Source organism: Rosa chinensis, chromosome 5, assembly GCF_002994745.2.
Source record: "Rosa chinensis cultivar Old Blush chromosome 5, RchiOBHm-V2, whole genome shotgun sequence".
NCBI lineage: Eukaryota > Viridiplantae > Streptophyta > Magnoliopsida > Rosales > Rosaceae > Rosa > Rosa chinensis.
Genome location: NC_037092.1, coordinates 42329054 through 42396882, shown reverse-complemented (window position 1 = coordinate 42396882; position 67829 = coordinate 42329054). Strand labels below are relative to the sequence as shown.

The 67829-nt window shown below is 37.1% G+C and overlaps 1 protein-coding gene, 4 long non-coding RNA genes and 1 pseudogene across 11 annotated transcripts; 5 read left to right on the top strand and 1 right to left on the bottom strand.

The window, feature by feature from the left end:
- The first annotated feature begins 9923 nt into the window (after positions 1 to 9923).
- Positions 9924 to 13748, top strand: LOC112201952. 6 transcript variants are annotated; one of them, XR_005799901.1, is made up of 5 exons: positions 10002 to 10038; positions 10545 to 10628; positions 10866 to 10984; positions 12919 to 12957; positions 13323 to 13748. It is a non-coding gene; the product is annotated as an uncharacterized LOC112201952 (long non-coding RNA). The 6 variants fall into 6 exon arrangements; XR_005799902.1 differs by lacking the exon at positions 10002 to 10038 and adding an exon at positions 10111 to 10126 and having other exon boundaries at positions 10550 to 10628; XR_002937014.2 differs by lacking the exon at positions 10545 to 10628 and having other exon boundaries at positions 9924 to 10038.
- Positions 13749 to 14848: 1100 nt separating this feature from the next.
- Positions 14849 to 18861, top strand: LOC112201949 (N-carbamoylputrescine amidase). Its single transcript, XM_024342873.2, has 9 exons — positions 14849 to 15024; positions 15668 to 15716; positions 16786 to 16877; positions 17062 to 17213; positions 17300 to 17337; positions 17443 to 17476; positions 17639 to 17805; positions 18234 to 18330; positions 18447 to 18861. Exons 1-9 carry the CDS (start codon positions 14933 to 14935, stop codon positions 18617 to 18619), a joined length of 894 nt encoding a protein of 297 aa, XP_024198641.1. The 5' UTR covers positions 14849 to 14932; the 3' UTR covers positions 18620 to 18861.
- A 6072-nt stretch (positions 18862 to 24933) lies between these two features.
- On the bottom strand, positions 24934 to 29540 carry LOC112201946 (annotated as a pseudogene).
- Positions 29541 to 33754: 4214 nt separating this feature from the next.
- LOC112201950 lies at positions 33755 to 40354 on the top strand. 2 transcript variants are annotated; one of them, XR_005799899.1, is made up of 14 exons: positions 33755 to 34068; positions 34591 to 34695; positions 34915 to 35039; positions 35228 to 35473; positions 35668 to 35734; positions 35914 to 35986; positions 36323 to 36465; positions 37252 to 37327; positions 38613 to 38757; positions 38835 to 38891; positions 39025 to 39123; positions 39458 to 39576; positions 39692 to 39815; positions 40264 to 40354. It is a non-coding gene; the product is annotated as an uncharacterized LOC112201950 (long non-coding RNA). The 2 variants fall into 2 exon arrangements; XR_005799898.1 differs by having other exon boundaries at positions 33774 to 34068; positions 39678 to 39815.
- Positions 40355 to 60703: 20349 nt separating this feature from the next.
- On the top strand, positions 60704 to 61620 carry LOC121049390. Its single transcript, XR_005799905.1, has 3 exons — positions 60704 to 60964; positions 61061 to 61384; positions 61578 to 61620. It is a non-coding gene; the product is annotated as an uncharacterized LOC121049390 (long non-coding RNA).
- A 2783-nt stretch (positions 61621 to 64403) lies between these two features.
- On the top strand, positions 64404 to 67567 carry LOC121048896. The gene is made up of 6 exons (XR_005799900.1): positions 64404 to 64599; positions 64729 to 64801; positions 65056 to 65274; positions 66063 to 66138; positions 67257 to 67305; positions 67443 to 67567. It is a non-coding gene; the product is annotated as an uncharacterized LOC121048896 (long non-coding RNA).
- Positions 67568 to 67829: the final 262 nt, after the last annotated feature.

The window sequence follows — 67829 nt, the reverse complement described above, 5'->3', positions numbered from 1 at the left end:
ATCTGGTAAACAATTGTCCAATGATGCAACATAAAATCAGTTGAAGCATCAAGCAACATATAAATGGTTCAATGGAATCCGTAGTGATTTGCAAAGACTGAATCCTCTGTTAAGTGAGGATCATTTGAGCAGATAAAAATAGACCATCAGAATGTTATGATGCATCCCAACACATCCGCCAACATAAGAACTCAAGATACTAGATGAATGCATTATTGTAATTGGTACCATGGCAATAGAAGATCCCATATATTAGAGACTAGTATCAGTGTTTCATGCTCCAATTCCTTCATGAATGAAAAAAATACAACACAACAAAGGTGGTGTGAGATGTGATAAAAATGTTTAGAATCATTTAGATCCTGAAGAACACTAACCCAAGCAACTAGTTAGTATTGCCACAGGTGACCATCTCTTGCCGTAAGTTAGACCATTCAGATGTTTTTTGCCATTGGACTCAACAGCACAAGGTGTCAGGACTTGAGATAACAGGAATCACTAGTATAGTTGGATGGTGGGCCACTTAACTGCATCATGGAAGAGCTATGAACTTAAACTGCATAATGATGCAACTAAGGGAACACTACTGTTTGTAGCACACTAATGACATGGCAAGTTGTACGTGTCTCTAATAATGTGAAGCCAAAGTAAACAGCTTGTTGGATCTAGTAGTTACTGCATGTTTTACCAATACTTTTTGTTCATGCTATTCTCATCTAAGCAAAAGAGAACTAAAGAGACCGCATTTGCATTCTAATTCCTAGATGAATGAGGAAAACTGTTTTTATCGAAACTAAGAGGAAACTGAAGACCAACAAGAAGCCTAAAACCATTACTTGTTTCAAACTTCATTTTGTTTTTATTTCATCCATCCTCCAGGGAACAAAGCTAATATACACTGAAATCATTCCCCATTCCTTGTCTCGAAATAAAATGGAGTCTTATGAACTCTGCATTGTTCTAGGCTCTACACTCATTCGCAAGTTTTCATATACAATCTGATAACTATAACCTGTAGTCTACAATATGGAAACAGAATGTAGTGCACTCTATCTATGCTACAGAAACTAAACCCCTGTATCCCTGTGAATTCTTTCACAACTGGGTTATCAAATTCAAGTGAAATTCAATTCCAGAAAACAAAAACCATATCACTGCATTACACTAAACAAACCCAAGAAACAATTGAAACTAAAACAGAGCAGAGGAATAAAGCAACTACCTGAGGAGAATTAAACTCTATGAAACAATGACCCAGGGTTTCTTGGCTACTGGGGTTCACAGGCATCGAAAACCCATCTTCTTTAACAACACCAACTTCACTAAACACACACTCGAATTTCACAACTCAACACCAATGAACACAAGTTAAAAAGGGTCCAGAAAATTCACCAAAACAAAATCAAACTCAACCCATTACAGATATCCAATGATACAAGGATGCTGGCAGTACTCAAATCATAGGCAAATTGAATTGACCAAATCCCCGAAATTGGTTCTAAATAGTTCTAAATATATGTACATCACAACACCCAGTATATATGTGTGCTACAAATCACAATCTACTACTCATATCAAAAACCCAAAATAATATTGATACTTCCTTTTCATCAAAATTACCGAAATTTATCATGAAATAGATAAAAAAAACTAACCTGAATCAAATTGCCAAGCAGCCTTGATTAAGGCTTCGATTTCCAATGATAGGAGCATTTTTATGCCATATTTTAATAATTATTTCCCCGTATTTTGCTTAGTTATTTCCTTTACTTAATCATTTTTAATTTAGTTTCTATTTTCTAGGTACATTAGAATAAATGGAGAATAAATGAGCTGAAATGAAGAAATGGAGTTTTCCTGGTCCAACTAGGAATCCCAGTCAACGCAGGAATCCTGATGAGGCTAGGAAACCTAAAGGCATTAGGAGACCACATGGCTTGAAGAAGACGTGGGAGATATTATGGGAGATTAAATCTGATTTTTGCATGGGAAATGATGGAGATAATGTGAAAATCAAGGAGATTACGTTGAGAAAATTTTGGGAGAGTTTCATGGGATTGTGCAACAAGAAAAGGCTCAAAACAAGTCCAGATTCGTTCCTTAATTCCCTCAAGATATGTTGGCTGAAATTAGAGAATAAAATCTGCAATTTAATGTGAAAATCAAGAGAAAATCAGGGGGAGGATATTAAGGATAATGCCATGGAGAGATTTAAGGGAGAAAATGTCCAAAACAAGTCCCGATTCATTCCTATTTTCACTCAAAATTATTTTGGCCGAAAATTAAGAGAAAAATCAGATAAAATCTTGGGAAATCAGCAATAATATATTTGGAAAGATTATGGAATTATTTTGGAGCTTTTTGATTGGTTGAGTGACATGGCAGAGCTGACGTGGCGCTACGTGATTGGTTGAAGCTGTGTCGTGCAACCAGAAAATTCTTTGGAAATTAAATTCATGAAGCTTTGCCTTGCCCTATATATAGCCTCCTCTCCACAACACCACCACTTGAGACACCACCTCTCTCCATTAGAAAAATTCTCTCCATTCTCTAGTCTTCAGAAGCTCTGTGTCTCAACCAAGGAGGAGGAGAAGTCATGCAATACATCTAGATCCTATCCTCCATCCACCCATGTGTCGTCCCTAGAAGATTACTTGCTTTCAAGGATCTTCAAGTTCTTCGTCTCAAGGCTTCATCATTCATCCTTCACGGTGTATTTCATCTTTTTCTTTTGTTTCCTTTGTTTGATTTGTAGAGTTATGAATTCTAGTTAACATGACGTTAAGGGCAAAGTTTAAAGCCCATTTATATGTTTTGAAATAAAGTTGTGATTTTTTGTTGATTTATATGTTGCTTATGTGAGATTGCTTGATTGATTTTGTTTTACAGAAAGCTTTTGCATGTTTATGTTCTTTGGTGGCCAACTTAGGATATATGCATGTAATTGGAGCTAATTTAAGTAGTGAAGGCTTTGGACAAAAGTCAAAATCAATTAAGGAGGATTGCAAATAGGTGAACTTAGTCATAACTAGGTTGTGCACTTTGGTTGACATCCTTTCTTTGTTCTTAATGCGTTGAATGTGTTCTTGATTAGCTAGCTTTCTAGACTATGATTGCATGTTCAATAAGATTGACTTAGGTGCTTTCACTTAGATTAATTATTTAAGGAAAGTAAAAAATGGGAAATCTTTTGCTTTCTAACGTTTCACATGGTCAACTTCTTTCTCATGACATAGAAGATCAACTATAGGAATTGTGATTGGATTTCTTGCATATGATTGTGGTTTTGATCTTTATTCCTTGCGTTCCACCCGTGTATATATGTTTATACATTTTCTTTATTTTATTTATTTAATTTTGATTTAATAATCCTAATCCCCCGTTTAATTTCATGTATATATTTTTTCTTTATTTTATTTTTGTAATTAATACTTTGTACTTTTATTCTTTATTTGTTTTTGCAATTACAGGTGTACCCTTAATCCCCGGTTAGAACGATCCCTATTTACCATATACTAACGATGACAATTTTCAGGGTTAAATTATGTGCTTACTTTTTAGCGTATCATCCAACCCGAAATTGTGATGAGAGGCTGAGGCAGCGTCAGAGGGAGGGTGTGTGTGATGCGGCATCTGTGATGAGAGGGAGAGAGATTGTGCAGCGTCTAGATAGAAGAAGGGTTTCATGGCAATCCTTAATTGCCTCAACCAAGGGAGGATAGAGACCGGTATTTTCAAAGATTCATTAATCTACAGTCACTCCCGCTACAGTAGGATCCTGGCTTCTGGCTTCTGGCTTCTGAAAGCAGGGGTCAGGCAGCTTCTACTTTTCAAGAGAAGCTGCAGCGGCTTTTGGAATAAGCTGAGCATAAGTAGGGTTACCAAACGCATAGTCATCTTGTGCTTATAAGCGGGGGAGCTAAAAAGTCCCCCCAAACATAGCCTTAATGAATCTGGTGGAGTATAAAATTGAGTGCATTGCTCGAAGTTAGTTTTCCTAGTGTGAGATGAATTTTCATAGTTGTGTAGATTTTTGGATAATTGAGTGAAAATCTACTGGTGGATGGTACCCATTTTTTCTTACTTGACCACTGATTTAAGATACAAAACACATAGGGATTTATTGTATATTTGTACGTACCATTCTGGTCTTGGGTTTAAATGAAATCTATATTCCTGTCAAAAAAAAAAGTTTAGATTCACCCTCTTCATCAATTCAAATAATTTTTAAACACAAATTCTTCAAGTCATTGTTGCAACAATTATTCCTATTTAACAAAGCCTTGGCACTCTACTTTAATAATTGTTATATAGTACTTCAATTTTATGGTTATATCTTGTGTTGGGCTAATTTTCATTTATTTTAGGCCGTAGGCTTTATGTTTATTTTGTTCTTTTTTAGTTGTTCATAATTTCATTAAGATTTGTACCTACGGATATTATATTGACTTTGAGCACTAATTTATAGCCCATGTCTCTTAATGGTACATGATTAAATCAAATTATGGCTCTCAATATGATTATTTCTCAAATGTTGAATACAAATTCCTCTCTCTCTCTCTGAAAACACGGAACGAAAATCCTAGGGGAACCAAAGTTTTTTGCGTCCATGTCCCATCCAGTGGTGCATCCTTGGGATGTTATTATCAGACGCGTAAGTCTAGTCGATGAGTCTGATAGTGAAGGTCACAGAGTCGAGATTGGGGTGTGACTAGGGAGAGGCCCCGACAACCAGGCTTCAGCTTTCTCACTCTTCGATCTAGCTCTTCAGTGCAGTGGGTGAGTGCAGACTGTGCAGTAAATGAGCGTCAATGGAGGAATGGGTTTTTGTGAAGTTTGCAGCCGCTGTTTTGGGGCAACGATGCATGTATTACACCCCGTACCCAAATTTACCAGTTTACTAGTCATTTGGACGGTAAACGAATAAAAATTTCACTTCTTACCTTAATTTTGACCTTTTAGTGCATCAAAAAGTTGACGTTTTCTTCGCTTCAAAATTCTAGAAAGTTGTAGAGAACGTTAAACCGAGTTCATGGACATGCGGCATATGAAAATCGGAGTTCGTATGAAAAAGTTATGATCTAAAAATCTCAGGTCACTATTTCAGGAAACTACTATAAATAGCAAGTGTAAAGGAGGTAGCTTTCCATTTTCAGGATAAAACCCTAGCAAACTTTTCTCTTCCCAGACCCGATTAACAACACGACTCGAATTTGAAAACCTGGCGAGTTCTCCGTCATTCTGGCGACCCAGACAGCCGGACCGGTTGTATTCTACGCGGCGACCCTTCCTTCGGCAACTGTCAGCTTTGATTTGCACTGGAGGACGAGTTTCGAAGCTGAAACCAATTCGGCCACCATGTTCGATTGCCATTTTCCGGCCACCTTCGGCTGCACCACCACCCACATCTTGAAGCTCTCTTCTTCATAGTTCAAATCCACCCAACTACCAGCTCCAATTCAATCGGAGGAAGGAGAATTGAACATCGGAAGAAAAACTAGGGATTTTGGGTTTTTGAGGTAAATTATGACTTGTAGACGTAAAATTGATCAATGTTGTAGTTGAGAAGTTGTTGGGGATGTTGTAAGGAACATTTTGATGTAGGTTTGGAGACCCAATTTAGGGTCAGAGATGGCGGCGCTTGGGGGTGCGTTCGGCCACTTCAGACCTTCTGTTTTGGTTTGTTAGGTAGAGCACAGCTTTATAGACATGTTGATATAAACTTTGTAGCGATTGGTGCACGTTTTGAAAATAATCGAAATTTTCGAAATTTTAGATTTCGGTTCTTGAAATCAGTTGTACATAATATCAATTTGTTCAGGATAACGTGTAGATAGAGTTCGAGTAAGAAACATTGGACGACCGTCATAGCTACAATTCTGATTATTTTTTGTCTTTCATTTTTCATGTTGCATTGGTTATATCAATGAATGGAGCGACTTGTGAAGTCTAGGAGCCATTGAGAGCAGTTGAATGCCAGGAGTTTCTTTAGATCAATTGGTCACCTGTCTAATTGGATGCAAATCTATCTATGGACAACCAATTACAAACAACTGTATGTTGACAGACAGTTATTCATGCAGTTTAGAGTTAAAGGCAGTTCCCCTTGTGGATAAGTCCAAACGAAGTGTTTGGTCATGGTTTTATCTCTTTTGAGTTTTTTTAAGAGAAGTGAAGACATTTTCACTTCTCCATTGAATGGGTATATGTATATAAGTTATTTCACATGACTGTTTGGCAAGCGCACTTCAACATTTGTAGGGATGCACTTATGATTCCCGCTGTGCTGAGCTATTCTTAAAGCATATGTATCTTATGAAATCTAATGAAAGATTGAAGTATTTTGTGAAGATTGAGCATGCCACAATAGCAAATACATTTTGCAAACCAGGAGAGTTTATGGTGACAATAAAAAGAGACGAGTTCAGAAGTATTTAAAATGAGATGAAAAAATTATTTGATTGATTGAGAGACTACCATATGCAAGATATATCAAGTGACATCCCATATGATGTGACTCAAATAAATGATCTCATTAAGTTCCTCAGGTACATTTATATCGATGATACAACAAGATACTCTCTCTCTTTTTTTTTATGCGAAAAAGACTATAATTAAATATGAAAGCCTCCAAGGCATCCGAAGTTTACAACAAAAGATTATGAACACTTTTATAATTGAATCTTTTAGACGTGAGAATTTAGAATGAATGCAGTTATCTATATTTTACCCACTACTTACGTCTCTCTTTCATAATTATCTCTTTGTTTATTTATTTTTGTTTATTACTATAATAAACTTTGTATTTATTTGTTTTAATTAACTTAATAAGAGTAATTAAGGTAGTTCAAAATTTTTTGAGGGCTTATAGAACTAAAATTTTAAAAATCAATTATAATTAGATTTTTTTTTTGATTGAAATAGGTAAGCTCTTTCATTAAGTTCAACAAGCAGTATAAAAACGAAACAACCCCATAGGGGTGATAGAAAGAATTGTTCCTCAGAACCTCATGAAAACCCTATTGTAGAAGAATAAAATCCCAAAAGTCCCTAGTACACCCACCTTTTAGGAAGTCCACGCACTATTATTCTAACAAAAACTAAGAAATCTCGAAGCAAACATAAAAAGATTCAACTAAGGTACTGGTTTTTGCGACCCAAACAGTAATTAAACAATACTATGGGTCATAGAGACCCTATTCATAGAGGGGGTAGAAAGTGAATAATCACCCTCAACCCTCATTCCAAAGACAGACCAGGCCTTAAAAAAACTTAGGACCCTGCCCACCCACGTCCAACCATGCATCAAGCCCTCCAACTAGTGCAAGGCCCAGTGGGTTGGAATTGCTAAGGGCAACCCAAGATTTCCATCACAGCCAAACAAACCACCACCGCTGCCGTGGGTCGTCACCGAAGAGACTGCACCATCACCAGGATCGAAACACACCCAGGTCAGCACCAAACTTAGATCACTCGGGATTGACTTTTGGTCAACACGCTCCGCAAACTCCAATTCCACACACCTGGGTTTCATCGCTGCCAGTAGAGAACAGAGGACGGCAGAACCCAAGAATTTGAGCTGCCACCACCCCCAAACGCTCTGATACCTTTCATAGTAAGACCAAATTTAATAGCCACACAGTCATCGTCCAACTAAATGACCCCCGCCGTTGGAAGAAAAGCCACACCCAGCCAAGGCGGCGCCATCTCAGTGAGAAACTAATCTGATCTAGACGATCCAATGATCCGCTCCCGAAGCCAGGGATCGAAGCTGCCCACGACTTGACCCGGCCAAACGTGCTCTAGTGAACCACACCCAGCATGAAGAGAAAGTAAGAACAAAAGCCGATTAGACAAGCAAATCGGAATACAACCATCAAAGACGGTAGATGTAGGAAAGAGAACAGACACCCTCCCAAAATCCTAACAGAGCGCTAGGTCAGATACCGACTTTTTTGCTTGTTTATAATTAGAAATTTAATTGCAGCCATTTATATTTGAGAAGTTTTAAAAACACACCCATAATTACTTAATACACACTCCATATTTAATACACGACCCATTTAATTTCTCATTCTAATAATTTACTAAATACACAACCCAAAGTACCTAAAATACCCTAAATCTCAAAAATCATGAAATATCCTACTTTTTGACTATATTAAGGTTACTATTTAATATGATTGGTATATTCTAGTATATTGACATTTTGCAAATGACCATATTGATTACTTGTGTTAGTTATTGAGAAATCCATAAAGATTTATTATTGTTCCCTTTAAATAGATGCATATAAATAGGCTTTGTGTTGTTTGAGCTCTCATCCACCAAACACCATGTTAATCAAGTATAAAATTATGAGTTAAAACATTCAACTAAAACTATACCAGTAGTTTCTTCATAGTGGCGGAACTAAATAGTTGTCATTAGAGGGGCCAAACAAATTAACAATTACAAAGTTTTTTCACCTGTGATGTTTATATTAGAAATAAATTGATTAATCATAACTCTTAGAACAAAAAAGGAAATTAACAAAAAATGGGAGTAAAGCGATTTTTTTTTTAAAATATTGATTTTAAAATTCTAAATATTATGGTCTCTAATCTCATCTAATTACAATTTATTTAAGGAAAAATTAAATTAGATAGTTTCTAACTTTATACTTGTATTAAATTGGGATGCCATGTATAGAAATTTGTTGTGTTTATCTAACTATTTATACATAAATAGAATAATATAAGGAAAATATGACTATTTTTTTCTTCTTCTAATGTATAGATGTCTATTTTGGTCATTTAACCTATCTACAAAATCTAATTTGAAATATAAAATAATAGGGATGTGTATTAAGTGATGAGTAGTGCTAGAGACACCAAATATTTATACCAAATTCATATACTGAATGATGTGGCAGGTGCCAACTCATCAAAGAAATTGCTAACATAGACTTTCTCTACTAATTTTTTCTTTATCAAAAAATTAAAAATCAAGAAACCTAAAACCATTGCAAAGTCCCATATATGGCCGCCATCCTCATCGAGAGGAGATCATCTACCATCAGACGTAGATCTAGTTGGTTGGGTGAGGCTTTTTTCTCCATTTTCAATGTTTCACTCATTTCACTCACCTTATTCACCTATCTTGCATGATATTTTTGGAGGACCTTTTTCTTCCAATAAGACTATTGGGGCCTATTAATCAACACTCCTTGGGTACCCCCAGACTCTAGATGACAAAGCAACAAGGATCTTCCATCAACAAATATGGTCAGGCCAATAGCCAAGAAGTCATAATTAACTGCAGACATAACACGATCCCCAATTGTTGGCACTGAATATAGCCCAATCTCTAATTGATTCTTTAATTCAAATTTTTAAAGTTCAAATGTCTCGAGGAAATCATGAAAAGAGAGGGAGTAAAAGAAGGAGAAATGAACTTTGGTAAGTTTGGATGGCTTTTAATTAATTCATTAATTCATCTGACAACAAAGGCAAAAGTTCTAGCACTTTTTCATGCTCCGGTTAGGAAGGGTGAAGCAAGAGTGGATGCAAGTACAGCGAAGCATGAGTGGATGCTCAAATGTATAAGGAAGAAGATAATTAATGGTCTATGTTTAATCTTATCTTGTGTTTTTTTTTATAATTTTTTTTAAGGAGAAGCATAAAATTGTATTATTTCCATATCATCACCATCTTAGAACCAAAATTGATGACATACCAGGTGCCACATCATTTGATAATGAGTTTTGGTATAATTTTTGGGATCTCAGGTATTTTCTTTAAGTGATTAGGAGTGTGTATTTAAAATTGCTCTTTATATTTATATTTTGTTCATTTGTTGGAGACGGACTAATTTTTAACCGCACTCTCTGGGAAATGTAATTTTTTTTCCGGTTAAAATACAGCGGAGGACTTGTTACCCCTTCTCCAGTCCAAACCTTTCCTATATAAACTCTTCCAAGGCCAAATTAACCACATTCTCGATTCTTCGCTCTCTCGCCTCAACTTCTCTGATTCTCTCTCCCCCTAAGCATTTGTGGTAAGCTATTTTTCTCAGATATTCATCGGCTCGCTTTTTGCTTCCTATTTAGGGCTTGTAATCGATTTTGCTTCACAAATCGATATCAGTAAGTCCATCACTGATGCTTGCGACGCACCGAGAATTTGTGGCATTAGCTTTCGATGTGCATGAAATTAGAAGCTCAGTCATTCAATTTAGCGTTTTCTTGAAGCTATTTTAGTTAATGGTAGACTGTGCTTCTGCAATTTTATTTTAGTTTTTGTGTTTAATTTGTCTGTAAATTTTCTTGGAACGATGAGGCTGTGAAGTGAATATGTTTATAGGTAGTGAAACTTCGTGAGCTTGCTTTTTATGAGTTAGGGTTTTACTTGTTAAGCTACTTTGATCCTGTTTTCTGAGTATTTTTGAGATTCGAATCCAGTAGTTATGCATCAAGCAGACCATGGCGTTTTGTTTTTCACTGCATTATTTTGTTTGGGGGTTGAGCGTGCTCGGACTGCATTATGACACTGATGTTTTGGCAGCGCAGGGCCAACCATTTCAAGAAAAGCATTAAATTGTTGCATAAAGAATATGATTAAACAAAAGCTATTATCAATAGAATTAAGGTCTGTTCTTTAGTTCATTGGGCTTTGTTTTTGATTAACCAACCAGTTAAAGAAAATATGACAGTTTGGGTTGAATCAGAGGTTCTATGTTGAATTGTTGATTGTTATTGCTTTCCGAATACATTCCTTTTCCCTCTTTCTTGGTTTATTGCTGTATTAGTGTTAACAAATTGATATAACAAATTACAATACATATGTTTTCTCTAGAATTTTTCTAATCCACAATATCCTTTTCAGGTAGGATAATTGATTCCAATGGCATCAAGGTTGGCTGCAAGGTTTTTCTCTCGGAGGATGTCAAGCAGTGGAAAGATACTGAGTGAAGAGGAAAAAGCTGCAGAAAATGTTACATCAAGGTATTTTTGATTGTCTAGATACATCTTTGTATGTTTCCTTTGAATTGTTTGGCTGTGTACTTGCTGTGCATCTATAATAGTTTCTTCTTGATTATGTTGTAGGAATATGGAGTTAGCTTGGGATGTTGTGTTTACTTTTGAGTTTTCCTGCTGTTGAAACTTACTCTATGTACGAATACATGCTTCTACATCCCTTACTTTGATCTTGCCAACATGAGTATTGGTCATTGTTGTTCTATGATTCTTTTCCTGCAGTACCTTTCCAAATTCTTGGAAATTTAGCTTTCTCAAATCATTGTCTGATGAAGAAAAGTTTTGTATGTAAGGCCTAAAACTTATGTAGAATATTGGTCTGTCCTTGAAAACATGAAATAAAAAGCTGAATGAAACCTTTTACAGCTTGAATATGTTTATTCCCTGCCCTTTTTTTTCTTATTCAGGCCAATAGATTCAGTTGTAATTAAATGATTAGGAGTATATGTTGTAGTTGATTTTGGTGGGGTGCAAGGAGGATATGTTGCATAAAGATTTGGTCTAATGTTGTAAGTTGTAACTGGATATCTATTTATTCAGGCCAATAGATATGTCTCTAACTGGATATCTTTCCAAAGCTAGTTGAGCAAACAGAAAAAGAGAGTGAGAACTTTTTTATTATTGAAAAGTTTGACTTCATAAGGCGGATGATCAGGTATCAAAATTGAAGAACTATGAATATTGATAATATAGGGATATTCTGGTGCTAGATTGGAAACTGAATGTCTTCTGTCCATGAAAGCTGGGGACTTTTCCAGATGCCATCCTATTCATCATTAATGGATTCTTGTCTGAGTCTGTGGTTATATTGATAAAGTGGTTATTTATGTGCTGAACTTTCTATACTAGAACTTTACCCTGCTAATGTGCTAGATATGTGCTTTATCTATGTGTGCATATATACACTTTCATGATCAAATGCATGACTTATATGGCTTATGGCTTCTATGGTGGTTTTTCTAGATGCGATAAGTTCTATTGAGTTCAGCAGACTTCTACTATGTAAAAACCCTATGATTAAAGATAGGATTATTAGTAATCACAATTCACAAGCTCACTGCATACTGTGGTTACAAAACATTGATGATTAAACTATTCTTGTCCTGTATTCTATGCCTGTTTGGAACTGATGTCTGGCTTTAAATGGCTTTTCATCCTTACCGTCCATGAGAATTCTATGGTTCTTATTGTTAGCTATACACTTTGTTTAAGCCTGGAGAGAGCCTACAATGGACGCTTTCTCTCTTTTATTCTTTTTCTATTTTATTTTTTATTTTGCTTTATAATCCTGTAAAAATACACAATGGAACATAACTAGGGCATAATGTGATTGCAAGAAGTGACTGTTTGTATACATCCTTCTTAATCCTTTCCCAAGCCCAACATCACTTATCATCATTAGTAGATACAGGGGAGAAGGAGTCCATGCCTTGACAAATGGGAATCAACCTGAAACTTTATATTCCAAATATAGTTATTAATGTTGTAAACTAGAAAAGAAATCGCTGACCCCGTCAACATTGAAGGAAATGACATCTAGATTGCTCTTATGTTTACCTTTGCATTGTAAAATGCTATTTGACAATATATGAACTAAAAGTAAGTAAAAAGTGATTAAATGAGTTTGTGTGAAATCCCTCACCTTTCTTCATCCAAGCAGTACAGAACACAGAACTCTTGGTTTGAAATTTCTCTTTTACCTTAAAGTATGAAGCTGATGGATAATCTTCTGTTTGTCTGAGCAGTAGCATGTCCAATTCTTTTAGTATAAATTTAGTTAAACTTTGAATATATGTTCTCTCAACTTAGTGTTTCTGATGTCTGCTGCTTCTTTGTCATATGTCCGATCGAATCATGTTATATCTTCTGACTGTCTATGTTTACTGTTTCTCATATTGCAGAAAACTGAGCAAGAGAAGCTTGAGAAGCTTGCACGAAAGGTATGACCGCTCTGTAACTGTTCATATATTTTGATACTTTAGGCAATCTTATATGGTCTTTAGTGGTCAGATTTTACCATTCAGAAAATTGAACCACATTTCAGGACTCTGCTGAATGTTCAATGAGGCTAGTTCAAATAAAGAAATAAAATCTAAAGTGTTGTAGTCGATGTGTGGTCTCAAATTTTGGGGCTACCTCGTATGCTAGTGTATTGGTTGCTCTGATTGAATGACTAAGAACTTATTATCCTATATTTCTGATCATGTTTAGTTAATCAAGCTCAAAAGAAAGAAAAAGATCTGGGTGTTGGTTTGTATATGTTTCTCAACTAGTTTTTTTTAATCAATGACTTAAATTTTTTCAGGGCCCTAAACCAGAAGACAAAGCAACTGCAGGCCCGGGGGAATCGATAACTGATGCCAAACCAAGTGATTCGAGCTCAACTGCCAAAGTATCAACTGACAAGTACAGGAATTATGCTGTTGTAGCTGGTGTTATGACTGCTGCTGCTGCTCTGGGATGGTATATCAAAGGAAGTGAAAAGAAGGCAGAAGTGCAGGACTGAGGTTAAAGTGTCTTGATGTGGAACATTTGAACATCAGTTAGTATCACGCAGTTAGCATAGAAATAAAGCAAACTATGAACTTTCAATGTTTCTGTTCTGGCTGGTGTATACTTTGTTGAGTTTTGAGGCACTGTTTCCGTTTTGACCTCTTCTTTTCCCAGAAATATATACATGAATGGAGGATACCTTTCCAGCATTCAATTTCGAGTGAGATTTTTATTGTTATTGTTTAATAGTAGGCAGCAAATGAGTACTAATTCTCTGAGCAGGTGAGAGTGCATATCTGGCTTAAGAGCCCAGTTAATCCGAGTTTCATGCCCTCGTGAAGAGCACTCTAGTGCTCTTGATAAAATGGGTTGATGAAACTGACTGAAAGACCTCTCATGTTGGTGTTTTTGCTAGATCTTCTCAGGCTTGATATTGTGAGTTCAACTTATATGTTTGTTCACGACGTTTAATTGCATATGGCATTTGACGACCACATTGTGGTGATGCTGCCTGAAACCCTCCAAAATGGCCATGATTTGGGGTCTGGTGCATTTATGTTTCTTTGTTCTAGCTATTAGGGAGGCTGAAGAGGGGGAATTTGAGCTCCAAGCTTCTTGAGCAAGGAAAACGAAATATTGGGGTGAATGTAAAAACACCTTCTATCAGAAATCAAATTGGCATATCTCTCTCTACTTATTTTTCGATGTGGGGCTACTGGCAAAGATTCATCACAAACATAATTTCGTCTTGAGAGTTATCAAGAGGACAATGATAGAGCAGATAAACAATGACTAGAGGATCTCTAACTGGCAATTTACCTAGTTCAGCAAAACATGTCTAACAAGGTCGGATAGTGCCCAACTTCAGAAGCTCCTTGTGCTATCAATTGGCCGTTTTTGGTTTGGCCTTTGTATTATCAATCTGGCATTATATTTTTAGATGCTTTCCATCTTGGCTATTCATTCAAAGTTTCATCAAATTACCAATAAAAATTGGACATGAATCTCATATGTCCGGCTCTCCCTCTAGCTCATAGTTTGTTTGAAGATGATTACCAAACCAATAAAACAACGACTCTAAAGTCTGTAACTCTTCATTACATTTCAGTTGTGATTAACGAATCTTCACTTCACATTTCGTAATCAAAATCAGTGATATCTCATTCACATTTGAAGATCATCCATTTAAAAACATAATTTATCAGAAAATATTTAGTCATTCACATGTCCACTAAATACAAAAATACAATTTAACGGCATTTTTTTTTTCAAATTAAATGGTGATTTAGAAAATGAAAGAAGAATATAAAGGTTGTAACCAAAAAAAGAAAGAAGAATATAAAGGTGGGTGCGAAAGAGAGGAGTCCGCTAACGAAACCTTTATAGAGAGGAGTTAGCTACTCCACTTGCTCTCTGGCGAAAATGGAAAACAAGGGTAAGAGGGAGGTGGTGGTCTCCGCTTTGCAGTTCGCTTGCACCGACGACGTCGCCACCAACGTCGCCACCGCCGAAAGGTCTCTCTCTTTCCTTTTCATTCACTCCATATTATTACCATCACAAATTTATCGGCTTGTTTTCCTTGAATGAAATTGCTATCCAGGATTGGTAATTGTTGACTATAAGTGATTGTGAAATTGTATGTTTCAATCGAATTTGTATCAGGAAGGATTGGAAATCACGTTTCTGTATCTCACTCATTGTTGCTTTTGATGTCTTAACTATGCATACAAATCGAGCTTTACACTGTGCCCTAGTACTGTCAATGTAGTTTTAGTTATGAATTTCATTGATCAAAAGATTTCTCATCTTTGAGATTCAATATAGTTCACCCTTTTTCGACGAAAAAGGAAAAGAAGTCTACTTCTCCTTTGTAAGCACTACGGTTTCACCTATCCAATTTATTCACTGCCGCACTTTCGTACCATTTTCAAATTGAATTTTTTGGTGGTTGGATGCTATTAACTTTTGATTTCCGGTATCTTATGAAGTACATTTATGCTTGAGCTTCTGGTTGCTTGTATGAGATCCTTTTGTTGCGTGATTTGCATCCTTTTTTCCGGTCAAAGGGCCAAAAGTGATACTTACACTTCTTTTACCCTTCACCTTTTGCAAACCAATTATTTTCTGCAGTTGAATTCATTGTCCTTTTTTATTCAGGTTGGTTAGAGCTGCTCATTCAAAGGGTGCAAACATCATTCTTATACAGGTATGACCCTACAAACTTGGAAAGAACAAGCTTTCTTGGCGTATGATTTGTTTATTTTCGTTTCCTTTCCGATACAACTGCAACTGCTTATACCCGCTCCATCCTCAAACCTATTATGATTTCTGTTTCTCCGTTTCATATTTCATAATAAAATTCTTTATGCAAACTAAGCCTCAAGGAGATTACCAAGAAACTAATTTACTTTATGATCCTTTCAATGAACTTTACACCTTCTAATGAGTAGTCAAATGATTGTCTATAGTTGATTTAGTATCAAATTTGTGGATGATACAATAGTTAGTCAAAGTGAAAGACATCATACCTATTGCATAATGTGTATATATGTACTGTATAGGATGTATTGTAGTGGAAGTAAATTTTACATGTAATATGTGTGACAGTAGTACGTTGTAATTATCATTTATCAGATTGTAGTATCATGTATTCCTCATCTCATGGGTTTGCGGCTACATGCTTGGGATTCTTAGATGAGCTACGATAATTTCCCTACCATGATAGCTTTAGAGAAGGACAAGGCGTTATGTTAGGTAGCTCCCAAACTCATATGCTGATGGTTTTGCTTCGTTTTTGATACCCAGTAATTGCCTAATCCACCAAACACTAGTAGCCTCAGAGAAGGACAAGGCGTTATCTGTTCATTGATATGAATTTCTCAATTTTGTTGAAGATACTGCTTGCAACTATTATATATTATGTTTTATGTGCTTTTGTTTACTAAAAGCTTAAAAGGCCTCTATGAATTAGTAATTGTACCAATGAGGGGTTAGTAAAATTGGTCAGTCCATGGTGTGCTCCCATGTGGTCTTTCAAACCCCTTCTACCAGACTGTAAAGATTGTATGGTGCGGCAGAGGTCCCCGTTTCCAGACTCTGTCTGCGAAGTGGGTTTGGGGGATTTCTGAGTATGAAAAAAAAAAATAGTAATTGTGGTAATTTAGGGAGGACTTCAACCCGATAAGTATGCTTTTTGCAGAAATTTTTCCATGACAACTGTGTTTGAGTTCACATCTTAATAGTTAACATGTTTATGTTCTGATGGATGTTTATAGGAGCTTTTTGAAGGATATTACTTCTGTCAAGCACAAAGGGAGGACTTCATTCAGCGAGCAAAGCCTTACAGCAACCATCCAACTATTCTTAGGTGAAAGCACGGGAAATTGCTTTTCAATTTAGGCATTATGTTCCTGTATGCCATCATCCTGGATAGCATCACATTATTAACATATCCAAGGAATCTTTGAAAAAGAAAGAAAAACAAATAGTAGCTTGGGCAGATTAATTGTGCAGTAAAACTGATTACACATTTTTATCTGCAATATCTGTAGGATGCAGAAACTTGCAAAAGAGTTGGGTGTGGTAATACCAGTTAGCTTTTTTGAAGAGGCGAACAATGCCCACTACAATTCAATTGCCATTATTGATGCAGACGGTGCCGATCTTGGGCTTTATAGAAAGTCCCACATCCCAGATGGACCAGGTATTAAAATTCCATAAGTACTCCTTATCTTTGATCTCATCTATTACTTTTGTAGTAACCACTCAGTTTCTGCTATAGGCTACCAGGAAAGTTCTACTTCAATCCAGGTGACACTGGATTCAAGGTTGGTGCAAACTATAATTACTATCTATTTTTCATGCTGTTTTGGTAGCTTTGATTTCTTTTATTTTTGATAATAATTGGTAGTTATACTATTGTTGGGAAGCAGGTTTTCCAGACCAAGTTCGCAAAAATAGGAGTTGGTGAGAAAACTAAGTACTTTTTAAGTTTTGGTGAATTTGGGTGTAGCATTTTACCAAATAAATTGGTATACCTATTCGATTTGTTGAACATATCTTATCATGTTATTTTCCTGGGAAGGCAAGGTGGGCAATTTATTTGGCTAATACATCATTTAATTTCAGCAATTTGCTGGGATCAATGGTTTCCTGAGGCAGCCCGAGCTTTGGTTCTTCAAGGTGCAGAGATTTTGTTTTATCCTACTGCTATTGGTTCTGAACCTCAAGATGGAGGACTTGATTCTAGGGATCACTGGAGGCGAGTAATGCAAGGGCATGCTGGGGCGAATTTGGTAATTTTCTTAGATTTTAATGCCATCAACTACAGCTGGGATGGATATTGGGGAGCATGATCTTTCCAAATTAGACTAGTAGTTTGGCTAATTTGCTTGTGACTTGGAATTTAGTTTAGTTGTCTGAAGATCTGTAGTTTGTTTGTTCTCAACAATTCATGTGCCTTATGTCTTAAAGTATGTTAACTGCATTAGTCTTCGTTTTGTTTATCTACGCAATTCAAAATTTCACTTCTCGGGTAAAAAAGACAGACGCCAAAGAAATTGAGAGCTTCTATCAGAATATTTTAAACATTATGTCGTAAAGGAAAAAGCTTATCTTTGCTGTCTACTCTGGGATTGTGATAGACCAAAAACCAAACATATTGGAACAAAGTGATAGTTGTTTAATTTTAAATCCTACATTAATCTAGATTTGATGAATTCAGGTGCCTGTAGTAACATCAAACCGCATAGGAAAGGAGATAATTGAGACTGAGCATGGAAAGAGTGAGATCACATTTTATGGTAACTCTTTCATAGCAGGTATGTTACACTGCTTTACTGGCAGCTTGAGAGTTAGAACTAACCTTTATATAATTGATCATTTGAGGATGGATGTTCATTTAAAGAAATCTTTTAACTCGCATTTTGATGTCCAGGACCTACTGGAGAAATTGTTACAGCTGCTAATGATAAAGATGAAGCGGTACTAGTGGCAGAATTTGATTTGGATAAGATCAAATGCAAGAGGCATAGCTGGGGAGTATTCCGTGATCGACGTCCAGAGTTATACAAGGTGCTACTTTCGTTAGATGGCAAGAACACCCCATAGTGATACTTCTCATGTACCTTGTATTACCATGCATGTTATAGATTTTATAATGGAAGTACTCAAAACACATCACCTCATGCACTAAGTTTAGGAAGTACAGCAGTGATTACTGAGAGGATCCTCAGTTGAAATATTTGCTCTGACGGTCAACCTAAACTATGCCAATCATGAATAAGATTTGGGTTTATTCTAGAGGAAGAAAAGTGCAGTAATTGGGAAATCATGATCTCATATGCTTAACGTATCTTGAATTTCATTTTTGGTTGGTGACTGGTACTGGCCGTACTGAGTGTGAGCATTTTTTAATTTTTTTTTTTTTTACCCTTTTGGGTTGAATTTGAGCATCTAACTGGTTGTTCAACTTATTTTCAATATGTCTGTGTGCATACACATCATTATTCATTACTGGTTGCCCGGAAATTGTACTGTACACCAGTGTATGGAATATTTTATGTCTTTTTCTGCCGGTTCAGTTGATAAAACAGATCTAATGGTGAAGAAACCATGGAATATTCCAAGTACTGGTGTATGGTAGAAGCAATACTAGTAGCCTGTAACTGCAATTAATGTGTGGAGAGCATTTAATATATTGTCCATGGAGCAGTGGTAAATTGAAAGATGATCCCACTAGCAGATAAACCTTTGTTAATGGCTTCATGGCTAATTACATATATCTTTTGTTCATGAATCTGATAGTTTCTCTGTTTTGTACCGAGTTTAAATCAGTTGAAAAGAACTTTAATACTCTTCTTGTCACATAGCTGAGTAACTGTGATGATACTCAGTATGGATGGACGAGGTCTTCTGAAGCACTAGAGCCCCAGACGTGGACTCATTTCGTCCAGATTAATGCGTTGCCCAAAGTCAAGTTTTTTCTAAGGTGATAAATAAAGTCTTTATCTTCCGAAGACTTCGGACAATCTTTTTTCATATGCGTGTCTGGTGGAAAGAGTTTTTCTTTCTGTCCACATAAGTTCCATTCACAATTTAGAAAAGCATCTCTAGAAGTGTCTAATCAGTACTCTTTTTTCCCTTTGCCATCACATGTAATCTAGCTCTGTTCTTAAGAATCTTTTTCTGGACCACATAGGGTCTGGGACCTGCACTTCTATCACTTCAACTTTAGTGAATTTGTACTAAAGAATTTTATATTTTCCTTTGAGATTTGTGGGCTGTCTCAATTTAAGCAGTATCAAATTGCTGAAACTAACTGGGGATATATCCAGATATATCTGTGAGTTTCCCCAAATATTGCCCATATTCTGGTTCACAAACATATATTGAAGCATATAAATCAAGAAGCTGACTTAATAGGCTGTTAGACAGTAGAAAATCTGAAATTTGTGATGAATTCATTGGATATATGAAGGATTTCCTGTTTGGTGTCACTGTCATGATCTGATTGTGTGACCATGGTATCACGTTCTTGATTAAATGCTCTCCTCAAGCCTTGTTTAGATATGTATTTGCTACCTTTTCTTTCTCATGCAGTGACTGCATTTTTGATTGGTCACACCCTACTGATGTCCTCAGTTTGAGCCATCTCAATCATATGTTTGGTTTTGTATTGTGCATACTTTCTAATTGTTTGTGATATTATCTTCACCTTGATGCTGTGAGATGCCATATGTATGGCTATGCCACTGCCACAGTTGGCTTATTTTGATTGGTTCTAATGTGCAAAACATGGATTCCCCTAGATTGAGGGCTCTTGGCACTTACTATGACATTTCCTTCTATTTTCCTGTGTTGATATTAGTTACCATTGGTGTTGAAGCTTTCTGCTAAACCTTAGTATGGTATGAATGGATTTCTCATGCTGTATTTTGTCACACTTAAAAAGACAGGTTGCTTCAGTAAAAAAATATAAAGCTATTATGGAAATGCTGGATAAATTGTATAAAACAGTAAATTCGAGTACAATGTGGTTGCCTGTTTCTGTCACAGAGTTTGTCTTTGCAATTTGGCATCTCTATTTTGCTCAAAACACCCACTTTTGTTTAAACTTTTTGTGACTATGGTTGGACAATTTTTGAAGACTTTATTTCTGAAGTGGCGTTGAAAAGAAAGTGGATGTGTTTGCAACTTTTGTCTTTTTGGTCATATAACAAGATTACCTTCTCTGTAGCATTGCTTGCATGTAGTGTGCTATATGGTGTTTGGATAATAGAAGAAATAAATGGTTGAGATTGCTAACGCTTTGTGTCTGTGATTGTTACATTGTAAAGAAAATGCACAACAATTTAGTTCACTACTAAAAAGTTCACTGCAGAAGTGCAGTATGAGGAAATTCTCTAAATGGCAAAAACCATATCTCCTCGTTTTCTTAGGTCTAATTATCTGCACATATTCTTTGTTAACAAAAGAAAAACCGGCATGTTTTTGTGGGAGGAATCACAGACACATGAAAGCCTTACTGCAATGCTACATCACTTCAACCTTGAAACTTATTCCTACCTAAAACATGTAGAACCTCAGACCTCATTTGTACTGCAGGTTCCAGTGTTTGCCTCATTTCCTTCATTTACTGCATCGTCATCTGCATGCTCATCTTCATTTTCTTCCTGATCGTCAGTATTATCATCACAATCTTCTTCTTCATCGTCATCATCGTCTTCCCGATCTACCTCGCTGAGGATCTGTTCATCCTCATGGTGAATGAAGTTCAGCTTGAGACGACCACCTTCTCTGTATGCATGAAGGAACTCCTGGGTGGGAATTCTTATTTCTTTGAGGACAAACCTGCCGTTGTGCCTATAAGACTTGAAGCAAACCCAAGGCTTCCCACTCTTGCTTATGCAAGAAATTGGTGGAGGGAATCCTCCAACACCAGCACTCCTTGACTTCTTATGTCCACAAAAATGATTATCTGATGTTGCCATATAACATGGCTTTGTCGTGAAACTAACCTGCTCCTCTTGAATATTTTGCCATTCTTCCCTGACGTTGCTACTCCTCAGGTCCTCAACATCGCCTGAGCTCTCAAAACCAAGCCCCTCTGTGCACAGTTGCAAGCTTTCTGAATTCATTGATGAAAAGCTGTCGCTGCTTTTATGAGACCTGTTGTAATTCTTCTCTGTGCTTAAAAAAGATTCTTCCTTTGATATGGGGTTGATCTTCTGGTCAGTCTCCCCATTTTTGTTGCCATTGCACTCCTTAATAATCTTGGGTTGTGAATCCAAATCGACCAAAGATGATGATGAGAAGGATGTTGACACATGAGGTGATGATGATGACAGTGGAGAATTGTCATTGAAATGAAGCTCTCCGAAGATCTCAGTGAAGGACGAGTTGTTGATGGGTGTGACAGGCTGAATGTTCCATGAGGAGAGGGGGTCGAGCAGTGTTGGGTTCTCAGCGGGCAATGGGGTCTCAAAGATGTGTTGGAGGCTTCCACAGGCAGCCATGGCGCGCCTGGTTTCTTTAGTATTCTAGCTCTAATGTTGCTTGAGAGAAAAGAAAGAGAGATGTAGATTGTTCCAGAAAAAATATAGAAGATGTGCTTTTGATGGTAGAGAGAAAAGAGGCACGGGATCAGGGTGAGTTGATTTGAAAAATCAATTGGTGTTGTTGCTGTTATTTATGATCGGTGCTGATTTGGGGTGTCTATCTGTCTTGGTTGGACTGGAATGAGGGATGGGTGGTGTTGGTTCTCTGCCTCTATTTGGTGGGATATAATGTTACCAAGTTTCGAAGAAAAATTGGATTACATACTCCTTTTGGCATTACTTGACTGTCAATCCGATCCATGAACTTCAATCCAAGGATTATCGCCTATGATTTCGATCAGGTTCAATATATAACAAAATGTTCCAAAGTAGGATATTAAATAGCCCCAGTAATAAACGGTTGTTTGCTATTGGGTTTTTGTTGCAACTTGAAAATATGTCATGTTACAAACCAAAAAAGGAAAATGGCATGGGCCAAAATAGGAACGATCGTTAAAAAACAATTTCGATCATTGAATTACATTCCTTGATAGTTGAAAAAGAAAAAGTTTCACAAAGAATTCATTTTATTTTTATTTTTTGAACTATTACAGGTGGTCGAGTTGGTAAGAGTCTCCAGGTGTGGAACCTCCATAGCCGGGTTCGAATTCTGCCGACGCTTATTGGAGTTAAATCCCAATATATTTGGTGGTCAGGGGGGAGGAAATGTTCTGACAGGATCCCCGAGCACGGATTAGTCTCTGAGCTTAGGAAGCCTTTGAGGACACCATGTGATTGAACAATAAAAAAAAAAAATTTCATTTTTTGTGGTCTTCTTAGAAACGGGCATGTATGGGTATATGCTAGATGCTAGTGTATCTATATCTTTTCCATGTTCCAACCATATGGTGCCTGATTACATTGTGCTATGGTCCTATGGACGCTATCCGGAGTACTACACTAGTCAGTGATTTGATTTGCTAGATGATTTGAGTCCATAGACTGCGAATCTTTACGTCTATCTTTTGGTCTTTTACATTTCTTGTCCACGTCCCATTACAGATGTATCTACTTGCTATTGGAAGCTGCAATATTTGAATATGTAGCTTTATAGTTGATGATATGAATTTGATTACTGATGTTCAAGTGACATTTTTTGTTGTTGCCAAGTAGAAACAATAACCAGAAGACAGGCATCGAGCAACCCCCCTCTCTAACAATCAAAATGAAAAGACAGACGAAAAAGCTAAGATGAGATATATATTCTGCAGGAAAGAAGAGAGTGATGTCTCATATATTGCAGCCTAGGCACCAGTTAGGAAAATCGGTTTGAAACAATATATGAGCGAACTTTAAGATATATCATGGACCAAAAGCTTAATTCTTTCCAAGGATTTAATAACAGGTTTCTCAGCAAACAAATATGAAAAACCGCTCCAATAAGAGTAACTCAGTACCTCTTTAATATTTCTCTACATCTTTTTACTGGCAAAATTTGTCTACAATTTCTTTGAACTTATTAATTGCCTATTCTTTTGTATAGGTTAGCCTTCATCCGGTGACTACTGTAACATAAGGGTGAGTATTCCGATGTCCTTTCAGGAGCCACTTTCTTTCTGACCATGGTTGCAATCTATAGCAATCTAATGGAGACTTTGCTTCCTTTTTAGCGGACTAACATGTTAGCAGGTCTATGTCCCATCAACATTTGTGCACATAAGTACCAAGCTCCACTTGGTTTTTCATCATTGACGACAAATTCATTACCTAAATCCAGGCAGTCAATAATTGAAAAACCAAGTGGAATCGATCACTGTGACATTTTGACTTCTTGTGGCGTAGCTTCTGAAAGTGAGAAAAGGGAATCGAAATTCAGTACTACGTAAGTGATGATATCAAAAGTACTGTCATTTATGAAATACATTAAGCAATCACCCAGCAACACAGAGAACATGAATTAACGACTTGCAATTTTTGAAAATAATCAAACTTCATTGACGCAGTATGTCACAGAATTAGTTGAAGCGCAAGACGGGTCAGGCTTCATTACCACCAGGCTTACTAACACTCATAATACCACCTCCACATCTTGGTTTGCTAAGGCTCTATATTCTGATTCAGCAGAGCTCCTTGAAAGCTGCTTCTTAGATTGCCAAGAGATTACATTATATCGCAAGACATTGCTTCTTAGATTATTAGGTCATCGAGATTAACCAAATATCAAGGCGTTCCTCGTCGCACAAAGACAAATCTTTCCTATGTATCATTTATTGACAAAAAAAAAAGACAAAAAAAAAAAAGGATCATTTGTTGAACAACTAGAAAATACTCGAGTTGTGACTCATGATTGTTTTAAAATAAAAAAAAAAAAAAAAGGGGTTTTAATAAGCTAACAAAAGTGTTTTTCTTTTATTTTATTTATTTTGATAAAAAAAAACAACTAGTTTATTATTAGTTGAACTCATGACTTTCCACTTATAAATGGTAGACTTTATGTTACTAGACATTGAAAGTGCTTTTGGCAGCGTACGTATAGCAGAAAATTTAGAAACTCAAATCCCAGTTTGCCAACTCAAATCCCAGTTTGCCACTTGATTTGATTGTCAAGTAATGGTGACTTCTGTTCCACGAGGAAAATTCCAATGGCTCTTTGAAAGGAGCCACTTTGTTTGGGACACTGGTTGGAAAAACAAATTGTCCAAATTGCAATTACTAATCTAAAACGTGCTGGAGACATTTTTTCCTTGTTTACACTACAGATAGCATGACTATGTCCAAGTTGTTTCCACTTGGTTTTTAGTCGACTGAAATTTCATTATGTGAGATTGTGAGGTGAGATTATTATGTAAATGGCATTGACAACAGGTTGTGGATAGAAACTGAACGTGAAACAATGAATGCTTTATTACACGTTTTATTAAAACCTACATGAACAATTCATCAAATATGAACAGATTAAGTAACTCACCCAGCAACAAACCAGAGTACGTACATGAACAATTCACAAACTTTTCTCAGAATTTTTATACATATATGAACAATTCACAAAACTCTTCTCCCAAATTTTGAAATCAATTAAACTTAGATTCAGAGTATGTCATAGAATCAGTTGATGCACAATGTGGGTTGAGCTTCATTTACCGCCAGGCTTCAATTAGCTCCCTCCTTGAATCTATGCGATTCAGGTTGCTGATTTTCCTAGCCTTCTCAACGGGCCCTGTTCCCCATACTGCAGCTTGCTGATCACTTATTCTTTCAGGTCCCATTTTGAAAGTTGAATTATTCAATTGATCAGGTTTGCTCTTCACAGAGTCCCCTTGAACTTCAGTTGTCATGGTGTTTACAGCTTCCATTTCATTACCCAAAGTGTCAACTTGATCAGAAGTACCACAACAGTCCCTGCCATTAGGAATTGGGTTCTCAACGAGGCTCTCTTTGACAACATCTTCATGGCATGATTGCAAACAGCTCTGGTGTCCATTCTCATCAGCAGGTTCTACACAAAAGACACGGGCCTCTACCACATTTTCTTTCCTTTCTTGCAGTGTCTTCAGAATAAGAATCTTGAGGAAGTTCATCACTTGAACAGCATACATCAGTGCAGTCAAAGGATCTGCCATCTAAAACCCAACAAGTCAAAATCTGCAGATGCTCCAACCATTGATTAACATAAATCTCACTGGCCACTTCTATTACTGGTTTTAAACATATGATTAAAAGTGAGATGATTGATTGTACAAATGCTCATAAATCATCTGTTGATAAATTAGCATGGGTGCCAACAGCAAAATTTTAAATGCATGAAGGGTGCGAGGTGAAGAATACTGTAACAAACTAACATCAAAACTTGGACATAAGAAAATGAGAGCTTCACCTGAAGCCTAAACTGAAGAAACAATAAGAAAACTTTGATTTGATTATTAGAAAGTCCCTCTCCGAACTGTGAGAAGAATTATGTGCCTGCTACTAATAGGAGTATGTCAAATGCAGTACAGATAAAGAAAGAGAAAACAGAAACAGGACTAAACAAACACACCTGAGTCATGTTCGGTGCAAAAACCATGGCAATATTGCGCGCATTCATCTTGTTTAGATGTTCGTGTTTGACAACATCAGCCATAAGGTTGACCGCCCAATCCAATAGAGCAACTTCGGTAGAGGGTAGAAGCCTCACAAGCTCTAAGCAGTCGTCTTCTGTCTGGCACTGCATTACCTGCTCAGGGGCTAGAGAATCCAGAAGCCCAACTGGGAGTTCCCTAAACCAAGCCTAAACAACCAAAGTTATACATCAGATGAAAATACCAAGATGAGGCAAACAAGGCCACTTTGTTTTCTTATGGGTGTTCTTCAGCTAAATCATGGAGGCATACAAATGGCACTCACAACCATGAACAAGAAATCAAGATGAGCATTCAAGTCAAGGAAAGATCCTAAAGTCCTAGCATGTCCGCCAGAATGAAGAATAATAGGGTGCATATGAAATTTCTCCAGATATGTGCACCACTAGAAAAGGTTACTCAAGATTTGACTTGTAAAGAAAGAACATGATAGACAATTTAGAAATGGAAGAAAAAACATCCAACTACAAAGATATTGCTGATTTTGATCTAAATTGTGGGTCTTCATAACAGCTACAAGCACAATGAACATCATTTATTGAAATCCATTAGACTACAAGTTCAGTAATGATTGAAAATGCTCAGTAATTGTTGAGATCATGAATTTACTGGGACACTACACCCAGTAGTAAACTTATCTGTCTCCAAAGGTCTGTCCTAGGTTTTAGCTCAAGAAAGTTTCCCTTTTTGCCTAGCAAAAGGGAATAGTAAACTTGGTGGACAGAGAGAAGACAAATAGAGAGTAAGGGACGAGGAGACAAAGCTAGAGAGAGAGAGAAGAGAAAGGGGGAAAGGAGAGAGGAAGACTTGAACCATAGGATCTCAATGTGATTCAGTTTTTTCCCAAAGAGTTGAATAATAGCCTCATAGCCAATTCATAAGGGCAATCTGAGAATCCTATTAAATTAGATTCATAAAAAATTCCTCTATGAAACAAACCAACAAATTTACTTCCAATCGAATTACCAAATTACAATAAACTCAGAATCTCATCATTAGTTTAGGATTTACCATTCTTGATTGTACTAGAAGAACTTGACCCAGTGAGTTAAAATTCTGGTAGAGAACAAAATGAACTTGCAATGCAAACATCTAATAAATTCAAGAATATTTTCATCACTAAATGTTCTTGATGAAAAGGTACAAAAGATGGTGACAACTGATAATTGAAGTAAATGAAACTACAACAAAAGAGGTCCAAGGGTGCCATGATAAATTGCGCCAAGTCATTCCAGTTATATAATATAGAAAAGCCAGATTTTGATTTCATCCTTGACCTAAGGAACAAGCAATATTATTTTTATAACATCTTGCTTAGAAATATATCTGCAGATGTACGTTTCAACAGAGCTGCTATTTTTCTTGAAGGCCAGTATTGAATTTTCCTTTGGTTGGTATTTCAAGTGATAATAATTACCTGTGATGTGTCCCAAAAAATTAGAGACTTTACATGAGTATCTCTACATTGCTCCTTGTTGAGGTCTTGCAACAGGACAGATTTGTTTAAGATAAATTGAACTGTTTGTGGTAGTCCTTTTGGTAACTACTTTTCTAAGAACCTTGGAAAGAAAATAATCATTCCAAAAAAAGGCATTTATCTTTTAAATTCCTAAGAGAATGATAATCTAAATCACTCTTTGCCATGATTCCAGAACACAGATATGCAACTACATCCCCTCTGTCACTATTGTCACTGAGATTACGTTAACAGATTCATCTGAAAAGGCATATGAAAAAAATTGCTATAAAGTACCAATCCCAATGCCATACCTTGATCAGCCCTGCCAAGCAGTGTATGTCAATGCCTTCAGGTACATCTCCCCTGTTTAACTGGCCTCTTATATGCTCCTCTTGACTGTTTTCTCCATTAATTCTGAATATCCCTTCTACCTATGTGCATACAACTTGAGAATGTCAGGGCCACTATTTAGTATAGTTAACCTATATATTATGCGCAGAGCTGCAGAACTACCCTATCTGACACAAAAAATACAATAGATGAAACAGAAACAATAGATGAAACAGAAGTATGGTTTTACCCAATTCCCAGCTATGAGAATTGCATAAAAACATTACAGTAGCATTTGAAATCAAGCATCACGATACAGATATGGATACTAGTGAGAGAAGGGAACAGATGCATACCTGTAGACCTCCTTCAGCATACAACCGCCCTTGCATAAGCAAGAGAATTGTCGGCACACTATTCCCTCTAGAGTCATAAGACAATTGCATGGATTTGGTAGATACTCCAAAAACAGTTCGACTGAAAATGAAAATTTTTAAAATCACTGATAAACATAGAGGCAGAAATGACAGTAGTTGAACCGACAATGACAAAATCTAAGACTTGCTTCTCGAGAATAAATATGGCAGTAGTTAAATGATACACCATTAATTAAAAGAAAAACTGTCATTAGCTTTCACATCAGATACAATTGCAAAGTTTGTAATACAACTTATGTAACTAGGTAATAGAATTACCTACAGAACATGACATTTCATTGAAGCACTTCATAACATTTCTGGGTTTAAGCAAACTAACAGAACAGGGAAAATAGACAACCTCACAAAAACTTCAATGCAAAGAAAAGCAAAAACTCTACATGTAAAACTCACAAAATCTAACAATTCCCAAAACCAATGCAGGTAACCAAAACCCTCAATTTCTCAAACGCAGTAATTTGTTAAACCCCAAATTTACATCACATGAAAAACTGATCAAGAAGGTACCTTGCACTCGGAGGCCTACTGGGAAGTTCAGGCTCAAACTCAACAGGCAAACCCAAGAAGCCATTGAACCTGTCAAAGGTGACATGTGCCACGTGGCGCACATTGGTAGGCCAGCCGATCTCCATGGCGCAAAGCTCCCTCCTTTCCCTCTTGCAAGGACTCAAAGACTTCCTGAAAAACGTGACCAGCAATGCCAACAGGGACAGCTGCTGCCGGGCGTCACAGTCCGTCACCCAAGACTCATCCCTCGGGGTGCGCAGGTTAAAGAAGACGGCGGTGCGGAGGTTAAGGAGGGTGGGGAAGAAGAAGAAGAAGAAGAGGTGGTGGGTGTTGGAGATGTAGAGAAATGGTCAGGATGAGAATGGAGGACGAGCTCTGTCATGGCTGGCAAGCGAAAGCGACCCTTTATGTTTCTAGAAAAGAATAAACAAGACGAAACAGAGAGACCGTTTCCAAGACTGAACGCTTTGGTTTTTTGGTTTGAGAAATCCAACAAGACGCTAAAGAAAGACCGGGTCTTGAAGAAGGTTTTGAGTCAGAGAGAGAGAGAGAGAGGAATGTGGGACGTGAGTGTCATTAACTGAAATAAAAATGGGGTTTTCTTTGTTGAACCAGAAAAGGAACGACAATGAGTCTGTAACAACAGAGGGATGAGGGGGTTGAATTTTGTTGGGGACGGCTTCAGTTGGACTGTCATCTTCTACGTGTAGACCTTTTTTCTTTTTGGCTCAAATAAATTGTTTTATAGTTGACTAAAAAAAACAAATTGTTTTATTGTCAGGTTATTTTTTTGTTTTTTGGAAGAAACACGGATTAAAGGATACAACTACACAAGTACATCATCCAAAATAGGAGGAGGCAACTGAAAATATCTTGTTTGCTTGTTTTGGTTTACTATTGTGTCGTGAGTCTCTTGCGATGGCTAGGATTAGAATTGGATGCTTGATTGAAAATGTCTTGTTAATTTGGTGATGTCAAAGTAAGGAGCGGACGTACTGATGAACTCTCGTCACTTCGTTGTAAACATATATTATACAGTTGGTTGTAATCTCATTATATTCAATACATCCTTGATGCTAATAAGATTTGAATTTCTGACCACCACGATTTTATTTAGTCTTGGTAACTAAAATAAACATGCTAGCTAATCATATTTCAAACACTATGACGTATATGTGTTGGGACACATTTTCTTCTTTCTAGTTCGACATCATATTTGGCTACCTTTTGCATGAGAAAAGATCTGTTCTTCTTAGGTTCCTTATACATGTGCCATTTTCCATTGCAGCATTCTTAATCGCCAACAATATTCATATTATGCTCATTTGAGGGTGTGAATGGGTTAACTGAGAATTTCACTGTGGACTATTGGAATACTGGGAGCAGCATTATAGATAGTACCCACTGCTGGTCAGTCTCAGAGAAAAACTTGTCTTTGTTCCTCAGGATCCAGGGTGCGTTGTTAAATAGTTATAAAGAACTGCATGCTTATCATTCTTATACTTCTCATATAGTTCTTGTATATATTTCCCCATATGTTTTCAGTGTGTCAAACTTGATCAGCTTGCACTTCATCTACATTCTCATATTGCTTCATCCTCCATGCATGGCATGTTAACAAGCAATGAGAAGATTTGCTTCTATCAGAGTTTGTTCAGGTATGCCAATCAACTCTCTTTCCTTGGTTGATCCATGGAACACGTGCACACACATATTCAAGTATTTGTACACAGGTTTTTTTTTTAATTTTTTTTTTCTAAACACATTGCTTATTTTTTTACTTCAGGTTTTTAGATTGGTACTATTGGTACTAAAGATGGTAAACCAGCGAATAAATTGACTAAGAAGCATATTATGTTGCAGAACCATTTTCTGGCAATCTACATTGTCCAAAAAAAATTCCAACGAGAAGAGAATTACATTATCAAAACTAAACTTACTGATGAGCATGTTCAAGATATTAGCGCGACTGCAACATCAGACGACTACATTTTACCTTCTTTTGCATTTCTATTTTGAAACTTCAGGTATTCTTACTTAGCAAGACTTGACTGTTATCTAATACTGTAATTGTTGTTTTCTGTTGTGCTTTTACTTTTGCAGGCTTTTCGCCTTTTGGATACATCTTTTCTTTGGGATTCTTCTCTCACCAGCGTCTTCCTTAGGCATCCAAAGAGTAGACAATGACCAAAATTCATTTATCTAATGTGACAGTCAGATGATGCTTTTGATACTGGAACACAACAGTTGTTATCCACATAAAGCATCAGTTATATATGCTGGAAATCATGTGCTTCACAATACCAATGACTGCAATTGTGTCATTGTATACATATGTAAGCAAGTCTTTCTTTTACAGTGCATGACAACTGTGGAAGTGTACATCAAACTCAAATCTGGACGGGGAAGGATGCATAAATGAATTACCTGTGATTCCAGGTCTTGGCTGCACTGATAACTTCTAAACAAAGGAATCAGTCATGAAGTTTATGAAACTTGGTTGCCCTGATAACTTCTCACGCTATAAGGTAAAAGCACACCTGATTAAATATGAAATTATTTTTAAGATATGCTAGAAGGTTGTTACTGAAGGACTCCTTTTTCTTCTTCTTTTTTTATTCTTTTTTTTTTCCACTGCTAGCAGAAGTGCCGAGTTATTGGACAACTGAGGAAGTTGAGAAGGGAAACTTGATATATAAGCTTCAAACGTTCTTCAAATCTTGCATACTCCATGCCTGGAGGGACAGAATTTCCACTCTACAAAGCACGAAGGTGATGACCTTTCAGATCAGTACACAAATGAGCTTCTGGGCTGTTGTATGAGGTATTAAATGAACATGTGAAAGATTTGTTTAAAACTGAAAACTTCATTTGATTATTGTTAGTTAATGATCACTTAAAACGACGGAAATTGATAATTGTTACACACTCCTAAATACAGTTATTTGTCTATACAAGCGGTTTATTTGTAATAATAGTAAGTATAGGGGTCCTGCGGCAAAGTGCGGGCATATTTCTTGTTACAATCATTTGTGAGTCAATTTAACGTACGCAATAGAAAGCGTCTTATTTTTTTCTTGATGGAATGCTAAGTTTGATATCTGTCTATTTTAACACCTTCCTCCTTTGCTGATTGAAAAAATCCAAAAATTATAGCAGTAAAAGGTTTTCCAGAGACCTACTGTTCACATTTGACTGCCAAAGAAAAAATGTCTAAATAAGTTTATGGTGCTAATTAGATGTCGGCTGCACACTTTGAGACCCCACTGCGTAACTTTATGGCCGCAGCTCTAGTGCACTACACTACTGAACAATTGAGTTTCAGTAATTTTGAATCTGGCCTCTCTAATTAGTAAACAATTTTGGATACTTTCGTAAGATTCTCGGTGCATTTAAAGAAATCTTAGAAGGTTGCATCAGTGAAAGGCATTGAGAAAGCTTATTGGGAGCCAAATGCATGAATGGCGGCTTATCAGTAGTTCAGTACTACATGTGCTGTACAACAGTACCTTCAAAAAAAAAAATAAAACAAAGTTTTCGCTTTCACTGAACAAGTTTGTCTTCATCCATTTCTTTAATTTCTTCTTCCTAATTACATGCATCAAAGCCTTATGCTGGAAAAAATTTAGCTTTATGTCCTGCATCCAATTCTTATTTGATTAGAGTGTGGGCTATATGAACTGATGTGATGTATAGAGTACTCAATTAAGTTGATCATATAATTTTGTTTCAATGATGTCAGGTAAAAGTGCTCGAACCTCTTGGGACAGTCACTTCTGGCTGTCAGTTCTTGGAGCCAGATGGTAATACTGAACTCTAGCTATAACTCCTGATTATTTGACAAAAACTTGTTCTCGTATTAGCTGAGTTTCTGAACCACATTCCAAACCCAGAGGAAAAAATAGCCATGAAAGCTATCACCCCAGCAGTCCTTGATAACAAGGGTCATTTGGGAATCATCTTTGATACAGACGTTGATAGGTAGTTTTTTGTGACCCTTGAATCTATATTATTTCCTAATTTATTTCATTGTTCTTATAAGTGCTTTTAGATCTGCTGCTGTGGACTCTACTGGCATTGAGTTCAAACAGAATCTTCCATATATTGTTCTTGAGGAAGCAAGAATTCTTCTTATTGCATGCATTACGGATGACAATTACATTATTTTCTCTCATTATACTCGTATATATCCTTCTCCCCTCATCAGTTTGACCTTTGGTGCAAACAACGCAGCCTATGAAGATCAAGCGTCATCTTCATTTGGAGGGGTTGACAAGCTCGATCAACACATGTCATTATCCTATTTGAGCTCCACTTCATGTTTCTGCAAATGCTGGTAAACTATTAACCAGGAATGGATATGAGGCAGCAGTCTCGATTTGTCATGTACATAATTTATCATTGTTATATTAGTTATGCAGGGAGATCGAATGAAAGGGGTCAACCGTATGATCTTGCATCGGCGATGAACATGATATTTATGTTAGTGTAGTAGTAGACTTAATTTGGAGGCCGGGGTGATAAAATTTTCATGTTTCTGCAACTACGTACCTTGAAAACTTTAAAGATGGTTTCCATATGTGTAGCCACTACAGTCCACGGAGAATCATAGCTCTGCAATACATTTACACATTGAAGTCAAAACCTTAGAACAGCTTGCTAGTTTTGTTTCCGTTCTGGAATGTTAGCCCTCCCGCCCTGTCAATTGTTTCACTCAGCTTGCCATAATTAATGTGACTTGATGATTCTTTTTATATTCTCGATCTATATACTAAACGTGGGTTGCACTGTTTACCGTTCATAAGAGCTACAGTGCCTCGGGGGTGGAAAAAGACTGTTCTGCCCTCCTCCTTCTTCTCTCGATCTCTTCTAGAGCCCTCTACTGTCCTCACACCCGAGTCAAAATCCACCTCAAAACCCAAAAATCACCGCAAAAGAGAGCAACAGAGAGTTGTGAGCAGCAAGAACAGGACCATAGCTTCAAAGCCAGAGCGGACCCAGAAGCTTCAAAACCAGAGCCGACCCAGACGAGCACAAAGCCACCATCATTGCTGCACAGTAGTGAAGATTGACCTGGGATTGACGACGAAGAGACTCTTTGGTTGATCATGAACTTGACTTGGTTTGTTTAAATCTCGGACTCCTCCTCCTCCTCTGCAAATCAGCTCAGGTTTCTATTCTCAATCTTTGTCTTTCTTGTGTGTTTTTACTGATCACCAAACACTGTGGTGAGAGGACAATGATGTTTGTATTTTGACCATACTAGGACATTGGATGAAAATTTGTAGTTCATTGCTGGCACATTGTTTTGATAGTAGGTTGGAATTGTTCAAACTTCATTGACGTTGGGCAATTTGTGCAACGTCATCATTTCCATTCGGCTGTAGACGAATTTGATGTGTTTTACATACATTTGTTTGCTCTGTCTATGTTGCTTACTGTTTGCTTTATCTATGTTATTTGTGTTTCACATTATGGAATTGTTATTTGATAGTGGGTTGGAAGAGGTTGTTGATTGTTTGTTTTGATACTATGATCATTGTCTTGGAGTCGTTACTTTTGTTTGATGACCATGTTTACGATGATTGGTGTAGTAAACTACTGGGTGTCATTGATTGCAGTTTTTGTTTCTTTTTCTGAATTTTTGCTCTTTTTAATTTTTGGGCAATGAAATTTGTGTTCTTCTGTCCAGAGAAAGAGGCGAGATGAAAGAAAGGGAGAAAGAGAACCCGGGAAGAAGGAAGAGAAGGAGAAGAGACAAACCGGAAGCTCTTGACTAAAACAACACAAGTGGAAGGTATTTGTGGTTTTGTGAGAATTTGATTTGATTTCTTTTCTGGGTTGTATATTTGATTGGTCAATAATTAGATGCTTGAAAATTGAATACTTGGATATTGGGTTCTTATTGATTTTGTTTGCAGGTTTCGCTTGCTATTATTGTTATTGCGTTTCACTTTATGAGTATTGTTGTTTTCAGTTTTCCATTATTGAAATGATCTGTGTGTGTTCTATGTAGTTTCGCAGCAGAAGATAGTTTCTCTGTACGAGAGGTTCTGTCAGCTCGATCACAGTGGCGGAGGTTTCATCTTCGCCGACGAGTTTTTGTCTGTACCGGAATTCGCAGTCAATCCTCTCTCTCAGGTAAGCCTATCCCCAAATAAAAGTTAAAGCTTTCGTGATCTGAGGGTAGTAAAATTTCGAAGATTGAGGCTTTTATTGAATGGTTGTTTTTGCTTCATATTTTTTTGCTTCTCCAATTCGTTGTTATTGGATAGGTTGAATTCTCATATAATTTTGGGTTTCACTTATATCAGTTTTGCATTTCTCAGTTTTGGCTGGGTGGACATAGATACTGGGGGAGAGATGGAGCAAGACCATACTTGCTCTCAGGAGATGCTTCTGTATCAACACCCAATTTCCTTTTCTCATCAGAGACATTTGATCAAACAACAAAGCTACTTAGTTTTGGGGTGACTTGCTCTTAGGAGATGCTTCTGTATCAACACCCAATTTCCTTTTCTCATCAGAGACATTTGATCAAACAACAAAGCTACTTAGTTTTGGGGTGAATTCAGGTCTTCCTTTTTTCTCATCAGCTTCTCTAATTTCATATTAGAGGGTTGAATTCATTTTTAGGTTTTCTATTCTGTGTTTATTAATACTTTATTTTATGATTGCTTCTTGGTAGTGAGACTAGCTAAGGTGATTGCAGGAAATAGGCTACTACGTCAAGAATAAGCTAATGGGTTCCATCATTCTTTTTGTGCAGAAAGATATTCAAGGGAGGATTGGCAAAGAACAAGCGGTTCTTTGCTTTGCTCAGCTCACTGGCATTGGTAAGTTCTCATTGAATTGAGTCACGATCCTCCTTAATATTTTCATTTCAATCCTTTCATTTTAAACAAAAGTCTTTCAATTGCGCAGGTTACAATTAGGAGTTCAATTGCGTCTGAATTTGGTTTGAATGTTGGAGCTTTTGGGATTAATTTGGGTTTGTTTCTGTTGACAACCACAGATGCAGAGAGGGAAACTCTATGTTGGATATTATGTGGCTGTGAAGGGGTTCTCTGCTTTGCTTATCAGCATTGGTAAGCACTTATTGGGTATCTGATTGGTTATTTTGCAATGTGCTATGAAAGCGAAATTTTTCTGTATAATTCCATTCTTCTTGCTTTCTTATCGGTTTTTGTGGGTGAGTGAGTGTAATAGATTTGGTTACTTAATTGGATGAATAGACATTTCTATAAGTTCAAAACTGTGGCTATGGTTAGAATATGTAATATATATATATATATATATATATATATATATATATATATTGAGTGATGAAACAATCTTTATTCTCTGAAGCAACATTTCCCATGTTGTGAGAGTCATGGATAAATGTTACTTCAGAGAATAAAGATGGTTTTTCCTTTTCACAGAGACGAAGGAGCTGGTGATAGTTTTTCTTGGAGAAATTGAGCTCATTTGAGCAAATAAGAATATCCCATTGAGCTGGCACCCATTTGATCAAATTGGGGGATTTGATTGAGCAATCAGAGATCTTTGAAGGATTGAGCTCCGGGTAAGCTTCTTATTGTTTATTGGTTTTAAATTTTGATACATGCAGTTGTGGGTGGTTTAATGAATTTGGGATCTTCAATTTTGTTTAGATTGTGAAACTCTATAATCCAAGAATACTATCAGCTTGCATAATATGATAACCATATATCTAATGGCCTTATTAAGTGATAACCATCATCGTGTCCAGCCAAGTAGAGCTCTAACATAACCTAAGGTCCAAACTTCATCTGTGATAACACAAATGTTTCAATTGAAATCATTCAGATCATTAAAACACAAAGATGTAGACTTTATTAATTTTCATTGTAAACTACACCCTCCATTTATGTATTTGACTATTTTTGTGTTTCACTGTTAAATTTGAACAAAGAATAGCCTGACTTACACATTTCTTTCAATTTCACTTTAGACCTAACCGGAAACATTGGAGTTGACTTTTAGTCTAGTTTCACAATGTTAGTAACCGAAAGAAGCATTAGCTTTCCTGCTAGCCAAATCTTAATTGGAATGGAACATCTTGGCCAGTACTTGATGTTGCTTTGAAATTGTTGTTTAGTCTGGTTGGAATTGAATTAGTGTTCTATTCATATCTAGAAATGGTTTAGTCATAAACAAGTATATAAAGGCAGCAATATCTCACAGAAATCAATTTGAAACGGTTTGTATATATTTGCATTCTGTTTGTAAGATAACTTGCCATCAATCATAATTATATGTGATAATTGAGATTTTCTTAGTGTCGGATGTTATGTGTCTATTGTTTATATACATGCTTCATTTTATGCAGTGTGATTGTGGAATCCCTGAAGGTGGTTAGCTTGCAAGGATTTGCCTCAATTTTGGAGCCTAACCTCTGCAGAATTGTGAGTCAAATTTTGACTATTTACTGATTATAGTTGAATTTTGGTTGAGACTAGATGCGGTTAGATGAATCTCTTCAATATGTTTATCAATTCAGTGAAGCATCATCTTGCTTTTAATAGTTCTGTTATTCAAATACTCATGTCATTCATTCATCAAAATCATGTAACGGAATCACTTTAATGGAATTTTTCTGGAATTATATTCTGCAAGGGCTTCTATTTTTTTTATTTATTATTTTTAAATTTTTTTTCCTCTAAATAGAGATTTTGAGACAACCTTCAAGGGCTGAAGCAAGTTCGCAAACCTTTGTGTTTCATTTCTCTATTAGACCTTTGGGGTGTATTGAACCAGAAGGTCTAAAATTCTTGAGTTTAGTTATGGTCTATACTCAGTATTCAGATTGGTTTAGATGGATTTAGTTGTTTTGTACCACAGAGGTAGTAAGTGTGTGTTTGGGAATGTCTCTGAAATGAAAGTGCTTTTGGGTTTAATGTCAAATGAATTTGGAATATGTTATCTGCATTGTTTTGCTCGCTTTGAACATTATCATGATAGAGTGGTTTAATGTCAAATGAATTTGGAGCAAGTTGTTCACAGTGACAAGTTCCGCAGCAAAGCGCGGATAACATTTCTAGTATTTACTATATACTAATTCTCAACGCACTGTTCATCGGCTTATGAACAGTGCCTGTTAAGCCGGGCCGTCACTGTGAAATTATGATTTTAGCCTGCTTTTCTGTCCTAGGTATAAAAGCCTTCTTCTGCGACCGCCGATCTTCTTTCTCTATCGCTCCCGTCCATTTCTCTCTCAAATCGCTGTCAAATTTCATCTTTCTCCGGCTCAGGCCAAATTCTTTCCCAGTATAAGCAAAATTCCCAACTCTTTCTGTCTTCGGGAAGCCTTTGTCAAGATCGACATTTACTGTTATGCAGTATCAGACTCAGCAGCAGTAATTGGTCGGTGTCGCTGCTGCCGCCATCAAGGGTTTCCTCTTCCCTTTTTGTTTTACCCAATCTTCTCAGAGATTGAAGAAAATAACCTTAGGATTGTTGAATTTTGTACCCGATTGAGATCAAATTTCAGTCTTTTTTTTATTCTTCTGACTGCAGGCACGATATCAGCATATTGATTTTGCTCCAGTCTTGCAATATTTTGGTTGCAAAACCTGATCACATGATTGCATGCCTAATTTCTAGACCCAAAATGGGTCAAAGAGAATGAATATACATTGCATGTGGGGTCTTTTTGTTTTGTTTATTGGTTTTTATGTGTTGCTTTTGAAGGTATCATTTAATTGTGAAAGAAAGCTTTGGAGGAGAACATAATTGTGTATCTGGAAACTGGTTGTGGAAAGACCTAAATAGCCGTGTTGCTTATGTATGAACCAGTTGATACTCAAACCTCAGAAGAACATGTGTGCTAAATCCTGTAAGTCAAGTCCCCAGTTACTTACATTTGTAAACAAAAGGAAAATATTGGATTTTTATATGTTTCAATGCTTGCAGGAAGATCTTTGTGGTATATATGGATCAAATTGCTCCCAATGGATTATTGCAATGGAGGTAATAATAATACTGAATTCTTTCTTTCGTATTTGAGCATATTAATGAATAACTGAAACTGAATAATTGGGGCTGAATCTTACTAGAAAAAATGTGGCGTGTTACTCTTATGCTTATGTTTTGATTTTTGCAGTATTAGAAAGAATGTGGCTATCATGAAGCCTCATGAAGCAGCCAAATTAGTTGCGAATGAGATTTTTCATGTAAAAGGACACTCCCCTGAACTGAAAGAGTAAGCCAATCTTATCTTAGACTGAAGCATTTTCTTTTTGGTAATCACCTTTATAAAGTAAAATGTCCACAAATCTACTTCAAATTTCATGTTATTCTTAGACCTGCAAGACATCGTGAGTCTCCAAGCTGATAAACACTCTGTATCTTTCTTCATGATTGTCTTTCAAACTTCGAGTATCTCAAACCTCAAATTAATTGATTACTTTTGCAACTTATTTAGAAAGTCTGGTTAGACTGCTTATTTCACTTTTGTTGTTATTGATAAAAGTTGAGTTTGCAATACACCTGTTACAAGTTTTTCGTGTTTATATTGCCGGGCATACCATTGGAAGCATGGTAGGAAATGTCATGGAATTTTCTGGCTTCAGCCATCCGAGACAAGTTCGTCTTAGCAGGAGTACAACATTTCTTTGATTCTGTTGGAAAGTCAATCTCCAATGAGAGCTTCAAGGTAAATGTTATTTGCCTGCACAGCTGTGAAGCATTGGTATTAAAAACTCAATTTCATTTGCGAAACAACTCATTTTATTTTTTATATACAATAATGGGAAGGCTTGATGGAATAGAGCCGTAGACAGCGACAGAGAGAGCTAAGGAAACGACCTCGCAGCTTTCAAGTTTTGAGCTGCTTAACCAAAACAGAGCTTGCAGCGATGGAGACAGAAACGGCGGCGATTCTAAGCGACCTAGGTAATATCATGGCTGTTGACCTTCATCATCAATTTATGTCCAACCCTTTTTCAAGGTTTTTTATTTTTATTTATTATTATTATTATTATTATTATTATTTTTTTTTTTTTTTTTTTTTTGTATGGTACTGGGTTTTGTGGGTTTTTTGCTTCCTAGAACTTATATAAAAATGGTTACTGAACTCAAAGTTCATAACTTTCAAGCTTAATCTACAACTATGGAACTGGGTTTTATTTTTTTCCCTAATTTTTGTTAACGTTTGGATTTTTATCAATATGAATTGTTTGAATAGTAGGGTATTGGTTTTGGGTAGGATTTTGATAGTAAAATTGATACTGTCCTCATAAGCTAGCATGTAGGCTCTGCACCATTGAAAATGTCTAGAGAAGTTTGGTTGTTCATGTAGTGTGGGATGGTTTTGTTCAGTGCTATTTTTTATTGAATTTAGGGAGGAATCAGTGAATGAATGTTGCAAGAAATGAGTTAGTTCAAGCTATTGCAAATAAACTTTCAATTGGCCTTCGACTATGGACTCTTTGCTTCGTCTACGGCTAGGAATTTCATCTGCTTTCATTTTCTTAAGCCCCATCAAAGTACATCTTAAGAAAGGAAAATTGCCTCTGCTTCCTGGTCACCTGCAACTTCAGAACTTGCTCAAGGTATCATTTTTTTTCCTTTAGTTGTTGGTGTGCTTAATAACTGTGAAGTTGTCAACTTATGTAGTTTTCTGCTTATGAATGAACGTGTTCTTCATATGTGAAATGGGAAATGCATAAACAAAAGTTTTCAGCTTCTCTTTCCTTTACTTTGCTCCATCTTCAATGGAGATGAAATTTTGTTAGACAAAAACACCCTTATCAAGATTCAAGTAATATTTTCATGTAGTAGGTTTTCTGAAATGCAAGTAGATATAAGATAGAAAGAATTGCTAAGAAACTCTGAATATGTGTTCTAAGTTAGTAATGTTGGATCCATAAGCTTATTCATAAGAATCTTTCAAAGGAAAAGATGCACCTAGTACGCTTTTCTTAGTGTTTGGTCAAAAAAAGGACTGTGACGGAGTTGCTGATTGGCATCATAGTTTTGAATCTATCAGGCCATGTTGGATCCAAATCCAGTCTGCAGACATCAGCTAAGAGTTGGTTGAAAATCTAATGTTCCACAGGGTGCTAAAAAATGCATGGGCCTAGACAACCACGATTGCGAATTGAAGAATTGGGGTATTGTATTATAGTATATTATCCTTTTGGTCTGCCAGCCAGTAAATAGGCAGAAGTATGTGAATGGCCAATTTTGTATCTATAATTTCCCCTCATGTTAAATATGCACTAATTTTCCTCCTAATGCGGTGCATTTTTATGATCCTGAGGATTCCTTGGTCATGGACTCGAGTATTTACTGTATGGAAAAGTCTAAGCTTTGTGGGTGCCATCTCTACAGATTTGGATTGGAGATGCACCTATGATCTATTAAGGACAAATTGCGAGTTGAAACCTTCTGTCATTCATTTATTCTCATTGCAGCTATTGTGTGACAGAGAGTCCTGTAAGTGGAGTTTTCTTTATATTGCTGTTTGACAGGACAAGAACTAAACTCTGATGTGTGACAGAAATAGGAATAAGTAACCAAGTGAAAAACAAATTGATATTGAAAAAAATTGCACAGCTAAAGAGAGAAGAACCATGTGATGTTGATTCATTCGATAGAAATTGATTTACAAAGTAGTGTTATAACCATAACTGGGTTTAAGAATGAAAAAATGTACATTAGATACATGAAGGAGTAAAAATTAAATGAACTATCTAAGAAGTGGTACTCCTAGCCTGTAACCGATTATCAAAGATGGTCTCCTGTAACCAAATTGAAGTTGTGCCCTCCTCCCCAATTGAAGTTGTTGCCCTCCTCCAACTGGGTTTCTCCAAGCAAGTCATCCATAGTAAATAAATCACGCCATCATCACAAACAGATCTGGATAAACTCAGGCAATAAAAATCTAGTCATCTTTGTGATAGGAACTCGTAATTGGATGAAATCATTTGTGGATAGGGCACTCGTAATTGGGATGACAGTATGCTCGCCTTGTTCCTGATGACAATCCTTCCTTTTCTGCTTTTAGATTTGCTTTCTGGGTTTGGATGCTCTTTCTCTTTTTATCATTAACACTCTGTATTGCTCCCTTTCTAGGGTTTTTTCTCAGAGAGCCAGTACCAATCCGAATATCATCAAGCTGAAACTCTTGCATCACCAAGCGTCGTTGTGACTCTCGTCACAACCGCCCTCGTATCGAAAGTCCCGCTTGAGCCCAATAACAACACCATCATCCTCAACCTCTCTCGAATATTGACCACTCCAAGTGCCGGAACCCACTTTCCGATCAATCTCTTGGCGGTGGACTCAGCCTTCTCCGATGGGTGAAGAAATAGAGAGTATTTCATCCTCCACTTCTTGACTCACCGCCGCCGTAGATCTGCCAGACAACCCAGGCTCTTGTCTCCGTAGAATGAGGACAATCGGCGACGAAATCGTGCGAACTGGTCACCATGGCGATCCTTGTGCGGAGATAGTAATCGACAGTTCCTGGTCGTGGAAGGAACCTGACCCGACTGGAGTTTGTTGGAGAAATTGCATGATTGGAAATGGAAGATTTCAGAGGACCAAAAAACTAGGGTTTCGGGAAGGAAAGAATTTCAGAGAGAAAGGGTTTCGGGAATTGGAGAATTGAGAGAGAGAAGAGTGAAGAGAGCAGAGTGAAGAGTCTTCGTGGGGTTGGGTTTTATAAAGAGGCTAATCCTAATCCTAACGGAGTTGGAATCAGCAGTTCTGTTCACACGCGCTTTTGTTTGCAACGGTCACAAATAAAGAATTAAGATTTTTTTTTTTTTTTTTTTTAAATCCCCACCACTCGTCACTCTTTTTTTTTTTTTTTGAGAGAGAGAATGGAAAGAATTTCAGAGAGAAAGGGTTTCGGGAATTGGAGAATTGGAGAATTGAGAAGAGTGAAGAGTCTTCGTGGGGTGGGTTTATAAAGAGGCTAATCCTAATCCTAAACAGAGTTGGAATTGCTCTCAAACGCGTTCTGATATTCACAATAAAAGAATTAGGGTTTTTTTTTAAATCCCACCACTCGTCACTTTTTTTTTTTTTTTTTTGAGAGAGAAGAGTGACTAGTGGGTTTTATAAAGAGGCTAATCCTAATCCTAAACGGAGTTGGAACACTTTCAAACGCGGTTTTGTTTGCAACGGTCACAAATAAACTGGAGAATTTTTTTTTTATTTTTTTTTTTATTCAAGGAAAGTTCTCTATTAAACTCAAACAAGTAATACAAGGAAAGCTAATACAATCTCAGAAACTGAGATCAGCCCCTAACTGGAGAATTAAGAGAGAGAAGAGAGGAGAGACGAGCGGGGGTTTTATTTATTTATTATAAACAGAGGGAGGTTAATCCTAATCCTAATTGGTCACAGAAACAAGTCAAAAAGTCAACACAAATTCCTGATACAGTCATGCTGTAATGTACAAAGCCACATGATCGAAATGAATGTCACAATTACCATTTACCAAGATAGGAAAAACCATTTCATTTTGTGTACCATTACCGTAAAAGAAGAATTTTTTAAAAAGCTTGCGACTTAATGAGGACACAAAATCAAGCTTAGAGCCTAAAAAATACTGAACTAAACCAAAGAATTTTCTGAGCAGCGAAGCATTCATTTGGGTAAGGCTGGTGACCTCGTGCAATATAGGCCCAGTTTGGCCTTGAGTTCAACCTTGGATTAAGCAACTTATTTCTCAATTTAAGTCGCTGAAGTTGTTTGGTAAAATAACAACCATCGATTATAATCAGAATCTCCCACTTCGCTAGGTATAATCTACAAAGTTGCTATATTGGTGCTTCTAGAAGCAGGGATTTCAAAAGTTGAGATCACTTCTTGACTTTACCTAGATTACCATTTACCCTCATCTAATATGTTATATTGCCTGATCTCATTTTACTTATTTTTTTTATCTTTTTTAAAAGATGATCAAAGGGTTTCACATTTTACCATTCTAGACTGAACCAAAAGATATCGACGCCAATACAAAAAGATACTCTCCTGCTCTAAGTTCTCTCCATCTACATATCTGCAGATGATCACTCCTTTACAAACTTATTTGGTAAGGCTATGTTGTTTTTGATTTCTTATGAGTCTAAAAAGTCAGTCGCTTGAATTAAGCAACTCTGTTTCTGACATATTGATTTAGGGTTGTACGTATGTGTGATTCTTGGTTATCTTCTGTAATATTTTCATATTTCTCTCATCTATAAGGAGGAATGATGCTTTGAAGTTTCCTAAACCTCCCAATGATAATGACTCAAATTATGCAACTTCAAAATTAAAATTGAAATTATATTTTCAATTTTATTTTGACATGGAAATATTATATTGTGGATGCTGGTTACCCACAAATGAGGTATCATCTTCCACAATTTCAATTCGGCGACGAACCTACAAGTATGTAACCACATGAACTTAGCTTTTAGGAGAGGCGCTAAGCGTATTTTTGGAGCATGGAAAAAAATAAGATTTTAAAAGACATGCCTAGTTATCAATTCATTACACAACTCAAAATAATTATTGCAACAATGACGCTCTCAACTATTCAAGAAGACATAGTCGAATATATATATATATATATATATATGCTTTCTTAGGGGAAAAAGTTTAAGATTGGTACATGACATATAGGCCGTCCCGAAGTTCGGTGTATTAGGTTTCAAAGAATTAACTTTGGTACATGACGCTACAATCCCGACCCAAAATCGGTGTATGCCGTTACAGCTCCCATTAGTCAGTGTGATTTTGGTCAAATTTGTAAGGACAAATCCTTCATGGATTGACAAAAAAAAAATTGCAGAAGAAGAAGAAGGAAGAAGAGAGAGAAGGAAGAACGAAAAGGAAAAAAGAAGAAGAACGAATAGGAAACGAAGAAGAAGAAGGAGGAGAAGAAAAAACCAGATTTGATTGTCCAAATCAAACCTTGATATTAGGGAGGAAGAAGGAGAAGAAGGAAGAAGGAAGAAGGAAGAAGGAGGAGGAGGAGAAATTAGATTTGGGTATCCAAATCAAAACTTGATATTAGGGAGGGAGGGGAAAAAAAGAAGAAGAAGAAGAAGAAAGAGGAGAAGAAGGAAGAAGAATAAGAGGAGGAGGAGAAAATCAGATTTTGGGTACCTAGATTTGGGTGTCCAAATCAAATCGAGGAGGGAGGATGGAAGAGGAATAAGGAGGAGGACAAGAAAATCAGATTTTCGGTAACCAGATTTGGGTATGCAAATCAAATCGGGGAGGGAGAGGAAGAAGGAAGAAGAAGGAGGGTACCCAGATTTGGGTATCCGTATGAGAATTTTTTTTTTCTTTTTTAACAAAAATAATTAAGGGATGGAAAATTTTATCCACATACCTTAAATACTAAATACACATCATCTTGTGTGTTTAGCTGTGAGGACTTTTTTAAACACAAGTCTTCTGGATTCTGAGAGCAATTTTTCTCATTTGACTCTTATTCTAAATTAAAGAGCCTAAAATTGCAGTTGATTTCAAGCCTATAGCCCTTTGCAATGTGGGGTATAAAATTGCTTCTAAGGTGCTTGCTAACAGATTGAAAGTATTATTGCCTTCTATTATCTCTCCTCTTCAAAGTGCTTTTGTTCCTGGCCGTTTGATATCTGATAACACTGTTCTTGCATCTGAACTTGCTCATTTTATGCGTAAGCTCCGACATCAGAATGAGGGTTTTGTCTCCCTTAAGTTAGCTATAAGCAAAGCATATGACAGATTGGAGTGGACTTTCTTGATCTCTATCTGATCTAAAATAGGGTTTGCACAAAAGTGGATTGACACTGCTCTTTGTTCCATTAGAACAGTGCGTTATTCTATTCTGCTTCATAGTAAACCTACAGGTTATATTACTCCTTCCAGAGGCATCAGGCAGGGGGACCCTCTTTCTCCATACTTATTCATTTTGTGTGTTGAAGGTCTCTCGTCCCTTATTTCTCATGCAGTATCCTAGGGTTCATTGAAGGGGCTGAAGATGAGTCCTCGATCCCCAACTATTCATCATTTGCTATTTGCCGATGATAGCTTTATATTTGGAGAAGCCTCTGTGGTGGAATGCTCTACATTCAAGTCTATTTTGAATGTGTATGAGCGTGCTTCTAGCCAAAGGATTAATTTAGAGAAGAGCAGTGTTGTCTTTAGCAGGAATGTGCACCCGGATACTAAAGCTAATTTAGCTTCTATTTTGGGGGTTCAGTGTGTGGAGGACCATGGCAGATATCTAGGGCTTCCACTTCATGTGGGAAAATCAAAAGTGGTAATTTTTTCTTATCTTAAGGAAAGATTAACTAAGAAGCTGATTAGTTGGCGCACAAAAATCCTGAGTTCTGCAGGGAAGGAGATTCTGATTAAGGCAGTGGCACAAGTTATTCCAACGTATGTTATGAGTTGTTATATGCTTCCTAAAGGTCTTTGTGAGGATCTCCACCAACTTTGTGCTCAATTTTTTTGGGGAGGTTTAGATTCTAATCGCAAAATTCATTGGCGGTCATGGGATAGGATGTGCCTGTCTAAAAGTGAGGGAGGTTTAGGTTTCAAGAATCTGCATGCTCATAATTTGTCTCTGCTTGCAAAACAGGGATGGAGGTTACTCACTAATCCTAATTCCTTGTTGTCTCGTTTGCTCAAGGCTAGGTATTTTCTGAATGGTTCTTTTTTGGATGCAGATATGGGGGAATCCCCCTCGTATGCATGGAGAAGCATTATGGAAGCTAGAACTGTCCTTCAGACTGGATTATTTTGGCAGGTTGGTAATGGCTCCTCTATTCATGTTTGGAGTGATCAGTGGATTCCAACTGTTTCTCCTCATCAACTCTGTAAACTGGCTGCTTGTAATATTGAGCTAGTCTCTTCCTTGATAGATGCGGAAACCAAAAGTTGGAGGGTTGATGTTCGCAACGTCTATTCTCTCAAGAAGTTGTTGATGATATCTTGTGTGTTCCTCTCAGTCATAGAAATCGAAGCGATCGTTTGAGTTGGAAACTTGGGAAAAAGGGTAAGTTTTCTTCTAAAACTGCCCACTATGTAGCTCGGGAGGTGGTGATAGGGGATGTCTTTGCTTCCACCTCTCTTGGTGATCCTTTTAGTATTCTCTGGAAGTCACTTTGATGGTGGTGGTGGTCCTCGTACTGCCAGTGGGTATAGCATGTAAATAGACATGTCAACGTCCTATATGCTAATGACCAATAGTCATTTGACTTGTTAACAATGATGCAGTGTTTATAATGTAAATATAGCTAGATATCATTATACTAAAACTATATTTATTGGTCTTAATCAAAGGCATGGCCAATAGGCCTTTTAGGCCATGCTGAGATCATATCTGTAGTAGAAGTTCAGGGCTTTGATACTGATATTTTGTTGGGACAGAATTTAGTCAATTGTTAGGCCTGTAGTTGCTTTATGTTTTTTAGCCACCTTATAGGCTTCTACCAGTTGTTTAACATGATATCAATAGAGTAATGAAGCAATGAACTTGAAAGTTTTGATCCTTATTTTTCACTTCTCGACTGCTTTCCAAGGTTACAAAGTTTTGAAAGACCAAGTAATCTGGTAGTAGGTCTAGTCTTCATTATAAATTATATAACAGAACTGACCTCATGCAAAGGCTTTCCAGCTTCAGTATGGTTTATGAAATCCATGATTCCCATTGCTTGGCCTATATTCACATTACGAAACTAGTACTAACTTAGCAAATCTTATAGAAATTAGAATCTAAATATATATATATACCTTGTTGACTAAACAAAAAAAGAATATACGCACATATTGGTCCTGGCTCTGCCTTAAATTGGTCTACTATGTACGCACGTATTGTTCTCAGTACAGTAATTTTGTTTTAATAAAGGGTCCTACATGTTTCAATTTGATATAAATAATCCATCTACAAATACCTTGAACTATATGTTGCATATTAGTCTGTAATCTTAGTTTGTGTAATTTTTTCTTTATTTCAGGCATGATGGATCGTATGAACCTTTAATGTCTAATGGAAGTGACGGTAATGAAATGCAAATACACCTTTGCTATACCCATAATCTCCGCCGCGAAGCTCTTCGGCTTATCCCCAATACCCGACTTTGATTGCAAAGGCAAAGACCCAACTTGAGGTGGCCACTGAGAATAGCAAAGGTGGAACGACGTCCTTCCAAGAGCACCGAGAGAGACAGAGTTGAATTCTTTCTCAAACCCATGAGGCTAAGGCATGTTTGGTATGGCTTTCCTTGAGAAAAAGCTGGCTTGTGCTTATTCTGAGAAAAGTGGCTGAAAAGCAAAGTGCTGAGTGTTTGGTAAACTGGCTTTTTATAAGGCTGTCAGTGGCAAAGCAGTGGCAGTGTTTGGTAAATCAAACTGGCTTGTGCTTTTTATTTGTGGAATGACGAATTGGAATGAGAGATTATTTTGCTTATTAATTGTATATAAAACAATATTGTTCAATGATCTTGTTATTATTTTTAATCTTTATTATGTCCGTATTAATTTTGTTAACTTTGAATTTTATAAAGCATGGTGACTATTTGATTAATATTGGACAATATGATTATAAATCATGGTGCTATATATTATAAATCATAGTTCTAGTTCACATCAAATGTTCCGTTATTACCGCATTCATCAACTTTGAGTAATGCTATTTCTTATTGCTTCATTTCTTGTGCACCGTGACCATGATATTCTTCTTGTACATCATCATCCATTTCTATCTCACCACTTGACCCATAACCTGTAAATAAAGAAATGTCAAATTTAACAAACTTCATTCAAGCATCATAAAATTTGATCTAAAATAAATAGTTACCTAGTGGAGGTTTAGGAAAATTCATTTCGGGATCTCGAAGTACCGATAGAAACACTCTCGTATCATGAGCAGACCCTTCCCATCCCGCACATACTAGATAAATTCTAGTTTAGGATTGTAGCTCTTTTAAGAGGCTGCCTATTATGTGGCCATTTTGTCCAAAGTCAACTAATTGAATTGCTAGTTGCTGGTTGCTACATCAGAAGTCAGGTGCTAAATGGACTTTCTTGCTAAGATTAATAGACACCCACTCATTTTTCTGGTTTTCACCATTCCAGAAACCACTGCTATGTGACGCAAGTCATGCTGAGAACCATCACCACGATACCCATCATAGATGAGCTCGCAGTGGCTCATGATTATCAAACTAGTTTCAAAATTATAATATAAAAGTGATTGGTTTACTGCCAACCAAAACTTCACTCTTGTACTACGATCCAAGATCGGCATCATGAACCAATTAACCAAATTGCAGGCAATTTCAGCTTATAACAAACAGAAGAATAGGAAAAATTGCTTACAACTACAAACATCTACATGACCAGTCTGACTACAATGTCATGTTTCGACTCATATAGTAGGTACAAAGATCCGACTTTCAAAATAAAATCCTCATGCAGTGCATCCTTTCTACTTTTAACAATTGCAGGTATCAAAGATGTGCTCAACAAAATCTTTAGCATTGATATAGCTACAAATATGCAACAAGGTCTCCAAGGGCTTAGAGGCAAGTTTGAGAGAAGTTCACGCCATCTTGGAGTTTCTTCATCAAAAATGTAAGTCAAAGGGAATATAGAACCCCACTGCCTCCGATCTGCACAATTATTGCATGGAAATTAAACCCCAGCATCAAAGGAAACAAATGCCTTTATCATAAAATCAGGTAATCTTTGCAGAACTGCGAATTTAAAAGGAAACAATTTAGACAACAATTAAACCCCAGCATCAAAGGAACAATTAGACAACAATTAGAATCTTGCAGAACTGCGAATTTAACAACTACGAACATAACAACAATTATAACAACAATTAGACAACAATAAGAGCTATAGAAGCAGAACTACGAATTTAACAAGAACGCGAATTAACAACTACGAAATAACAACATTAAACAATCTACGAATTTAACAAAACTACGAAAATAACAATAATAACAACAATTAGAACGAAGCAGAGGAGACTGACTTGCTTGATTCGAAAATGTTGATTGAGGCTTCAATTTCAGATGCAAGTGAGCCGAGATGCGTTCTGTGATTGGATGGGTTCTTGAGAGGAGATGAACAGAGGGAGACCGAGCAGAGGAGATCGACCGGAGACCGAGCAGAGGAGATCGACCAGAGGAGATCGACAGAGATCGAGCAGAGGGAGATCGAGCAGAGGAGATCGACCGAGACCGAGCAGAGGGAGATCGACCAGAGGAGATCGAGCGGAGATCGAGCAGAGGGAGATCGAGCGGAGACCGAGCAGAGGAGATCGACCGGAGACCGAGCAAAGGGAGACCGAGCAGAGGGAGATCGACCGGATGGAGATGGGAGATCGAGCAGGGATTGGATGCGTTTTTGAGAGAGATCGGATGGGATGCGTTCTGTGATGTTATTTGAGGAGATGGGAGATCGAGCAGGGAGATCGAGCAGAGGGAATGGAGATGGGAGAGCGCAGAGGGAGATGGAGATGGGATCGAGAGACTGATGGAGGGTGGGTGGCATCGGCTGTAATTGTTTCAGCCAACGGAGGATACAAAACGGGATTTTCAAAATTCATTAATGACAGTGTTACCGCTACAGTGCCATCACAGCTTCTGGCTTTTAAAAGCTGGGGGGAGCCAGCTTCTGCTTTTAGCCATAAGCTGGGCAGCTTTTTTTAAAGCCTGAAATAAGCTGGGTTACCAAACGCCAGATGCTCTTGTGCTTATAAGCAGGGGAGCAAAAAAGCCCCCCCAAACACAGCCTAAGGGGTAAAGTGCCATTTTTAGGGTCAAATGTGAGGTTAAAGGGGCATTTTTAGCCTTGGAGGAGCCATTTGGCCCTTCAAAAACTGGATTAGATTAAAGTGGCCCACTCGAGTAGTGGAGGGTGACAGCAGCATGATGTCAGCAACAGCTAGTACTGACATCAGCTAGCCATTGGTTAATTTTTTTTATTGCCGTTGGTTTATATATTATATATAAACTTATCCAAAATGTTATATATATATATATAATATATATATATATATAACTAATCCAAAATGTTAAAATATATTTTAGGCTATAATTTAGCTTTGATAGGTTGGAGACGGTTGATGTCAGATCAATGAATAATACAAAATTTAGGGCTAAAATTTAGCCCCAGGGCTAGTTTTAGCCTTTGGGTTGGAGATGGCCTTAGGAGTACATATCATATATCTTGAAGCAGGATATATTTTGTCCATGGATATGAACGGATATCATGCAGTTGGATCATAAACTCATACCCCAATATGAAGAATTTAATGTAAAAAATATTTATGACTTTTACAAGAGTCCTTATCGACCTCTAGATGATCTAAACTTTCACGTACTGCTTCTAATCCATTTACCACATATAATTGATATCACAAACGAAATCATATAATAATAATGCAGTTCTCAATGCATTTTTTATTTATATTTAATGATCAACAAAAATTATGAAACTACATACAACTACCATTTAGAAACCAACCGTTTTATGATACAAGATGACCAAAACACGACCCTTAGTCATATTAGACTGATATATACAATTATACATCAAAGCAGTACCTCGATGCATGTTTTAAACTTCTGCACATACATAACACTGCTAGTGTGTTCGGAGTTGCCAGAGTTGATAAGCATGATAAATATCTGGGCCTCCCTACTGAAGTCAGTTACTCTAAAACTGAGGCTTTTCAATTCATCCTGGAGAAGATCAGAAACAAAATGAAGAATTGGAAGGAGAAGACACTTAGCATGGCCGGAAAAGAAGTGATGATCAAATCAGTTGTACAATCGGTGCCCACGTATGTCATGAGTTGCTTTGAGCTACCGAAGCATCATTGTCAGAATTGCACCGCTACATGGCTGAGTTTTGGTGGGGGGATTCGGAGAAAGGACGGAAATTCATTGGCTCACGTGGATAAGATGTGCGTCCCGAAGGAGAAGTGGACTAGGTTTCCGGAATATGGAGCTTTTAATCAAGCACTCTTAGCCAAACAGGGCTGGAGGTTGTTGAGGCATCCTGAGTCTCTCATTGGTAAGATTTTGAAGGCAAGATACTACCCTAACGGTGATTTAATGCATGCTAGTGTCCATCTGGGAGACTCCTACACGTGGAGGAGTTTAATGAAAGGAAAGAAGCTCTTGGAAAAAGGCTAGGGATTCGTTTCAGGTTGGCACGGGTTCGTCTATTTCTGTCTGGAATGATCCGTGGATACCCAGACCTCACACATTCAGACCATTCGGTAGTAATGGAAGGCCTGGAAGATTTAAACTTTGCTGATTTAATCGACCTGGGACGAATGTTTGGATGGAAGATTGGTTGGATGACTTATTCTATGCAGATGAGGTTGAATTAATTCGTAAAATCCTCAAAATCCCTCTGAGTATACGAAGTCCGAAGACAGACTAGTTTGGCATTTTGATAGACATGCATGGCCTCTACTCAGTTAAGAGCAGATATCAGTTGGCTAGATCTACAGCTTCATTGACTAACCAAGTTTCTACGTCCAACACACAGCTTAATAAGGGTTTGTGGAAGCTCATTTGGCAGCCAACGTTCAACCTAAGGTGAAATCATTTGTCTGGCGACTGGTGAAAAATATATTGCCGACGAAGAATGCTCTACATAACAGATAAGATTGGATGAGCAACTCTGTCCTTTTTGTATAACTCAAAAAAAACTCTTGTCCTTTTTGTAGATGTGTATTTAAGGATTGCAACTTCGTTGCATGCATGTGGCTTGTTAGCTGCCTTGGGTTGCGTACCAGAACCATGATGCTATGTCTATTAAGAATGGGTCATGCAAACAGTACATCGAACTGTAAATCAATTTCTTATCAATAAAATTAACTTTGTATTGGTTTTTCTCTCGCTAGGCTATTGCACTTGATCTTTCAAATTTGTTAAGAATTAGGATAATTAAGGTGCTTTTTTCTGCAGCTTCATGCTCCTTATAAGAGCTTTTAATTCCAGATATTTACATTATTTACCATTCCATAGGCCTCTTGTGAAGTATGATATGGTGAAATCATATAAATGTAGTGCATACTAACAGTAATGATCCTAATCGCAATGGAACATTAAACTTAACTGAAACCCATATCTGGATCAACGACCAAATGCAAGTCATTGATGATCTCACGTCTCAACGTACAGTTCGAATGATGTCGTGTTTGTATAGATTAAGGAAAACAACAAAGGATTACAACCAAGCAATGAGTGCAAGTATCTTATCATTAACACATTGACTGGAAATTAACCTTTGAGCATAATATTCTTCTCTGCCTAAGAGAGATAAAAAAAAATGCAGTCTATCAATTAGCTAGGTTTCTATACGTACATACTCTAGAATTGCCTGCAAGTCCAGCTATACATTCATTAATTTCAAATGAATATTACTTTCTTTTGCCCATTATTCTTGGTTCAGCACACACTTTTAGCTTTGATTCTCCATCTAGGTCTTTCACTAATCATAGCCCTGAAGGTTAAAACCACATAATGGTTACTATGATTGAGAGAATAACAAGACTCGGGAACCAAAAGTTTACGTATATATGTTGACATTGTTAAGTTCAAATTATCATTCACAAATAACAGCCAGAATATTGAAGTTAATTAACATGGCAGAAGGTCACGAATGAATCATAGACCCAACTATATATTAACATATAATCAAGTTTATGATGCCCCCTTGTCATCATTAGAATCACTAACTTCACCGGAGAAACAAGAAGAAAGAAAGACTCAAACCATGCCGTTAAGAAATAAGCACTACATGCAATCTTTTGATCACCGCAATCCCCTCTCAAAAACTAATAGCTAAAGTAAGGAAAGCAAACCAAACCATCCTTAATCTTTTCGCAGGCACAAATTAGGAGGGGTCAATCTCCAAGATGACAATGAATAAGCTATGATCAAATTGATCACTAAGTAATGGTGACTGTGGTGTTGATATGCCTAAGAAATATGCTACTGCACCTATAGACTGAGCAGACTGCTTGCAATGTCATCAAGAGCAGGAGCAAAATGGCAGCGAGGAAAGCCAGTAACGGCTTGGAACCATACACAAAAGTGTTCAAAAACTCCTCATCTTCACTTTCCATCTACCATTGTAATACCCGTTGGCATCTGCGATTACCTTATCCAAGGAGGGCACTTTGGTTAATCTAATGGACTTGCTCATGCCATTGAACAGATTTGCCACTTCTTCATCACTCTTCAAATGGTTCACGATGATACGCTTCTCTCTAAGCAACTTGACATCCTCCTCGGTGTCTATGATCTGTTCATTAACTCGGTGTAGCGAGTGAAACCAATGGCCCCGATACACTTGATGCTTCATAGGCCACCAAGTTTCTCAGGATCACCCCTGTGTTCCATCTAAGCTAGTAATCGGGAGGGTAAATGAGCCAGTTTCAGTATTGAAAGAGATGTCTGAAATTCTAATTCCGCCGGCCAAGAACTTGACACAAGATTTGAGAGATCGGAGACTGATGGATGGTGATCTCCTCTATCTTCGGCGGTTTGCTAATGCCATTGCTCGAACTGTCATCTTCGGGTTTGACTGCTTCTTTGTCTTGGGTGGAAAGAAGGTCAAAAAGAGGATAGTCCAAGGCAGGTCGGATATCACTTTTACAGGTCCAGATATTGGAATTTTTCTCAGAAGAGGTATTGGGCCTTTATTCAACTTCGATAGCAGCTTCCGTACCTGCTTCAGAAATTGTTTGACGAAATTCGAATTAACTGATGATTTTCCATTCTGTTGTTGTGCGGCCTCATATCCCACGGCTTTTGTGATTTCCGATGGCTCGGCTACTAATTGGGGGTGATCAGGCGGTACAAGAAGTCCAGCAAGTGAAAACAACTCGAGAATTGGATATTCACTCCCATATTTGGCATGTCTTCGTCATTCATCTTGAATGGGAGAGCTCTTTGCACAATCCCATAAACATGGAAAGAAGCTTATCTTTGGCACATTCCAATGCTGGGAGCTTAAACTTCAACACTTTTTTCAAAACAAATCGAGGGATTTGGTTCTCAAGCATCACCAAGTCCCTAAGGATTGCATGATGCGCTGACTTCCTTCCTGCATGGTCAACCAAATGCGCCATCCTTGAAGAAACTCTTGGGCCTTCTTGGACCTCATAGACTTGGAGGATTTCGAGGAAAAACGAAGCATCAATGGCCATCATCCACCCCAAAGTCTCACCACTAACCTCCAAGTACTTGTGGTAACAAGCACGAATCCTCAGCTCGGACCTCGTCAATTGGTCAACAGGGTGCTAGAATGTGAGGGTTTTGAGCTAGAGCTGCTTTTGGGTTTGTTTAGCTGCAACCACTTTGTAAATCTGCATCTCATACAGCTCCGGACATCAATAATGGTAAGGACCGACCGCAACCTGTTGAGGGGTGTACGATTCCGGGTCACTAGCCAAGAGGGATTTGGGGTTGTTGAAAATGGAGACAGGGATTTCACTATCATCGTCGAGCTCTTCCTCTACGGTTTTTCGGATTTGAATCACCCATTGATCCTCACTGAAGTTGGAACTGGATTTGTAAGAGAATATTGGTTGGAGAGAGACATGTTTAGGTTTTTGTTCTAAGCTTGGAACGAACTTTCGGCAAAGGTTGCTGATGAGCGTTGAGGTGTGAGGATGTTTAATTGAGTGGAAGATACCATAAATACTGTGATTAATTAATGACTGCAATCGAGTGCAATAGCTATTTTATGGAGTTTATTTATTTATTTATTATTATTATATTTTATGGAGTTTCCAGTACAATAGACTAGGTACTGGAAATTGATTTTATGTCAAGCGACTATGCTTACTTATGTAACATTCGGTTTCTAGATGAGGGGTAGAACATAAATTCTTAGCTGTTCCTTAAAATCTTGGCTATTGATCATATGCTTCATTTGGGAAATGATAAAACTGAAATCCTATGAAGAAACTTAATGTGGCATTTTGCACAAGAATTATTGGTCGGTTTAGTCTGGTGCAAACAACGCAGCCTATGGAGATCAAGCGTCAACACATGTCATTATCCTATTTAGCTCCACTTCAGTTCCTACAGGTGAATGCAAATGCTGGTAAACTATTAACCAGGAATGGATATGAGGCAGCAGTCTCGATTTGTCATGTACATAATTTATCATTGTTATATTAGTTATGCAGGGGATCGAATGAAAGGCGTCAACCGTATGTCTCTTTCAAATTTGTTTTCAGTAGGGTCAATGAACCCATATGCAGATGATCTCTATCCATTTGATTAAGGTACATATTCCTAGCTATATTCAACGAACCACTGTAGACTTGATTTTAATTTGTAATCTTTGAAATATATGGATTACTTAATTGCAATATATGATATCTTGCATTGGCAAGAACAGGATATTTATGTCAGTGTAGTAGACTTAATTTGGAGGCCGGGGTGATAAAATTTTCATGTTTCTGCAACTACCTTGAAAACTTTTAAGATGTTTTCCATATGTGTAGCCACTACAGTCCACAGAGAATCATAACTCTGTAATACATTTACACATTGAAGCCCACACAGAAATAAAAACCTTAGAGCAGCTTGCTAGTTTTGTTTCTGGTCTGGAATGTTAGCCCTACCTGTCAATTGTTTCACTCAGCTTGCCATTGTTAATGTGACTTGATGATTCTTTTTATATTCTTCTCTATATACTAACATGAGTTGTACTGTTTTACTGTTCATAAGAGCTACAGTGCCTTGGGGTCGAAAAAGACTGTTCTGCCCTACTTTGAGATATGTGTATCGATGGATCTTCTTCTCTCTTCTAGAGCCCTCTACTGTCCTTACACCCGAGTCAAAGTCCACCTCAAAACCCAAAAATCACTACAAAAAAGAGCAACAGAGAGAGAGTTGTGAGCAGCAAGAACAGGACCATAGCTTCAAAAACAGAGCCGACCCAGACGAGCACAAAGCCACCATCTTTGCTGCACAGTAGTGAAGATTGACCTGGGATTGACGACGAAGAGACTCTTGGTTGATCATGAACTTGACTTGGTTTGTTTCAATCTCGGACTCCTCTGCAAATCAGCTGAGGTTCTATTCTCAATCTTTTGTCTTTCTTGTGTGTTTTTACTGATCACCAAATACTGTGGTGAGAGGACAATGATGTTTGTATTTTGACCATACTAGGACATTGGATGAAAATTTGTTGTTCATTTCTGGCACATTGTTTTGATAGTAGGTTGGAATTGTTCAAACTTCATTGACGTTGGGCAATTTGTGCAACGTCATCATTTCCATTCGGCTGTAGACGAATTTGATGTGTTTTGCATACATTTGTTTGCTTTGTCTATGTTGCTTACTGTTTGCTTTATCTATGTTATTTGTGTTTCACATTATGGAATTGTTATTTGATAGTGGGTTGGAAGAGGTTGTTGATTGTTTGTTTGATACTATGATCATTGTTTTGGAGTCGTTAATTTTGTTTGATGACCATGTTTACGATGATTGGTGTAGTAAACTACTGGGTGTCATTGATTGCAGTTTTTGTTTCTATTTTTCTGAATTTTTGCTCTTTTTAATTTTGGGGCAATGAAATTTGTGTTCTTCTGTCCAGAGAAAGATGTGAGATGAAAGAAAGGGAGAAGAGAACCCGGGAAGAAGGAAGAGAAGGAGAAGAGACAAACCGGAAGCTCTTGACTAAAACAACACAAGTGGAAGGTATTTGTGGTTTTGTGAGAATTTGATTTGAATTTTTTTCTGGGTTGTATATTTCATTGGTCAATGATTAGATGCTTGAAAATTGAATACTTGGATATTGGGTTCTTATTGATTTTGTTTGCAGGTTTCGCTTGCTATTATTGTTATTGCGTTTCACTTTATGAGTATTTTGTTTTCAGTTTTCCATTATTGAAATGATTGAGGCTGAATTAGTGTGGTCTTTCCAGGCAAAAACATAATTGTATCGTGCAAGTAGTTTCACAGTTGTTTACAATCGTTATCTACTCATCGGATTATGGCACTTTCATGGAATTGTTTAGTTGGTTTTCTAGATTTGTGGATTTTGCAGACGATCTTAATATCTATAAAACAGTAAGATTAGAAGTAATGTGGGGAAATTCCTCTTAGAGATCTGTAAAACAATAAGCTTAGAATTTTCGCATGATCTCATCAATATTAGACAACTTTGATTGGGACCTTTGAGGAATGTGTAATTGAAATGGCACATCATAAAGGTAAATTTTTTTTTTTTGGGATGAAATTGCACTTTCATTTCCCCAAGGAGATGAGCGACAAAGCTAGATTTTTGACGGCTCCTGCAGTTTATGTTGCTGTTTTTAAAGAAAATCTGATACTGCCCAATTGCCATTTCCGTGTATCATCTTAGCCAAAGCTAGCTTTCTCTTAAATTATGCAAAAGGAAAGTTTTAATCTACAAATATGAAAGTTTAGAACATTGATTTTGAAAAATGAAATCTTTAAGCAAAGGCCTCCCATTTGGTTTCTTTTGACAGCTCTATGGCTCTTGCCCTAGAGCGCCTACTAACTCCAATATGTAACCTACTCAAAAACGTCTTTTAGCTCATTTGTTTTGTGCGCGAGTCTTCAAGGTCTTTACTCTGCAAAGTTTAAGTTCTTTACCTTTCCATAGCAGTTTAAGTTTGATTACATTTGGCGGTTTGCTTTGGCTCTTGCTTTTGTCTAAAATGTCGTTATTAACGATTGTAACTAAAGGTTCTCATAATTAATATAATATCGGATATGATGGAAGAAGTTCAAAGTGAAACAATTTGAATTGTTTTGGATTACAAATATACTTCGGGGGGTGTATTGTATTTGGATTTGTGCAGACTTTTTTTAAATGACAGACTTTTTGAAAAGTCCACAGACTCTTTAAAAAGTTGATAGACTGTTATAGATTTCTTAAAACCATTGATTTTAGCAACAGACTTTTATTGATTCATGAAAATCTATATACTTTATTATGAATGACTTCTACAGATTTCCTAGGATGTACAAAATAAAAAATAAAAAATAAAAATTAAAGCAAATGCAACCCAAACACAAGACAAAATAATTACTTGTTGTCTCTTCAATGCTCCAGTATCTTCTAATAGAAACTGACTCAAATAAATGATTGTTAGTCTGTCTAGCGAGTTTGTTCTCATTCCTAATCTCCCAACAACATAAATATACAATATAGATCACTTGATGTTTATGGTTAATTATTCTCATCAATTTTGTTTTCGCTGATTAACATATATTGTAGCAATATCGGTCAATGTCTTGATCTATAGTCAATCAATTGAAATTCAATTGTTCAACCTTTTTTGAACCATAATATAAATTCAAATTAATGAAAATAATTAATTAATAAAATAAATTTAGTATGGTTCAAGGTCTTAGGGTTAGACCACAATATTTGAGTTTTAGGGTTTCATAAATCATTTTTATTGCTATTAGGGTTCAAAGTATCACAATTGAAAAAAAAACAAAAAAACAAAAATCACATTCAACAACTACAATGAACATGTTGGGTATCAAAAAGGTTGATATCATAAAAGATTAGAGAAAAGACAAAAAATTAAGAAAGAGAGATGATGAAGGACAAACTTCTTCGTGCGTAGAGAGAAGAACTTTGATAGACTTTTTTTTTTTTTGAAGAGGAAACTTTGATAGACTTTTTGAAATCTTTGGTCTGGAGGCTGGAAAATTATTGGAGTTTGGTATGTATAGTTAACACTACAAAGTCCATGATTATCAATGATTTTCTAATTCCATAAGTATGAATGATATTTTTAATACCTCTGTACTTTTATTCATTTTTAAAAGTCATAATTGAATACCCCTAGATTTTGGTAGAATTCATGAAGTCTTTAAAAATCCTAATTGAATACCTCAAGACTTTCATGGACTGTTAAAAGTCTATATTGAATACACCCAGACTTTTAAATTCCATAGATTTCTTTAAAAGTTCCACTAATTCCATATACAATACACCCCCCTTCATTTCAAATTCATTGATATCACCTGTGAGATGGCTCGACAGTTAGTTTATTGTTTGAATGCCTTTCTGCCTCAAAATGGAATATTTTCTCAAACTAAGGGGCAGAAAAAAGAGTTGCATTCTTGCCATAAATGCATTTTGGATTACAGGACTCTTTGCTTTATGGTTAGTTAGGATATTTCTGCTCTGGTTTGTGATCACCTTTGAATTATGTTATCAATTGTTTTGAACCAAAGAACATGCACAAATATAGTTTGCATAAAATCTGACACTAAAACTATTGTATTATACTTTGGTTTGTGTAATTGTATACATCATTTCAAGGACTAGACATCTATTAAACAGCACCAACAATCTGTATTAGTTGCTAGATAACACTGAACCATATTTCAAACTAATTAAGAATCTATTAAAAGGATGCAAGTCTGGTTTTTTTTTTTTTTCCTTCTTTTCAGAGTTATTTACTTTCAATTTGTGAAATTCGATGCTTCTCTTTTTTAATTTCTCCTTCTTATGGAATTCAAAATTCAATATATCTGTATGAACTTGAGTCAGAATAGGAAGATCATATTACTCTACCAAAACTTACAAACTCTGCCTACATTTTGTACCTTCTGCTAATGATTATTACTGGGATTTTAGTTTGCTTCTTAATGTCATTCTAAAAGGTCAACTATAGTACTCAGCTTTTAAAATTTGATTTGAGTATGTCCTACACTACAGTTCACAAATCAAAATGAGAAAAAAAAAAAAAAGCTAATATGTATCTTATACTCTGTAATTATTATTGTCTCAGGAAGCGTAAACTTCACCATGAGTGCTACAATTTATTTACTATATACTAAAGGAGAGAGACTGTTCATGGGCACTGTTCCTAAGGGACCGAAATGGAATGACGCTTTTGCCCTCATTTTCTGCCACTGAGCCATCAGTTTCTTCTTTCTTCTACGGCCATGGGATTCTTCTCTCCTGTTGGTTTCTCTCTTCCTCCCTTCTGCCCTGGTTTATTAAGCTATCGCCATCACTCAGTACGACATCGAAGAAGTACAGCAACACTTGCAACCACACATGTAACAACCCAACAATCTCGATGTTCCTTGATTTCATCAGTGAATCACGAACCTTAGGATTCCCATTTGACTTTGATCTGTGTGTGTTCTATGTAGTTTCGCAGTAGAAGATAGTTTCTCTGTGTGTGACTTGCTCTTAGGAGATGCTTCTGTATCAACACCCAATTTCCTTTTCTCATCAGAGAGATTTGATCAAACAACAAAGCTACTTACTTTTGGGGTGACTTGCTCTTAGGAGATGCTTCTGTATCCACACCCAATTTCGTTTTCTCATCAGAGAGATTTGATCAAACAACAAAGCTACTTAGTTTTGGGGTGACTTGCTCTTAGGAGATGCTTCTGTATCAACACCTAATTTCGTTTTCTCATCAGAGACATTTGATCAAACAACAAAGCTACTTAGTTTTGGGGTGAATTCAGGTCTTCCTTTTTTCTCATCAGCTTCTCTAATTTCATATCAGAGGGTTGAATTCATTTTTAGGTTTTCTATTCTGTGTTTATTAATACTTTATTTTATGATTGCTTCTTGGTAGTGAGACTAGCTAAGGTGATTGCAGGAAATAGGCTACTACGTCAAGAATAAGCTAATGGGTTCCATCATTCTTTTGTGCAGAAAGATATTCAAGGGAGGATTGGCAAAGAACAAGCGGTTCTTTGCTTTGCTCAGCTCACTGGCATTGGTAAGTACTCATTGAATTGAGTCACGATCCTCCTTAATATTTTCATTTCAATCCTTTCATTTTAAACAAAGTCTTTCAATTGCGCATGTTACAATTATGAGTTCAATTGCGTCTGAATTTGGTTTGAATGTTGGAGCTGTTGAGCAAAAATTGTAAATTTATACCCAACACAATTTCGCTCTATCTTATTGACAAAATAGAGCTTTTATTATGTCAGGTTCGACCCATTCAAGATAACAATAATCTCTTAATTACAACCCCTCACTTTAAGGGAAAACCCTTTGATTCCAAGTACAAAGTTAACATATGGAGATGTGTGTGTTTGTGAAAAATTGCGGCTGCACCTGGGTTGTTTTACAGGTTGCCTACGTACCCCGGAAGGGATCAAGCCACTCGTAGTTCAAGTTTTCGTGGCTTTGGAGTTTCAACAGGTGGATGACCTATCGAAACAATTCTGGTTAGGTGTTTGGGTGAATTTGGTTTTAAAAGAACCAGGGATTCGGTTTACGTTGTGGTTGCATCCAGATTTAAATCCAGATTGCCTACATACCCTTTGTGTTTGGCTCCAATTTTGTTGCAGCTGGTCAACAGTCTCTTTTCTGCGCGGGCGTGCCAGCACCGTCCAGGTGCGGTCGTCGGGGGTGTCCCTTGACCTGACTTCTTTCAAGCGATTGTGGACGAGGAGAGCACCAACCTCGTCGTGGGATTCTTTGTGCCTCGTGGTGAGGACTTTTGCTAATCTTCTTGCGTCACCAAATCGATACTCGATGTTGTAGATCGAGCAGAGCGAGAACCACCGGGAAGTAGAGAGAACTTGCTAAAGCGTGACTTTAGCTTGGCTGGGTTGCTAGGGCGTTACCCTTGCTTGGCTGGTTCTGTAACCGTTGTGGTCGCGGCACTACCGTCGGTTCCCGATGAGACTAGGACCGAAGTACGTTGACAGAGGGTTTGGTGGCACTGAAAGTCGGCTTCTGAGAATACTAGGACTAGGAGTGTGATCACCGGTAAGAGAAAGAGAAGGAGAGGAGTTGCTCTTAGAGAGGTTGCTCTAGAGAGAACTTAGATCATCTTAGAGATGTTGTTGTTGTGAATGTGTCTTGGTGTTGGTGTTTGGTCGTGGTACTACAATCGGCTCCCAAGGAGACTAGGATCGAAGCACTTTGACAGAGGGTTTGGTGGCACTGAAAGTCTGCTTATGAGAAGACTAGGACTAGGAGTGTGATCACCGCTAAGAAAAAGAGAAGGCGAGGAGTAGCTCTTAGAGAGGTTGCTCTAGAGAGAACTTAGATCATCTTAGAGATGTTTTGATGTTGTGAATGTGTGTTTGAGAATGAGAGGAGAAGGTGTTTATATAGGGAAGAAAAAGAAGAGTGAAATGATGAGTGGAAGAAAATAATGAAAGTGGAGTATGAAAGTGATTTGTAAAATATGGAAAAGATAGAGAAATGATGAAATGAAAGCAAAGCATGAAGGTGCAGAAATATGGAAGTGATGATGATCTATTAAAGAGATTGTAGTAGAAAAATATATCCAAGGAAAAAAAGAAAAGCATCTAGCTTTCTTCATGTGGGTAGGAAACATGAACATGTGAATATTGAGCTGGTTTTAGGTCAGTTTCTGCCCCTTTATTCCTTCAATTATTTCTCCAACAAGACTTCATAATGAGCCTTCGACTTCTTCATATGAAATTATCCACCATGAGTGTAGATTACTGTGGTAAAATTTCAGAATTTATTTCCATGTGGTTGGGCCGAAAATGCTGCTGGACCTCTTACAGGTCCAGTTTTCCAGTTTTGCTTCTGCAGAAAATTGGACTGATTTTTTGAAGGCCTTCCACCCAAAACTAGCTCTGGCACTCTTCATAAGAAATGATCCTTGGGATGTCTAGTATTAATCTGGAAAGTTTCAACTTATTTGAGTCTTGTTTGGTTAGTCTTCTGCCCCTCTTTCCTTGTTTAGCTCGGTTTCTCCTAGCCGAAGTAGGAAAATGTGCTAAAGTTGACTTTTCATGCTTCCATAGTAGGCTTTATTTAGCCTCTAAATATATATATTTTGAACTTGTCGATAATATATAGCTTGAGCCACTGACATTGGCTCAATTTCTCCAAGATGTGCCTTGTCAGGCCAAAATGCTCATTTTGGGTCCAATCACTTTGAAGGGATCTCATACTGGTGTTTGGGTGAATTTAACTGATGGAGTTAGGGATTCAATTTGAATTTGTGGTTGCATCTAGTGGGTCGCTAGATTGCCTACATACCCTGTGAAGGGATCAAACCATTGTAGTTCAGAACATTTGAAATTTGGGGTTTTTTCTTGGTTTTGTACCAAAAGTAAATTTTTTAGGTTCCGGAGCATTTTTTACAAAACTAAAGCCTGGGTATTCGGAAATGGAACCCATAGCGTCATGCTTTGCCGAATTCTTCCAACGGGCCCAAATTTGGACATGGACTTCTTTTGTATCCTCGCGAGTCATGTTCCTCGATCCATGAAGCTTTCTCAGCCCCAAATTTAATACAGGGACCCCAATGTAGCGAGTGAACTCTGAGTCTCAATTTTTCTTGAAAAGAATTCGGGGAAATATATCGAACTTTTGTTTTGGGCATCAGAGAGACTTTTCGAAGGCCCAGACACCCATCAAACTGTTCAAAGGCCCAATCTTCCCAGAGTCCCCAATTTGATAAGGACACCCAGCCATAATTTCATTTTCTTTTTCCTTTTACTTTCAATTATCCTCTTCTTTTTGTTGTTTCTTATTCCTTTTTCTCTCCAAGCATATAAGTCCCAGACCAGGTAGAAAACGAGCTCAATACTGATCTTCTGCGAGGTCGAATTGGAGATGGATTTGAAGACAGAGGCCAAATCGGAGATGGAACCATACATGGGTCTTCAACGAAAAGTCCCAGAGTGTTGGAAGCTTGCAACTCGGCGCCTTGCTTCTCTCTGTGAGAAATCAGGTGAAGACTTTCTCCCTGCTTTCGCTTCTAGCTAGTACTATGATCCAGAAGGCCAAATACTGACGCCCATTTTTCTTCTACAACAATTCACAGTGATTAATTTGGGTTTGTTTCTGTTGACAACTACAGATGCAGAGAGGGAAACTCTGTGTTGGATATTATGTGGCTATGACGGGGTTCTCTGCTTTGCTTATCAGCATTGGTAAGCACTTATTGGGTATCTGATTGGTTATTTTGCAATGTGCTATGAAAGCGAAATTTTTCTGCATAATTCCATTCTTCTTGCTTTCTTATCGGTTTTTGTGGGTGAGTGAGTGTAATAGATTTGGTTACTTAATTGGATGAATAGACATTTCTACAAGTTCAAAACTCTGGCTATGGTTAGAATATGTAATATATATATATATATATATATATATATATATTGACTGATGAAACAATCTTTATTCTCTGAAGCAACATTTCTCCCATGTTGTGAGAATCATGGATAAATGTTTCTTCAGAGAATAAACATGGTTTTTCCTTTTCACAGAGACGAAGGAGCTGGTGATAGTTTTTCTTGGAGAAATTGAGCTCATTTGAACAAATAGGAATATCCGATTGAGCTGGCACCCATTTAATCAAATTGGGGGATTTGATTGAGCAATCAGAGATCTTTGAAGGATTGAGCTCCGGGTAAGCTTCTTATGGTTTATTGGTTTTAAATATTGATACATGCAGTTTTGGGTGGCTTTAATGAATTTGGGATCTTCAATTTTGTTTAGATTGTGAAACTCTATAATCCAAGAATACTATCAGCTTGCATAATATGATAACCATATATCTAATGGCCTTATTAAGTGATAACCATCATCGTTTCCAGCCAAGTAGAGCTCTAACATAACCTAAGGTCCAAACTTCATCTGTGATAACACAAATGTTTCAATTGAAATCATTCAGATCATTAAAACACAAAGATGTAGACTTTATTAATTTTCATTGTAAACTACACCCTCCATTTATGTATTTGACTATTTTTGTGTTTCACTGTTAAGTTTGAACAAAGAATAGCATGACTTACACATTTCTTTCAATTTCACTTTAGACCTAACCGGAAACATTGGAGTTGACTTTTAGTCCAGTTTCACAATGTTAGTAACCGAAAGAAGCATTAGCTTTCCTGCTAGCCAAATCTTAATTGGAATGGAACATCTTGGCCAGTACTTGATGTTGCTTTGAAATTGTTGTTTAGTCTGGTTGGAATTGAATTAGTGTTCTATTCATATCTAGAAATGGTTTTGTCATAAACAAGTATATAAAGGCAGCAATATCTCACAGAAATCAATTTGAAACGGTTTGTATATATTTGCATTCTGTTTGTAAGATAACTTGCCATCAATCATAATTATATGTGATAATTGAGATTTGTCTTAGTGTCAGATGTTATGTGTCTATTGTTTATATACATGCTTCAATTTATGCAGTGTGATTGTGGAATCCCTGAAGGTGCTTAGCTTGCAAGGATTTGCCTCAATTTTGGAGCCTAACCTCTGCAGAATTGTGAGTCAAATTTTGACTATTTACTGATTATAGTTGAATTTTGGTTGAGACTAGATGCGGTTAGATGAATCTCTTCAATATGTTTATCAATTCAGTGAAGCATCATCTTGCTTTTAATAGTTCTGTTATTCAAATACTCATGTCATTCATTCATCAAAATCATATAACGGAATCACTTTAATGGAATTTTTCTGGAATTATATTCTGCAAGGGCTTTTTTTTTTATTATTATTATTTTTAATTTTTTTTTTCTCTAAATAGAGATTTAGAGACAAACCTTCAAGGGCTGAAGCAAGTTCGCAAACCTGTTGTGTTTCATTTTCTCTATTCAGACCTTTGGGGTGTATTAGAACACAGAAGGTCCTAAAATTCTTGAGTTTAGTTATGGTCTATACTCAGTATTCAGATTGGTTTAGATGGATTTAGTTGTTTTGTACCACAGAGGTAGTAAGTGTGTGTTTGGGAATGTCTCTGAAATGAAAGTGCTTTTGGGTTTAATGTCAAATGAATTTGGAATATGTTATCTGCATTGTTTTGCTCGCTTTGAACATTATCATGATAGAGTGGTTTAATGTCAAATGAATTTGGAGCAAGTTGTTCACAGTGACAAGTTCCGCAGCAAAGCGCGGATAACATTTCTAGTATTTACTATATACTAATTCTCAACGCACTGTTCATCGGCTTATGAACAGTGCCGGCTCGAGCCGGGCCGTCACTGTGAAATTATGATTTTGGCCTGCTTTTCTGTCCTAGGTATAACAGCCTTCTTCTGCGACCGCCGATCTTCTTTCTTCTCTATCGCTCCCTTCCATTTCTCTCTCAAATCGCTGTCAAATTTCATCTTTCTCCGGCTCAGGCCAAATTCTTTCCCAGTATAAGCAAAATTCCCAACTCTTTCTGTCTTCGGGAAGCCTTTGTCAAGATCGACATTTACTGTTACGCAGTATCAGACTCAGCAGCAGTAATTGGTCGGTGTCGCCGCCGCCGCCGTCAAGGGTTTCCTCTTCCCTTTTTACCCAATCTTCTCAGAGATTGAAGAAAATAACCTTAGGATGGTTGAATTTTGTACCCGATTGAGATCAAATTTCAGTCTTTTTTTTTTATTCTTCTGACTGCAGGCACGATATCGGCATATTGCTTTTGCTCCAGTCTGGCAATGAGAATGAGGTAATTTTGGTTGCAAAACCCGATCACATGATTGCATGCCTAATTTCTAGACCCAAAATGGGTCAAAGAGAATGAATATACATTGCATGTGGGGTCTTTTTGTTTTGTTTATTGGTTTTTATGTGTTGCTTTTGAAGGTATCATTTAATTGTGAAAGAAAGCTTTGGAGGAGAACATAATTGTGTATCTGGAAACTGGTTGTGGAAAGACCTAAATAGCCGTGTTGCTTATGTATGAACCAGTTGATACTCAAACCTCAGAAGAACATGTGTGCTAAATCCTATAAGTCAAGTCCCCAGTTACTTACATTTGTAAACAAAAGAAAAATATTGGATTTTTATATGTTTCAATGCTTGCAGGAAGATCTTTGTGGTATATATGGATCAAATTGCTCCCAATGGATTATTGCAATGGAGGTAATAATAATACTGAATTTTTCTTTCATATTTGAGCATATTAATGAATAACTGAAACTGAATAATTGGGGCTGAATCTTACTAGAAAAAATGTGGCTTGTTACTCTT

Bases quoted from the DNA above. Each gene is read 5' to 3' on its own strand.
- LOC112201949 (XM_024342873.2), top strand. From the start codon at position 14,933: ATGGAAAACAAGGGTAAGAGGGAGGTGGTGGTCTCCGCTTTGCAGTTC. The intron at 15,025-15,667 runs GTCTCTCTCTTT...TTTTTTATTCAG, and splicing joins AACGTCGCCACCGCCGAAAG to GTTGGTTAGAGCTGCTCATT. The intron at 17,806-18,233 runs GTAATTTTCTTA...TGATGAATTCAG, and splicing joins GGCATGCTGGGGCGAATTTG to GTGCCTGTAGTAACATCAAA.